Source organism: Bos mutus, chromosome 18, assembly GCF_027580195.1.
Source record: "Bos mutus isolate GX-2022 chromosome 18, NWIPB_WYAK_1.1, whole genome shotgun sequence".
In the NCBI taxonomy this organism is placed as follows: domain Eukaryota; kingdom Metazoa; phylum Chordata; class Mammalia; order Artiodactyla; family Bovidae; genus Bos; species Bos mutus.
In genome coordinates, this window is record NC_091634.1 from 5886409 (window position 1) to 5940650 (window position 54242).

General features: G+C 52.2%; 6 protein-coding genes and 1 long non-coding RNA gene across 11 annotated transcripts; 6 read left to right on the plus strand and 1 right to left on the minus strand.

Annotated features, from left to right (window-relative positions):
- Window positions 1-328: 328 nt before the first annotated feature.
- LOC102280784 (kallikrein-12) lies at window positions 329-10097 on the plus strand. 2 transcript variants are annotated; one of them, XM_005898423.2, is made up of 6 exons: window positions 339-502; window positions 6010-6065; window positions 6650-6809; window positions 7642-7901; window positions 8793-8926; window positions 9822-10097. In XM_005898423.2, the coding sequence occupies exons 1-6, from the start codon at window positions 453-455 to the stop codon at window positions 9975-9977; spliced, it is 816 nt and encodes a 271-aa protein (XP_005898485.2). In that variant the 5' UTR covers window positions 339-452; the 3' UTR covers window positions 9978-10097. The 2 variants fall into 2 exon arrangements, with proteins under 2 accessions (XP_070243373.1, XP_005898485.2); XM_070387272.1 differs by lacking the exon at window positions 9822-10097 and having other exon boundaries at window positions 329-502; window positions 8793-9209.
- Window positions 10098-11813: 1716 nt separating this feature from the next.
- Window positions 11814-15564, plus strand: LOC102281064 (kallikrein-11). The gene is made up of 7 exons (XM_005898424.2): window positions 11814-11823; window positions 11977-12027; window positions 12971-13045; window positions 13410-13566; window positions 13932-14197; window positions 14746-14882; window positions 15412-15564. Exons 1-7 carry the CDS (start codon window positions 11814-11816, stop codon window positions 15562-15564), a joined length of 849 nt encoding a protein of 282 aa, XP_005898486.2.
- A 1761-nt stretch (window positions 15565-17325) lies between these two features.
- Window positions 17326-24263, plus strand: KLK10 (kallikrein related peptidase 10). 4 transcript variants are annotated; one of them, XM_070387274.1, is made up of 6 exons: window positions 17326-17457; window positions 17909-18019; window positions 19251-19434; window positions 20345-20619; window positions 20808-20941; window positions 21821-24259. In XM_070387274.1, the coding sequence occupies exons 2-6, from the start codon at window positions 17923-17925 to the stop codon at window positions 21971-21973; spliced, it is 843 nt and encodes a 280-aa protein (XP_070243375.1). In that variant the 5' UTR covers window positions 17326-17457; window positions 17909-17922; the 3' UTR covers window positions 21974-24259. The 4 variants fall into 4 exon arrangements, with proteins under 4 accessions (XP_070243375.1, XP_014334515.2, XP_070243377.1 ...); XM_014479029.2 differs by having other exon boundaries at window positions 17373-17457; window positions 17914-18019; window positions 21821-24263; XM_070387276.1 differs by having other exon boundaries at window positions 17396-17506; window positions 21821-24263.
- On the minus strand, window positions 18420-19366 carry LOC138991747 (uncharacterized). The gene is made up of 3 exons (XR_011467607.1): window positions 19234-19366; window positions 18790-18840; window positions 18420-18569 (listed from the first exon to the last, which is right to left on the minus strand). It is a non-coding gene; the product is annotated as an uncharacterized lncRNA (long non-coding RNA).
- Window positions 24264-24610: 347 nt separating the features above from the next.
- KLK9 (kallikrein related peptidase 9) lies at window positions 24611-32798 on the plus strand. Its single transcript, XM_005898426.2, has 5 exons — window positions 24611-26191; window positions 26326-26482; window positions 28985-29250; window positions 31293-31429; window positions 32062-32798. The coding sequence occupies exons 1-5, from the start codon at window positions 26149-26151 to the stop codon at window positions 32212-32214; spliced, it is 756 nt and encodes a 251-aa protein (XP_005898488.2). The 5' UTR covers window positions 24611-26148; the 3' UTR covers window positions 32215-32798.
- Window positions 32799-34377: 1579 nt separating this feature from the next.
- On the plus strand, window positions 34378-40083 carry KLK8 (kallikrein related peptidase 8). The gene is made up of 6 exons (XM_005898427.2): window positions 34378-34462; window positions 34880-34957; window positions 35412-35571; window positions 35759-36018; window positions 37895-38028; window positions 39928-40083. Exons 2-6 carry the CDS (start codon window positions 34888-34890, stop codon window positions 40081-40083), a joined length of 780 nt encoding a protein of 259 aa, XP_005898489.1. The 5' UTR covers window positions 34378-34462; window positions 34880-34887.
- Window positions 40084-46373: 6290 nt separating this feature from the next.
- On the plus strand, window positions 46374-51635 carry KLK7 (kallikrein related peptidase 7). Its single transcript, XM_005898428.3, has 6 exons — window positions 46374-46479; window positions 46801-46922; window positions 47400-47559; window positions 47960-48201; window positions 48416-48552; window positions 50968-51635. Exons 2-6 carry the CDS (start codon window positions 46862-46864, stop codon window positions 51121-51123), a joined length of 756 nt encoding a protein of 251 aa, XP_005898490.1. The 5' UTR covers window positions 46374-46479; window positions 46801-46861; the 3' UTR covers window positions 51124-51635.
- Window positions 51636-54242: the final 2607 nt, after the last annotated feature.

Genomic DNA, 54242 nt, shown 5'->3' on the forward strand with positions numbered 1-54242 from the left:
AGAGAGAAGAATCTGGGCAGGGCACTGGGTGGATGGTGGAGCCACCCACAAAGATGGAAAGTGTAGGGTCTGAGAACAGGTCGGTGAGGAGAGATGGCGAGGTAGGTTTAGCTTGTCCAGTGGGCTGTCGGATGCTCAGGAATAAAGCTGGGGAGAGACCTGAGAACCAACTGCCCCAGGTGATGGGTGAAACTGTCAGCTGTACACACTCAGGTGCAGAGGGCACGGCTTAGGACAGAGCCCTGGGAACACCCTTGTTTGTACCGACACTGATGTAGGAAAAAGGTCCTATTCATGAGGGAGGCTGGGAAGGAGAGTCAGGAGTAGGAGGGAAACCAGAAATGCATGGTGTCCCGGAAGGAAGCCGGGAGAGGAGGCGCTGGCCGTGTTTTGAATCCTGCCCAAAGCTTGAGTAAGACGGGGACAGACAGGTGACCGTTGGATTGCTCAACATGGAAATCTCTGGAGACCCAAGAAAGACTGTGGCTGTGGGGTGCAAACAGTGAGTAGATCTCCATGGAAAAGTTTTGCAAGGAAGGATGGTAGAAAAACAGGGCAATACCTGGGAGGGGGTGTGGCACTATGGGTTCTGATTAAACTCTGTGACCCCAGCATCACCCAGCAGAGGATCAGGTAGGTACACAGGGCAACCGCAGAATGTCTGTTGAGTGAACCAATGAGACAGAAATAGAATGAGAGAGAGGTGTAAGGATAAACTGAAGACTGCAGAAAGATTCTGTCATCTGTCAGCTTTGAAAGTCCCTTCTTTATAAAAAGGAATAAATGGATAGGGGCAATCTTACTTGTGTCTGCATTTAGCATACATGATATCCCATCCATCATTACTGAAAATTTTTTTCTTGATTTTTGGCTGTGCTCGGTCTTTGTTGTTGCTGTGTGTGGGCTTTCTCTAGTTGCAGCGAGCCGGGTTATACTCTCTAGTTGCAGAGCTCAGGCTTCTCATTGTGGAGGCTTCTCTTGCTGCTGCAGAGCTTGGGCTATTGGGCTCGCAGGCTTCAGTAGTCAGGCACACGGACTTAGTTGCCCCGAGATATGTGGAATCTTCCCGGGCAAGGGATCGAACCCATGTCCCCGGGATTGGCAGACGGATTCTTAACTACTAGACCACTAGGAAAGTGCCCCCAAACATCTTTTATGTTTGTTTACATTTTTTTCTTGAAGTGTTGCCGGGATCCAGCCCCAGCAGGATCCGGGATACCCTCAGGATGACAGCATAGGCGATAAGGAAAGTAAAAAGGGAAGAGAAAGAGGCTTGATCTTCCTTGGTTTACACAGAAAGCCAATAAAGCTCCTGTGTTCCAAGGAGTCATCCTGAAAGAAGAACAGAGAGAGAAAAGGAGAGAAAAGAAAAAAAGAATGACACGGGGAGACCAAGCTTCAGTGAGCGAGGCCCATAACTTTATTTTCAAAAGGGACTTTTATACCTTGACTTGTACATAGAGGGAAATGAAAGATGCAAAGTCATACAGCGTCAGCCCAAACATTACATCTGTTTTGTCTTTATCGAAACCAGGACTTTTTCTGCATACCTTTCCCATAAACAATATTGTGTACAATATCTTCTGGCCTTGGAGGCCTGTGGACATTTTATGACCCTTTTTTGATAAAGCCTGATCAGCCAGAAAACTTGTTTTCCCTTAAAGTGTTTCTTCTTTATTTCTCCCAGCCTCAGAAAGTACTAAACAGAGTTACATTCTCACAGAGCAAAGGTGCAGTGGGTCACAGCAAAGAAAGAACCAATTAGCTCAAAGGTCTGATGTGGTTAATTCCAAGGCTGCTACTTGTTTTTTTAAACATTCCAACTGTGTCAACTACTGCACTCCCAGGTGCACAATGGATATGGGATATGGGCACTTGGCAGCAAGCATTGGCACAGCAATGAAGCCCTTTACCAGTACTATCTAGTCTAATAATTTTTCATCCCTTAAAGGACTCTATGCTCATTAGGACTTGTGGAATGTTTTGGCTTCCCATGCCTTTCAAGGTTGGGGAGTTGTGAACAATCATGTGTGTTAATTGCAAGAGTATGGATAAACCTGTCAGGCAAGCTAGAATGCCAACAGAGGGGTTAAAATAGAAATATTCCTTTCATGCCCAGGAGACTTATTAACTAAAGCCCTAAGTTGACTTTTTCCAGAGAAAGGTGGTCAGGGATAGCCCCCTGTTAATGTCAGAAGAGTTGGTGAAAGGCACAAAATAGTAAGACAGATTCTGGTTTTGGGGTGGATGCTCGAGCAGATCCAGGGGGTCCCTTGAGGCCTGATCCGCCTTTGCCTGTCAGGTTCTCTCCGCATGACCTTTGTCATGGGTGGGATCTCCCATGGTGGCTCCCGGCAAAGTGTAGTTTACACTGTTATGTTAGTTTGAAGTATACAGCAAAGTGATTCATATATGTATATGTGTGTATATATATATTCATATATACTTTTTCAGATTCTTATCCATTGTAGGTTATTACAAGATATTGAATATAGTTCCCTGTGCTATATAGTAGTCCTTGTTTGTTTTTTTTTTTCCTATTTTATATATAATGGTGTGTTTATGTTAATCCCAAACTCCTAATTTATTTTCTCCCCTCCCATTCATCTTTTGTTGCCTTGTTTGATGACCCCAAGGGGAAGTGGTGGGTAAACATTTAGCTTCCTCCCAGACCCATTTTTCTGATGGACAAATAGAAGACAAGACAAGAGTGTCCCATGGTCCCCAGTGAGTCACGAGAGGAGCTGAGGTTTCAACCCAGTCTGTACATTTCCAAAAGCTCACCCTCTTTCTTTGAAACCCACAGCAACATCCACATGTATATTCCTTCAGTTAGTCATTCTTTCGTTCATTCGCATACTTGGGAAATGATTAACAATACAAGTTCTGGAGCCAGTCTGCCTGGGCTCTGACTCCAGCTTTGCCTCTTCTCAGCTGCGTGACTGTGAGCAAGCGGCTTCATTCAGTCGTCTCCCAGTTTCCTCACCTATGGTGGTCTCCGTGCTCAGGGACGTCACCCCTGAGTTCTCCCTAAAAATGGGCTTCATAGTGAGCTTATGATGATGCCCAAGAGGAAAGTGTGAGGCACGGGGACTTGAGAGCTCTGGGGGGCTCCCTGGGAGAGGGGACAAAGGCTCTTGGCACTTTTCTTGAAAGCAGGAGGTCTGTCCTCTTTGAGCCTCCAGCTACAGAAAGGAACTGGCTTTATGTGGAAGCCACAAGCTGCAAGTCTGTGTGTCAAAGAGAACCACCAAGCACTCCCCATCCCCACTCCCCGCAGCCCCAGGCGACCACTGAACCACTTTCCGTCTCCATCAGTTTGCCTTTTCTGGGCATTTCATATAAACGAGATCGTATGGTTTGTGGTCCTTTGTGACCGACTTCTTTCACTCTCCACAGTGTTATCAAGGTTCGCCTACGTATAATGCTGGTTTAGTCGCTATGTTGTGTCTGACTCTTTGCAACCCCATGGACTGTACCCCGCCAGCCTCCTCTGTCCATGGGATTTTCCAGGCAAGAATACTGGAGTGGGTTGCCATTTCCTTCTCCAGGGTATCTTCCCCACTGAGGGATCTAACCTGGGTCTCCTGCATTGCAGGCGGATTCTTTACCAACTGAGCCACCACGGAAGCCCTTCTCCATGTATGGCACACATCGGTACTTGTTCCTTTCATATTAATAGTTGAATATATAGTGGGCTTCCCAAGTGGTGCTAACCAGCTTGCCAATGCAGGAGACGTAAGAGACGCAGGTTCGATCCCTTGGTGGGGAAGATCCCCTGGAGGGAGACAGGGAAACCCACTCCAGTATTCTTTTTTTTTTTTTTTTAAACCTTACAATATTGTATTGGTTTTGCCAAATATCGAAATGAATCCGCCACAGGTATACATGTGTTCCCCATCCTGAACTCTCCTCCCTCCTCCCTCCCCATACCATCCCTCTGGGTCGTCCCAGTGCACCAGCCCCAAGCATCCAGTATCGTGCATCGAACCTGGACTGGCGACTCGTTCCATATATGATATTATACGTATTTCAATGCCATTATCCCAAATCATCCCACCCTCTCCCTCTCCCACAGAGTCCAAAAGACTATTCTATACATCAGTGTCTCTTTTGCTGTCTCGTATACAGGGTTATTGTTACCATCTTTCTAAATTCCATATATATGCATTAGTATACTGTATTGGTGTTTTTCTTTCTGGCTTACTTCACTCTGTATAATAGGCTCCAGTTTCATCCACCTCATTAGAACTGATTCAAATGTATTCTTTTTAATGGCTGAGTAATACTCCATTGTGTATATGTACCACAGCTTTCTTATCCATTCATCTGTTGATGGACATCTAGGTTGCTTCCATGTCCTGGCTATTATAAACAGTGCTGCGATGAACACTGGGGTACACGTGTCTCTTTCCCTTCTGGTTTCCTCAGTGTGTATGCCCAGCAGTGGGATTGCTTCCAGTATTCTTGCCCAGAGAATTCCATGGACAGAGGAGCCTGGTGGGCTACAGTCCATGGGGTCGCTAAGAGTCAGACATAATTGAAGTGACTTAACACCCATGAACCCCATAGTAGGGACAGACATTTTATTTGTCCATTCATCAGTGGATAGGCATCAGCTTAACAGGTAGAGGGTGTTCTTTGAGGGTGATGAAAACATTCTGGAATTAGATGGTGGTGATTGTTGCAAAACATTCTGAGTACAGGAAAATTCACTGCATGGTAGACTTTAAACTGGTTCAAAGGCTGGATTTTTTAAAAATATTTATTTATTTGGCTATGTTGGGTCTTAGTTCCAGCACACAGGATCTTTCATAGTGGGCTTAGTTTCTCTGAAGATTGTGGAATCTTAGTTCTCTGACCAGGGATCGAACCCATGTCTCCTGCATTGGGGACTGGACCACCAGAGAAGTCCCCAAAAGCTAGATTTTATGTCGTGTGAATTTTAATAAAAAAAAAAAAAGATGATGGCAGAAAGAGAATGAGAGAGAAGGACTCTGCCCTAAATCTCTTTCACCCTCCCTGTTTCCTATTCCATTTCTTTCTCAGTGGAAGTCCCCATGCAAAACAATTTTCATGGAATTAGATAAATTGACCTGATATCATAAGACCTGTGCTCTGAAAGGCAGGAAAAGAATTGTTTGCGCATTTTAAGACTTCCATTAGAACCAGGCTTCCTTGGATCCTGGTTTGGAAATTCCTCTGTCTCACCTATTTTGAAACCTCTTCCCTTTCCACCTCTTCTTTCTCGGGCTCTCTCTGCCTTCGGTTTCCCTGACTCTAATTTCCACCCTTCCCTGCACCTCTCAGAGGAAGAGTCCCAGGGATCCACTGCCCCAGCCCTCCCTGAGGCTTGTCATTGGAGTCAGGATTAGAACTCGGCTCCCAGATGGCCGTGAGTCACTGGCTGCTGACTGGTCTGGAGAGGAGGGGAGAAGGAGAGGGGCTGGGTCTTCCCTCCAGAGTCATCCGGGCCCCCTCCCCCCTCCATTTAACTGTAAATTTCAGTCAAGTGTCATTAGCCTAGAAGAGTTTCCCCGGGATTAGAGGGCACCCCACCCCATGACTTCCTTGTCCCCTTGCCTCAACCCGGAAAAACAGCATGGGCTGGGACAAAGAGAGTTAAAAGCTGTGTCAGCTGCTGGTCTGGGACAGACAGACAGAAGGAGGGGGACAGGTGGACAGCATGACAGGTGGACCGCGGGAGCGTGGACTGGCAGGGTAGCTGGCAGATGAAAGGACAAGCTGGTGGGTGGGCAGAGATAGCAGAGAAAGAGAGACCGACAGGCTGATTGCGACAGACACCTGGAGGAATCGGCAAGCAGAGAGACCGGGTGAGGAGGAGGCAGGCAGACACCGGTGCTGGAGGCGGGGGTGACCCTTGGGGGGATGGGCACAGAGAAGGATGGGTGTGTGGACCGTCCCCTCCTCGTGGAGTTGCTGGTGAAAGGGATGGGAACTGGAGGGTCCACTTGCCATCTCTGAGATGCTGCATCTTGTCCCCCCCAGAACCTGGAAGTGGTCCACCATGAGGGCCAGCATCTTTTTGCTCCTGTGTTTCGTTGGTGAGTTCCCCAGAGGGAAGGTGGGTGCCTCCCTCATGCGAATGCCGAGCACTGAGGAGGGGAGGGCGGCTGGCAGATCGACGCCTCCATTCATTTCCATCTCCCGGGGTCATGTGCCTCTCTTCCTGCATCCACCAGCCCATCTCCCCTCTGTCTCTCCCTGTCACCATGTCTCTGTCCTTTCTCTCTCTGAATCTCTATTTCTGTCTTGAAGCATCTCTCTCCTCTCTCTTCCTCTCTGTGTCTCTGAGTGTTTCAGTGTGTCTCTCTCGGTGTATCATGGGTCTGTGTCTCCTTGTCTTTGACCTACCCCCCAGCCCCCGCCATCTCTGTTTCTTGTTTCTTTCTCTTGCCTTTCTCTTGCCCATTCTGTATCCCTCTTTTTTTTTTTTCAAATTTATGTATTTATTTGGCCACATCAGATCTTGGTTGCAGCACGTGGGATCTTCCGGGATCGTTCATTGAGGCGCGCAGACTTCCTAGTTGTTGCTTGTGTGCACCAGAGCTGCGTGCCCCTCTTTCTATCTGATCCACAGTCTCTAAGCCTCTGACTCCCGTCTCTCTGCCCTGTGTCCCTGCCTCAGGGTTCAGCCACGAGGCCAAAGAGAAGATCACTAATGGCACAGAGTGCATCCCTCACTCTCAGCCTTGGCAGGTGGGGCTGTTTGAGGGCACCCGTCTGCGCTGTGGGGGGGTCCTCATTGACCGCAGGTGGGTTCTCACGGCTGCTCACTGCAGCGGCAGGTAAGCCCCCACCTGGGAGCCTCCCTACTCAGGGTGGTCAAGGGAGCATGATGGGGAGGGGTGGGGCTCACAGGAGTAAGGAGATGGTCCTGCAACAAGAGAGCCTGAGGTTAGACTGGAAGTAGGACTTCCTCACAATGGGCCTGGGGTGGACCTGGGTGGGGAGCTGTGGGGTGGAGGGCAGGGGCCTTGCAACCTGCCCAACCAGGCCCTACGTTCTCTCATGGCTCATTTCCTTCCCACATGGTGTGTGTCACCAGTCCAGCATCCCCTGGCCCAGTCTGAGCCGTGGGCGCTTGTCTGACCCAAACTCTCTGTGCACTGTCAAAGGCTATATCTGGTACCTCTCTGGGCCTCAGTGGTCCCATCTGTAAAATGAGGGCATTGGGCTTCATAAGTCTGATGCTCTAAGATATGGATGGAGAGGCAGAGAGATGTGGGGACAGGGAGGGACACCAGCAAGACAAACAGAATTTATTCATCATTTCCCCCTTCATTTAGTTGACAATAGTGATGACCCAGGCTTTCTGCTGGGTGGTAGGAATGGGGCAGTGAACAGGACTAACAGATGTCCCTGCCTCCATGGGCATCACCAGCTAAGAGAATCAGAATCAGAAAGTGACACAGTGGCTTGGAGAGGACAAATAGGACGAACGCTAGAAAAGGAGAGATGGCAATGGAAATAGAGACCAAGAGATGGGAAGAGACAGAGAGAGTGAGAGCAAGGGAATGAAGGAGCAAGAGAAAGCCATCAAGGTGCCGAGTAGTAGAGAGGAGCAGGGGGTCTGGGAGCCCCGGGATAGCCCACCCACCACCCGCCATGCCCCCCTAGCAGGTACTGGGTGCGCCTGGGAGAACACAGCCTGAGCAAACTGGACTGGACGGAACAGATCCGACGCAGTGGCCTCTCGGTGACCCACCCCAGCTACCGAGGCAACCTGGGGAACCATGACAATGACCTCCGGCTTCTTCGACTGGGCACCCCTGTCCGGCTGACCACCAGCGTCCAGCCCCTGCCCCTGCCCACGACTTGTGCAACAGCTGGCACCGAGTGCCACATCTCAGGCTGGGGCACCACCAACCACCCATGGAGTAAGGGGGTCCCGGGGTCAGGGGTCAGAGGGACAGAGCTGGGGGTATAGGGTGAGAGGTCAAGGGTCTTGCCTTCTCAGAGGAAGGATGGGTAAATGGTCCCCCATCAGGATCATGCCCTGGGATCTGAGAATATGGTACATCAAGGGCCTTGGGAGTCAAAGTGTTTCAGTGGTTGAATATGGAGTCGGAAGTCATGGGTCAGTGATGAGGTTAGAGGCAGAGAGATGTCAAGGGTCATCAGACTAGAGAAAAAGGCATAGATAATAGAATCTTGAGGTCATGGGTCATGGACTCCGGTGTTGGTCACTGTGGAGTTGAGGTCATAGGACCCAGATATCGACCGCAATCTGAGGATGGAAACTGGGGTTCCATCAAGCGTCACCGGTCTGGGACTGGAAGCCATAGGGTTTGGTCTGTGGAGCCAAAGGTTAGAGGTCATGGAGTCTGGGGTCAAGTAAACTAGGATCAGAGGCCACTTTGGAGTAGGAACCAGTGGTTTAGAGGATGCAGAGCTGAGGTCAGAGGTTAAGGTGAAGACAAGGAAGACAGAGAGAGAAGACGTGAGGCCAAGGTGGGCTCAAAGGGTTATTTTAAAAGATTGAAGGTCAAAAGTCACAGTAGCTGGGATTGAAGAAGGTCAGGTCCAGAGTCACTGTATCTGAGTCACAGGCTAAAGGTCGGGGGGACTGGGCCAATGAATTGAAAACAAGAGCCACTATGTAATCAAATCATCTGAAATTTAAAGGCCCAAGGATTGTCTTGGAGGTCACAGGGAGGGGGTGGAGGATAAACTTGTATCGGGCTTCCATGAGGCCTCTTTGGGGGTGGGGGGGTGGCGGGATGAGGGAAGCACTGGGGGATCCTCCAGCATCCATCTTCCATCTCCAGGCCCATTCCCAGACCAACTCCAGTGCCTCAGCCTCTCCATCGTCTCCAATGCCACCTGCCGGGCAGTGTTCCCAGGGAGAATCACTGACAACATGGTGTGTGCGGGCGGCAAAGCTGGAGAGGATGCCTGCCAGGTGAGTGACTTGCAGGCAACACCCAGGACAGGAGGGAGGGGAGGGAGAACGGGGTGGGGTGGCGGCGGGGGGAGAGGGCAAGTCAGGGGAGCCGGGGAGACAGATGAGGTCAGAAAGAAGGAGAGGCACAGAAGGCGCCAGGGAGAGAGCCCAGGGAGTGGAGGGCAGAGAGGGAGCGCAGGTACAGAGCAGGAGAGATTTGGGGTGGGGCACAAAGGGAGGGAGAGCAAAAGGTAGCGGACATTCGGAGCTCAGGCAGGTGACCGCGTGTCTCTCCAGTCCTGAGTCTTCCCCATACCATCCATCCTCCTGTTGGTGCTGGCCCAGGTGAGAACCATTCCTGGATGGAGCAGGAGAGAGGGGCCGGAGGGCTCTCTCATCTCAATCCGGCTAGCTTGTCTTGTTGGTCCTCCAGCTAGAAGACTGCCCCTCCCTATTGGCCAGGGCCTCAGCCAGAGTCCTGGAGAGGACTCTTGAGATGTCCAGTCTTCTTTCTCTACCATTGGTCACTGGTACCGCTGTCCTCTTCCCTCATTGGTCAGGGCCCTAGCCATGTTCCTTGAGCCGGCATGGAGTCCCGCCCTCCCCCACTGGGATTGGTCATTGGTGCCTGCACTCTCTTCCCTCATTGGTCAGGGCTCAGCCATTGTCTTTGAGAGAACCCTCTACCCTGGCATAGAGGCCTGCCCTCCTTCCCTGGGATTGGCTCCTAGGGACAACGTGTTCTTCACTAGTCACTGTTGTCCTCTGGAAACGTGGCTGTGCTTGTTTTCTCTGATGACAAGGCATGGAGCCACCGTTCTCAAGGCCCAAGACATGGGTGAGGGGGCAGGAGGCAAACTGGAACAGGGTTTCCCCATGTTCATACCATGCTCCTACACCTCTTGTCTTCCAGGGTGATTCCGGGGGTCCCCTGGTGTGTGGCGGGGTCCTTCAGGGTCTGGTGTCCTGGGGATCCGTGGGGCCTTGCGGACAAGAAGGCATCCCAGGGGTCTACACCAATGTTTGCAAATACGTGGACTGGATCCAGACGGTCATGAGGAGCAACTGACCTGCTGTCTGCATCGTCGTACCTCAGCTTGGGGGCCACTCTGAGCGCCAACACCATCTCCATCGTCACCTCTAGCTCCCACTCTTCTTGAGCAGGGGATCTTCTTGGCAGAATTCCCAACTCCAGCCAGCCCTCCTAAGACCCACGGCTGAAGTGGAAGGAAGTGTGTGACTGTCTGGAATAAATAAACCTGGAGGAGGGGCTGTGTCTATTTGAATCCCTCTGCTGGTTGAGATTAGAGGGAGGGCTCATCAGTTACCCTCCCCATAGGTGCTGAAATAAATATGAGAGAGGTTAAGGGTTTTCCCTCAGGAGCCTCAGGTGAATGCACTAGAGAAAATTACATTAGAAATTAAGGCCATTTTTCTCAATCTGCCACAACAGGAACTTACAAGTTTAGAGCTTATAAACTTTTCAAAGGGCCATCAAGGACCTGACATGGGGCGGTGTGTTTGTGTGTGTGTGTTGGTGGGGCGGTGAGGGGACAAGGTTGTCAGCTCCAAAATACCAAATGAAAGCTGCAAGATCAAAATTCACTAGCATTTAATTAAATGTCTATAAAACATAACATTCTTCCCACAAGCCAACTGCAACTTGGCTCAGCCGGAGTTGAGCATGTGTTATATTTAATGTGGGGTGCAGGTCTTATTTTGATGTCTATGATGATAGACAGGGGGTTTAGCCCTAGAAAGCAAGAGGACCCAGCCTTGGTCTTAAAATAGTTCTGCCCACCTCTTAGGGTCAGTCTTCATAACCTCTCCAGAAGTTAGAAAGAGAATTTCTTCTCCCCAATGAATAGAGGGGACACTTGAAATGGGAGAGGGAGAGGGGCGATCAGGACAGCCATGGCAACATTTTGCTGGATGCCTGCTGTACCCGGCTCTCCTTGAGTCTTCATCCCAACCCCCTGAGGCAGAGCTGTCACCCCCACCTCACAGATGAAGAAACTGAGCCTCAGCCGGGTGGAGTCCTTCATCCCACGTCACTGTGGTAGGAAGGGGCAGTGCCCAGATTTGGGGCCAAGGCTGGCTGCTGTCAGAACCCAAGCCTATCCCCTAGTCTTGCTTCACATCTCATTAGGGGAGAGAGGAGGGCAAGACAGAGAGAGATCTAAGTGATAATAAACAAGCCTGCAGAAGTAGGGATCGGCACTTGAGTTTTGCAGAGGAGGAAGCTGAGCTGGCTCAGATTCCGGAAGTCATCGGACCTAGGTCACAGAGTGAGTAAGGGCCACAGCTGGCTCCGGAGGACCCTGGGAGAAGGGTGGGCAGGGAAGTGAAGCCCCGGAGGAGCCCTCGGAGTGGCGGGGGTGCCGGCCCAGGGCGGACTTCCCTCTCCTGGGCCTGGAATCCCACAGGCCCCAACCTGCCTCCCCCACCCTCCTGCCTGCCCCTCCACCTGGCAGCAGCCCCACCTGTGTGATGCCTGAGTCCCCCCATTCCACTCCTTGGAACAGTGAAGGAAGGGGCCGGGGGGAGGAGCAAGGACAGGAGACAGACAGACTGGGAGAGGAGGAGGACTGAGAGGGATTTAGACATGGATGTGGGGAGAGACGGAAGGACAGGGATGGAGGGAGGCAGAGACGAGACAGAGGCACAAAGAAAGATGGAAAGAATTACAGGAGACGTGCAGAGACTGGGAGGGAAAAACAGCATTGGATAAAGAGAGAGAAAGGATCAGAAAGAAAAATGGCACACACACATACACACAGAGAATTATAGAAAAGTGGGAGAGATGAAGGCAGATTCACAGTGACTGGAAAGGAAGCAGATAGACAGATGGGTGCATGCGTGTGAGGGGACACAGATGCACAGAGCAGACAGACCTGGGGACGCGATGGTGGCAGGTGGGCAACACATCCAAGGGCCCGGGCCAGGCTGGGGAGTGCCCCCCGCACCCTGCCCGCCGGGTGCTAAGGCAGGGCTGGGAGGCCAGTCATCCTGGGCCCGCCCTGGGCCACCCCCTGCCTGCTCACCTTCCTGGTGCCTCCCACTCCAAGACCTGCTGCATCAGCCACACTGCTGCCCCCTGAGCCCCAGCCTCAGCGCCCGTGAGTCTGGCGGTGGGGTGGGAGGGCGGAGGGAAGGCGCCCTGCTGAGGGTGCCAGGCCTCTGCCTGGCATCATTCCTCCTGCTCCGTCCTTCTCAGGGTGGAGGGATTGTGTCTGTCTGCCTTGATCTGTGTCTCCAGTAGGCTGCCCCAACCCCAATCTCAGTGTCCTCTGACCCCAGCTTCCATCACCTAGTCCGAGCCTCCACCCCCACCCTCACTGGCCAGTTGACCAGCCCAACTCTGCCCTGTCTAGCTGTTCTCCCAAGGGGCAGGGGTTCAGCAGGGGTGGGGGTCAGAATGCTGTCCCAGGCTGCGCTCCCTCTTACACCCCAGATAGCTCTGGGGTGGGTTCTGAATGGAGCCTGGTTCCCTTTATGCCCCCATATCCAGCTGGCTGGGCCCTAAGTCTCAGGTGGGCAAGAAGGGCCTCTGAGGTCCCATGGCTGACTACACAGGGTCAGCCCATCCCTTGCCCTGGGCAAAGCCCTCCCCTAGCTTCTGGAGGTTCCAACTGGGATTGCATGCATATGTCCTCAGTCTCTCCAGTCGTGTCTGACTCTTTGCGACCCCATGGACTGTAGCCCGTCAGGCTCCTCTGTCCATGGGATTTTTCAGGCAAGAATACTACAGTGCGTTGCCATTTTCTTCTCTAGGGGATCTTCCCCACCCAGGGATGGAACCCAGTCTCCTGCATTGGCAGGCAGATTCTTTACTGCTGAGCCACTGGGGAAGCCCCCAACTGGGATTGGGCCCCTGCAAAGCCACCCTCCACAGTAGAGATTTATTTTAAAAATGTGGAGGTTGGGGTACTGTGAGAACCAGGGAATTCCGCAAACCTGGCTGTTTCTCGCTGGGGGAGCAGGCGAGGGGGTGAGAGGGTCGCGGACCAGCCCTCCATCTCCCCAGGAAGTGATTTGACTCCTTGTCCCTCTAATCCCCAGAAGAACCTGGGGCCTGCCCCTCCCCGCTCCAGGCCATGATGACTCTGCAATTAATCATGTTTGCTCTGGTGACAGGTATGGTGGGGGGGGGGGTGGGGACGGGCAGGGGCCTCCCAAGTCTCTAGGATTCCCAGCCCTCTGTGTGTAGACACTGACGGAGCTGATATTAAAAATACAGAATAACAGGGCATCTGAAAGAGTAGATGAGCCATAACAAGTCCTGGATGCCCCCTGCCACCTAAAGGTGTATTCCCTTTAGAGCTAGAATAAGGAGACGGCAAAGAGCGTCCCAGAGGAGGGGCTACTGGTATGGAAGGATTTCATCTAATACCCAGCCTGTCCATACAGTGCATCCTCCAGGATTATGATCCTCTTCCCCCCATTTCTGGGAGTCCTCTCACGCCTGGGCCCCCTCTTTGGCTTCTCCACCCTCTTCTAGGGCACGTTGGGGGAGAGACCAGAATCATCAAAGGCTACGAGTGCCCCCCTCATTCTCAGCCCTGGCAGGCGGCTCTGTTCCAGAAGACGAGGCTGCTCTGCGGGGCCACGCTCATCGCCCCCAGATGGCTTCTGACAGCAGCCCACTGCCGCAAGCCGTGGGTGCGGGGGCCGGGGCGGGGCCGGGAGGGGAGACGGCTGGAGATGGAGAGACGGGTGGAGAGGGCCTCGGGTGGGGACGGTGCATTTAGGGATCGGTGGGGACGGTGCGTTTAGGGATCGACGGTGGGATGGGCTGAGACTGAAGGTAGGAGGATGAAGGATTTCGGAAGCCGGGATGGCGCTGGGCTCGGGGTCGGATGTTGTGTTGAGGATAAGGTCGTGGTGGGCGATGGGGACGAGGTTGGAGATGGAGCCGCGCTTCCTCATTCTTTTCGTCTCTCCCCCTCCCCACCACACCTCTCTCCATCTCCTGTGTCTCCCTCCCCTTCCATCTCTGACCGCGGCGTGTCTCCCACTTCAGCCGATATGTGGTTCACCTGGGAGCGCACAGCCTCGGGCGGCAGGATGGCTGTGAGCAGAAGCGAACTGCCACCAAGTCCTTCCCCCACCCAGACTTCAACAACAGCCTCCCCAACAAAGACCACCGCAACGACATCATGCTGGTGAAGATGGTGACCCCGGCCCACCTCACCTGGGCTGTGCGACCCCTCACCGTGTCACCGCGCTGTGTGCCTGCTGGTGCCAACTGCCTCATTTCCGGCTGGGGCACCATGTCCAGCCCCCAGTGTAGGGGCTCCAGAGGGGAATGTGATGGGGAGTGGGGGGGCACGGTGGTTACGATTGCGGAAGGACAGTGGGAGCCAGAGGAACCTTCAAAGGCGAGAACTTGCAGTAATACAGGAGGCAGTGACCGGGGGGTGTCAATAGTGGTATAAGCCGAAAGGAAGAGTGGAAAAGTAGGGCTGGGGAGGGCAGAGACAAATGTTTGGGGCCTGGATTCAGCAGATCGGATGTACAGTTTCAGATTTATGACCTGCAGAGCTGTAGGTCCTTAGGCAAGTGGCTTCTCTATAAGATGAGAATAATCACACCCACCTTCTAGGTCTAGATAAGAGATAATGTTTATAGAGCAACTGGCATAAAGAATTTTACTTAATGGCATTACTGTTACTGTCGCTACAAGCAGAGAGGTGAGTTGGCTGCAAGCAAGAAGGATGGGAGCTGGGTGCAGAGAAAGGGCCTTGGTTCTCTCCTGGGGTTAGAGGCAGCCCCGCAGAGAGGAGAAGGGGACCAGGGGTTCTCATTCTCTCTGCCCCTTCATGTCGTCTCTACAGTGCACCTGCCCCATACCTTGCGATGCGCCAACGTCACCATCATCAAGCACAGGGAGTGTGAGGACGCCTACCCTGGCAACATCACGGACACCATGGTGTGTGCCAGCGTCCGCAAAGAGGGCAAGGACTCCTGCCAGGTCAGAGGGCAGGGCCTGGGTCTCTAACCACATTTCCATTTCCAACTCCCACCTCAGTTGCATCTTCATCAGCAACCAGAACCTCATTCCCCAACTTTCCCCGGCAACCCCCCAATCCCGCTCCACTCCTGGTTCCCATTTCTCACCTAAACACAATCTCCAGCTCTACTCCCATCCCCACCCCTATTTCCAACCCCAACCATCCACAGATCATTCTTTCTCTAGTTGTGGACTGCAGGCTTAATTGCGTGTGGGATTTTAGTTTCCTGACCAGAGATTGAACCCACGTCCCCTACATTGGAAGGCCGATTCTTATCCACTGGACCACCAGGGAAGCCCCTCCACTCCAGTCAGTTTTCTATCCTATCTTTGTTCTCACCCATAACTCTAACCTCATCCTCAATCCCACAGCCAATCTCATCTGCAATCTCCACCTCTCTTCCAACACCATCCCCACCTCCTCTAGAAGACCATGAACCTTTTCCCCTCTCGCCTCCTCTCTAACTGTTTCTCTTTTCTCCATCTCCAGGGTGACTCTGGGGGCCCTCTGGTCTGTAACGGGTCTCTTCAAGGCATCATCTCCTGGGGCCAGGATCCATGTGCTGTCTCCAAAAAGCCTGGTGTTTACACAAAGGTCTGCAAATATGTGGACTGGATCCAGAAGACCATGGAGAACAATTAGCCAGGACCTGCTGATCACAGCCCAATCCCCTAATCCCTACTTGGGGCTGTGGTTTCCTGTTCATTCTGTTAATAAGGAAGCCTGAGCCAGACCCCCTTCATGTACTTTGGTGGGGGGGGGGGCCTTCTTGACCACAAAAGATGCTGTTAACTTAGTAATCAATGTGAGGTTTGGATTAGGAGACCTGGGTTCTGCTTCATTCTAACTTGTGACTCTGGGAGTGAAAATAGCTAGCTGTCTGGTTCACTATTGTACCTCCAGCTGCAAACCCAATTCCTGGCACACACTAAGGTTTCAATAAATATTTACTAAATGAATGAATCTTTTGAATGCTCACTGTGTGACCCTGGTCTCAGGGCTTTTAAATATGTTGACCGACATAATCTTCACAAAACCATACGAGGTTGGTGCTGTTACTATTACACCCATTTTGCAGATGAGGAAAACTAAGGCACAGAGATAGGAAGTTGCCTATTCACGGTCACACAGCCAGCAAGGAAGAGGAGCAAGGGATCATTTCTTAACAATACTGCCTTGATTAAGACTCCTTTCCTTATCTGTAAAATCGTGCGTGCAGAAGTATGCACACTACATCTGTCAGCCTGCACACAGCTGAGACCCAATAAAAGGAAGGGATCAATGTTTTCTTTCTAACCTTCATAATAGGTAGTTCATCAAGACCTGTGCAGGTCAATACAATAGCCACTAGCCACATATGGCTATTTAAAATTAAATTTAAATGGCCTAAAATCAGAAATGTAATCCTTGAGTCATACTCGTCGCATGTCAAAACCTCTGCAGCCACATGTGGCTGGTGGCTACCACCTTGGATAGCAAATACGGAGCTTCTCCATCACAGCCAAAAGTTCAATTGGATGGCACAAGAGCTGGACAAAACCTCTGGAATTAACCCACTTCTTGCTGGAGAAGATGCATCACAAAGAGTCCAGAACTACATCTCTCCTCACATTCTGCTCAGCTGGCAGGGGAGGTAGCTGGCAGGAGGAGTTAAGAGCCCAGAGCTGGAACTGGGGCCTCTGGGTGCAGCAACCTAGACCTTGCTGTGTGACCTCCTGTGAGTCACTGCCCTCTCTGAGCCTCCCATTCCTCACCCAAAATGAGGGAGTTGGCTGAAGTGCCGTGAGATGCCCCTTGCAGCTTTCGGCCTCCTGTGACTCACTGGCCGGTGTGTCGCCTGGAGACACAGGTGGCAGGAAGGACAGGAAGTGACCGCACAGGATGCGGAACCTCCCCCTACACACAGGGGCCGGGACACACGAGGACACTGCTCTGGCTGTGGACGGATGCACACCCAAGCACAGAGCATCCCTCTGTGTCTGCACCTGCCTCTCTGTGTTTTCTTTTCCTTGTGTTTGTGTCTCTTGCTCCCACTCTTTTTCCTTCAATCTGTCTTATCTCTCTTTCCAGGTCAGCGGTCTGGCTTTTCCCATTACGTCACTATAAGTATGCATTTCCCTGTTTATTTATTTCCCCCTCTCTCTGCTTACAATCATCTGTCTCCAACACTATGCCGGTGACCCCCGGGAAACTCCTGGGGATGTGGCCCCCGTCTCTCCTCACCTAAGAAGGCTTCTGGGAACACCAGACCTGGGGAAACCCCACGAAATCCAAGTTTAGAAAGGGTGTTTCAGGCACTGGGAGAAGCCTGTATTCCCGGGCCCCTCCCAGAGCAGGAATCTGGAGCCCAGCCTCACCCACGGCATAATTAGAGAGAGGGAAAGGGAGTGGGTACCTCCCTGGGGGGAGGGTGGGGAAACAGGCTCTTCGGGGTTAAAAGGGGAGGCCTGCCCAGGGGTCCCTTGGCAGAGAAGTCCAGCGGCCCACACGGCAGGGCTGAGGCACGTCTTCCCCTCTCCCCTCGACGGCTCCCAGGTGAGCGGCACGCTCCTCACCTTGGTGGGGGTGGGTCGCCAGAGCCCAGGTGGGCACCTTCGGATGGCGGGTAGGAGACTTGTTGGAGACTCATCTTCTTTATCCTCTTTATCCTCTGAGCCTCGAAGCTCCAGCCCATTTATATGAAGGAGAGCAGGAACCCGAAGCGCCGAGAGGCTGGCACCCGGGCCAGCCCGGGCCGGGAGGGCGCTGCCCTCAGGCGTGGGAAGGGGAGTGCGGGAGGATGCCAGAGGGGCGTCATTAGGTAATTGCGCCCATCACTGGCGGTTCAGGCCAGAATCGCCAGGCTACCCACCCCTGCGCTGGCCGGCCTCAGGTTAAACGGGTCCCCAGCGGTTGGGGTGGCCCAGGATGCGCGGACGGGCAGGCAAGGTGGGGGTCTCGGACCCGGCAAGTGTTTTGAACTGCCCCCGTCGCTGCTTCTCCCCAGCATAGGTCCTTGCCATGACACCCCGACATCTCCACCTCTCCGCCGCCTCCGGCGCTCAGGGCGGCCTGGGGAAGCTGCTGCTGCTGCCGTTACTAGTGGCGCAATTCTGGGGTGAGGCGGGGAACGGGGCTTGGAGGGGGCCGCCGGGGAATGGGGCGGGCGGCGGGCGGGGGAAGGGGAGGCGATGGGAGAGTGGGCTGTTACCACCAAGCCTGCCGCGCACTTCTCCTCCCCTTGGGACCCCTAGCACTCACCCACCGGTTCGGAAAGGCCCGGCCCCAAGTCAGGCCCGCCTCTCTTCTAACTCCGCCCTAGCTATCCCAACCCTCTTCACTCCGCTAGGATCAGTACCACCCCCCCCCCACCCCACCCCACCCCACCCCACTCCCACCCCACCCCCCGCCACACACACTCTTTGTCCTCGCCTTTCCCTTCCCCGCCCCTTCTTACTCCGCCCTATTTTAATCCCAAGTCTTTTCTTTGTTTTAAATATGTATTTATTTATTTGGCTGCGCCGGGTCTTAGTTGCAGCACACAGCTGCAACTTTCAGTTGGGGTATCTTTTTAGTTTCGACGTGCGGGATCTTTAGTCGCTGCCGGCGAACTCTTAGTTGAAGCCTGTGGAATCTAGTTCCCTCCAGAGACTGAACTCCTACGCCCTCTGCATTGGGAGTGTGGAGTCTCAGCCACCAGACCAACAGGGGGCGGTCCCTATCCCAGGTCTTGCCTTGAAGTATTTTGCCCTCACCCCTTCTGCTAGCGGGTAGCGTTACTCCCAACCCTAACTTTCACCCACCCTGCGCAGCGTTCTATCCCCGCCCCTTGCCACGCCCCTATTAGCCACGCCCCCACACCCCCGCCTCCTCCCCCGTATTCCTGACCTTCCAGTACTCGGTTCAGTCCTCACTCCTCCAGGATCAGCCTCAGGTCTCCTTGCAAGTGAAAGTGAAAGTGTCAGTCGCTCAGTCATGCACTATAACCCGCCAGGCTCCTCTGTCCACGGGATTTCTCAGGCATGAATCCTGGACTGGGTTGCCATTGCTTCCTCCAGGGTATTTTCCCGACCCAGAGATCGAACGCGAGTCTCCTGCCTTGCAGGCAGATTCTTTTCTGTCTGAGCCACCAGGGGAAACCCCTTAGGTCTCCTTTCCCCTCTCAAGCCGTTCTCCGCCCACTTCCATTCGGTTGCTTCGGGACCCCCAATTCCCACTTACACCGTCGGGTTCAGGCTGTGCCCACCACCCACCAAAAAGCCCCGTCCTATGGCCTCACTCGGATCCCAAACCCAGTGCTTGCCATACTGTCCTGCCTGCTCTGACCCCCACCTGCTTTCTTTCTCCAGTCTCGGAGGCTCTGCTGCTCCCCGCAAACGACACAAGCTCCAACTTCGTGGCCTCCGGCGCCCCGTGTGCTCACGGCTCGCAGCCCTGGCAGGTGTCCCTCTTCAATGGCCTTTCGTTCCACTGCGCCGGCGTCCTGGTGGACAGGAGTTGGGTGCTCACCGCTGCACACTGCGGGAACAATAAGTAGGGGGAGCTCCTCTGGGGCGCTACGGGGGGCCTGGGGAGACGGGCCTCGGGGACCGGGCAGGAGGACGGGAGCACGTGAGGGTATGGACCTGCCAGCTCCGCCTGGGGGCAGTCCTCGAGGGCTTCCTGTACGAGGAGAGGTGGGGTTGTGCTGTGGCCACGAGGGGGCAGTGTGGTCTTTCTCAGCGTTTCTAGGCCCATCCAGTCACTGCCTAGCCAAATCTCTTAGGGTTCCATTTGTCTTGTTTTTGTTGTTCATTCGCTAAGTCATGTCAGACTCTTTGTGACCCCATGGACTGCAGCACACCAGGCTTCCCTGTTCTTCACTATCTCCTGGAGTTTGCTCAAACTCATGTCCATTGAGTTGATGGTGCCATCCAACCATCTCATCCTCTGTTGTCCCTTTCTCCTCCTGTCCTCAATCTTTCCCAACATCAGGGTTTTCCATTTAGGTGTAGACTGTTGTGTGCAGCAGGCAGAAGTTGGGGTCTAGTGTGATTAGGACTTTAAAACTAAAAGAAGTTATTCACCTTGTGAGTCCTCACTGAAGGAGGAAGAAAAGAGTAGGTTTACCCCTGGAGGCCCTCTGTGCTCAAATCCTGCAGAACTTAGGGACCCAAACCTGTGCTCATACCTCCCCATCCCCCCCACCTCAGGTCTCCAGCTCCCTTCTCCCCTACACACTGCTTCCTCAGACCTAGGAGTCCTAGCCCCCTCCACCATCAGACCCAAGAATCTAGGCCTCCAAGCCCCTTCTCCCTCAGACCTTGGAGTCTGCCAGCCCCCTCCCCTGCCAGGACCCGAGTCCACCCCGACCCCAGTGCCTGTACCCTCCTTCCCAGGGACTCGGGGTTCAGTCCCAGTCCCGATGAAGGTTTTGCCTCCTCTATGGCTCTTCCCTCCCCAGGCCCCTGTGGGCTCGAGTCGGGGATGACCACCTGCTGCTGCTGCAGGGCGAACAGCTGCGCCGGACCTCTCGTCCTATCGTCCACCCCAAGTACCAGCAAGGCTCGGGCCCCATCCTGCCGAGGCGCACGGACGAGCATGACCTCATGCTGCTGAAGCTCGGCAGGCCCGTGGTGCCGGGACCTCGAGTGCGGCCCCTGCGCCTGCCCTTCCGCTGCACGCAGCCCGGGGACCAGTGCCAGATCGCCGGCTGGGCCACCACATCCTCCCGGAGAGGCAAGAGCCTGGGGTCCCAGGGTGGGGCCTGGATCTCGGGGAAGGAGTATGAGGGGCTGGGACTCCTGGACGGAGGAGAGGTTGGGAGCCTGGGGCCTGGGAGGGGCACGGTCTGGGTATCGGGACTCCTGGGGCCTGGGGGGTTGAGGGGCCGGGACCCAGGGTTACCCGATGCTTTCTCCTACCAGTGAAGTACAACAAGGGCCTGAGTTGCTCCAGGGTCACTATCCTGAGCCCTAAGGAGTGTGAAGTCTTCTATCCCGGCGTGATCACCAGCAACATGATGTGTGCAGGACTGGATCAGGGCCAGGACCCCTGCCAGGTACAGACTGGCCAGGGAGGGTCTCTGACTGGTGAGAGCAGGACAGGGAGGCTATGGGAAAACAGATACCCCCTACTCCCAGCCCAATTTCCTCCCCACGTCCAGCACTATCCCCAGCACTGCTATCCCAGCACTACCCCCAACATCAACTCCATGTTCAACTCTACTTCCTTGTGTCCACCTTCTCACGCCCAACCCTGTCTCCACCTCCACTCCCAAGCCAGTCTCCCCATCCTGTATGTGTTGCTCAGTCGTGTCTGACTCTGCGACCCCATGGGCTGTAGCCCTCCAGGCTCCTCTGTCCATGCAATTTCCCAGGCAAGAATATTGGAGCCAGTTGCCATTTTCTTCTCCCAACCCCTTCCTACCCCATCCTAAACCACATCCCCATCCTCAAGCCATTCCTAAACGCCCGCGTGCCAAGTTGCTTCAGTCATGTCCGTCTCTTTGCAACCCTATGGACTGTAGCTCGCCTGGCTCCTCTGTCCATGGGATTCTCATACCAGAGTGGGTTGCCATGCCCTCCTCCAGGGGATCTTCCCAACCCAAGGATCGAACCCACATCTCTTACATCTCCTGCATTGGCAGGGGGGTTCTTTACCACTAGTGCCACCTGGGAAGCCCTCCTAAAGCCCGACCGCATCCTTATCTTTAGAGCCTGCTCCATCCCTCACCTACCGTGAATGACAGTCTCAGCGCCATCCTATCTCCAACTTCATCCCCACCCCATCCCACCTCAACCCAACCCCAACCTCAGCTTTATCCCAATCCAGCTCCAGGCCTACCCGACCCCCCCCTTCCTCATTAGTACCCGAAACCCCCAAGTGGCAGCCTTTCCGTTGGTGTATTTATTTGATCTCTCCTTCCTCCCACTCCCAGAGTGACTCTGGTGGCCCTCTGGTCTGTGATGAGACCCTGCAGGGCATCCTTTCGTGGGGCGTTTACCCCTGCGGCTCCGCCCAGCATCCAGCCGTCTACACTCAGATCTGCAAGTACCGCTCTTGGATAGAGAAGACCATCCGCTCCAACTGACGCAGGAGATGCCCTGTGACTCCTTCTCCACCTGCCCTCTTCCTCCGACTTCCCCTCCTTCCTCCAGCTGGGCTGGGCTCTCCCCCTGCCCCACTCAAATTTATGCCGCCCATGCACACCTGCTAACATCTCTCCTCTTTCCTCACACCCCTTGCCCACTGCTGCTCTTTGCCCATGCTGAAGCTGAAATGCAGAAAGCGGTGGCCAAGTTTTGTTCATGAGAAATGAAGCTGGTAGTCACTAGTCTCTGAGAGAAGTTATACATCACTCGACCTGGCCTTCTTCACCACTGCCTGCTGTGTGACCTTGGGCAAGCCAAGTACCTTTTCTGAGCCTCAGTTTAGCCTGACTTGGAAAGCCGGAACAATGAAGTGCTTACCTCATAAAACATGTCATGAGGAGACTATAACATGTGCATGTAGATTGTCATGGAAATTGCCACGTCAAGTATTAACATGATGGGTGGTGAACTCTGACTAAATGGCACCAGGTCCTGGTGGGCATGTGTGTGATTTTTGTGACCTGGGGAGAAAAGCGCAGGGGAAGCCTCTAATCCTAACCACCCTTTGCATTCCCAGCCCCATCCATCAGGACTGACGGGAGAATCGCATTTCTTTCTTCCTGTCAAGTTCTGTAGAGCACCTCTTAACCACTTCCTTCTTCCCTCCCACTGTTTCCCATGTTGGGGTCCACCCAACACCTGTTCCTCCTGTCCCAGGAACTGGGCTGTCTCTGAGTCATCTGGTACCTTCCATACCTTGCTAGGGCCACCGAAACTCAAGGGACCTCACCTTACAGGCATCTTAGCCTCTAAGACGAGAGGACCTCTCCCTACCTCAGTTGCTAAGTTTACGCCAAGAAACTCTCTGAAATTTAAGGGAAATGTTTCGGTTTCTTGGTTAGATCCATCCCCATCCAATTCCATCTCTACCACATCTCCATTCTCATTGGCCGATCTGACAACCAGACACTCCAACTCCATCCTCTCCCCTCACCTAAATTGGCTTTGAGCCTTTTGCCCTGAAAATTTGGGACGAAGGGGTTCTTGTCCTCTCCCTGAAACTGTTCTGGTGTAAATATTCCCATGCTAGGGGCTAAATGGGACTTCCCAGGTGGCGCTAGTGGTAAAGGATCAACCTGCCAAAGCAGGAAGATCCCCTGGAGGAGAAGAACCCACTCCAATATTTTTGCCTGGGAAATCCCACAGACAGAGGAGCCTGGTGCACTACAGTCCATGGGGCCACAGAGAGTCGGACATAACTGAGCACACAGAACAGAGGCTGTTATACACGGAATCCAAGCAAAGCTAACAGAAGTCTGGGTGTCTCCTCCACTGAGCCTGGACTTTAGAGTGGTAACACAAGTGGAACACATGCACAATAGAAATTTTCTAACCTGCACAGGTTTCTTTGTTTTCTCTTTCCAACATCAATTTATTGAGCACCAGTTGTATGGCAGGCTCACTACTGCGTGCTGGGAACACGGTGGTGACCGAAAGGTCCCTGTCCCCCAACAGAGCCCATGGAAGACTGGGGCACAGCGTTTGAGCAGAGTCTACACAGCTCTCTTCCACTGTTTCCTCACCCCTATTAGCACACCCAGGAAACGCCAATGAAGCATATCAGCTGAGCTTATTATGCAAGAATCAGAGCGAAGTAGGTGGGAACTCAAAAACTCGATTCATTTTTAAAGGCAATTCACCCATTCCTTTAGTCACATCATAAGTGTTTATTGAGCTGTGTGCCATGCCAGGTCCTGGAGATGAATCAGACTAGGCTCTACCCTCAAGGAGCTGCTAGTCTGGTCCAGGAGACAGGCAAGCCTTACATTCTTGTCATTCAGGTCCCTATTCAAAGTCACTTCCTCAAGGAAGCCTTCCAGGATCTCCCTGGCTGAAAGCTTCTCCCCGCTGTACTCCTCCGCACTGGTCACTAATCCATTGCTCTGTTTATTTCTTTTGCATACTTGTTACAGCAAAAATGATCTCAGTATCTGTTTACTCCATAATGGTCTGTCTCCTTCCCCTCACCCAGTCAATTCGGGCAGGGACTCTGATTTATTCACTGTGGTTTTCTAAGCACCTAGTCTGATGCCTGACACACAGAAGGCATTCAACGCATTGCCAAATTAACAAATAACACAAAATGATCAATGCTGTAACAGAAGAAGGCCCAGGGTTTCCCAAGAGGGCCTGAAGACTCCTTCTGAAGGAATCAGGGAAGGCTTCTCAGATAAGGGGACATATGCATGGGGTTTTAAAGGATAAGTAGGAGTTCACCAGGTAGAGAAGGAAATATATTTCTGTAACTCACTGTGTGACTTGAGCAAAATTCTTGAGTGCTATCTCTAGCTCAGCTATTTCCACTGTGAAAGAGAGATTGGTTAGACTCTTTTGAGAATGTAGTGAGAAAACATACGTGAAATGTTGACCCAACTGCCAGCAAAGAGAAATTGTCCAAAAAAAGCTAGCTATCAAAATATTCTATAAAGCAGTTACTATGGCACTTAGCACATAGTAGGTATTCAGTCTCTGGTCTCAAGGACGTCCCAGCCTGCAGAGGATATAAGGCAACTGCAGTCATGGATGATCTGTATTATGATGGAAGTGCAGGGCTCTGTAGAAGGGAGACAGGCATGTTTATTGAATCCCTACCACTGCTGTGCTCCATACGTGTTAATCCTCCCACAGCCCCAGTTATTATTGCTGCTTAGTAGATGGGGCAACTGAGAGAGGTTCAGTGACTTGCCCAAGATCACACACTTAATAATGACCAGCACTGAGGTTTGGACCCAAATAGTCCAGTTCCAGAGTCCATGCTCCAAACCACTACATCATGGTGAAGTATACACATTCAAGGGAGCCCAGACCAAGCTTGATAATCAGTCTTACAGCAACAGAAAGTAAAAGGGCCAGGGTGGAAGTGCCCAGTGTGGAAAAGATGTACTCTGCCTAGAGGAATCAGAGAAGACTTCCTGGAGGAGGGGGCATTTAGGTTGGGTTGTGAAGGATGAGTAGAAGTTCACTACTAACAAGGATATGGAGAAAGACATTCACTCACTCAATTAACATCTCCTGAGGCCTCCATGAGCCCACCCCTGAACAGGGTGATGCGAGGAACACAGAGATGAGTCAGATCTGGGCTTGGCCCTCAAGGGACAGCTCATCTGGTGAGAAGGAGGGATGGGGAGAGAGGCAGGGAAGATGGGGTGATACGAAGGACACTGGAAAGATGGAGATGGGTGGAAAAGAAACAAAACCATGTTCTCAGGACTTAGCCAAGATCTGGTGATATTAATGGGAAAAGTGCTGTACCAGCTAGTCTGGGCACCTGGATCCTTGGGGTGGTAGAGATGTGAAAACGGAAGTAGGTTATGACAAGAGTAGGTTAACCCAGATGGGATCATATTTCTCAACCTCCTGGGAGAGGCCTTTATCCTTGTGGGAAGGGGTCCAAGTCCCCATGGCAGGGAGGGTTCTGTGGGTGTGCAGCTCCCTTTGTAGTCTCTGCCACGCCAGACAGCATTTCTGTCTCTTTTTCTTTTTCTCACCTGCATCCTTCAGTGTCTTTGTCTCCCTGTTTTGTTTTTTCTTCTTTCTCCCTCTTCCCCTACCTCACCCCCATCCTGCTGGCTGGTTTGCCTTCTTCCCTCTGAGTCCTGATTCTTTCTCCCACTCCTAGTCTGATTCCCGGGAGGTCATGCTAGGTAACGCTCCAGCCTGCCCAGTGCGTTGGTCCTAGCCCACTGCAACTTCATTCAAAATGAACTTGCTTCCATGCTAGGACTCTGCCTTAGGGACCTTCCTCCTTTCTCTCTTCCTCCTCCAGGCCACAGAATATCCTGTAACCGGATGCTGCCACCCCGAAGTCAGGGTTAATCAGGGCTGCCCTTTCTGGAAAGCCCACCTGAGAAGGACAGCCTCACCCAGGGCTCCTCCCCCATTGCGCCAGACCCCTGATGCTGCCGGCCCCTGGTTCATCCTGACGAAGGGTCTACCGGTGCAGTCTGCCTCCTCACGGCCCCCAGTGAGGGCCCCTGGGCTTCCCCCTCCTCCCTGGGACATGTCCCAACCCAGATTAATCATGGGGCGGCCCCAAGGAGGAAGACAGCATGGCTTACCATAAAGAAGCAGGGCCACTGAGCACAGGCTTGAAGATCCAGGCACTCCAGAGGCCATGAGACTGGGATTCCTCTGTGCTCTGCTTTCGCTCCTGGAAGGTGAGGTTCCCGCCATCATGCTCCCCTCCATGGCCCCCCTGGGACCCTTCCATCAGGCCCTTTGTCCAGAGTCTGTCCCCGAGCCCTCCCACCTGGCTCTCCGATAACCCTTCTGCCTCCCATCCCCACCCCAGGGCAGGGCTGGGCAGACACCCGAGCCATCGGGGCCAAGGAATGTCGCCCCAACTCACAGCCCTGGCAGGCTGGGCTGTTCTACCTCACCCACCTCTTCTGCGGGGCGACCCTTATCAGTGACCGCTGGCTGCTCACAGCTGCCCACTGCCGCAAACGGTGAGTGACCCGGACGGGGCTGGAGGTCAGGAGAGAGAGGGCTGCGGACCTCTGTAGAGGAGGGAGGGAGCCATGGGCAGGAAGGGCCAAGCCTCCACTTCTGTTCCCCAAAGTTCAACTCCTAGAATGACAGAGAGCTGACTCTCTAAATTCTAGCATGCTAAAGAACCTGGTCCTCAGGGTGTAGATTTTGAAACTTTGAATCTTAGATGAGCTTCCCTGGTGGCTCACACGGTAAAGAATCTGCCTGCAAAGCAGGAGACCTGGTTCGATCCCTGGGTCGGGAAGATCCCCTGGAGAAGGGAAAGCAACCCACTCCAGTATTCTTGCCTGGAGAATTCCATAGACAGAGGACCTGGTGGTCTATAGTTCATGGGGTTGCAGAGTGGGAGATTACTGATCATCTTCACTCACTCAGACTCCTAGATGCCTAGACTCTGACCTGGAAAAATTCAGAGCTGTACATTCCTAAAATCTTGCATCCAGGAGATTTTACACTAATGTAAGTAAGTAATTACATTAGTGATGTTGCCGAATTGGAGAAACGTAGATTCAGGGACAGGTAGAATCTGAGTAGTCTAGAGCAGCACTATCCAATGGAAATAGAACCCTAACCATGTAGGAAAGTTTAAGTTTTCCAGCAGACACACCAAAAACGCAAAAAGAAAAAAAAAAAAAGAGTAAAATTAATTTTAATAATAGATTTAACTTGCCATACTCAAAATGTTATTTCAACATGTAATCAATTTTAAATTCTTATGAATGACATAGTTTAGTCTTTTTTTTTTTTAATACTAAGCCTTTGAAACCAGGCTTGCATTTTACAAGTACGTTGCATCTCCATTTGGACTAGTTGCATTTAAGCGCTCAATCACTGTGTCAGATAGCACAACCCTACGATCTTAGATTCAAAGATTCAAAGTATTCTAGCTAGGTTCATTGAGTAGGGAAGCTTATAGTCTGAATTACAGTGTCCTAGAATACTGTGGCTTGTAGAATTCTAGAATCTTGAACCAAGAGAATTCTAGAAACTTATGTTTATACATGTCTAGAATCTGGTGGATTTACTATTCCTGCATGCTATCATTCAAGATTTCTAAAATCCCCAAAGTGTTAACCAAGAGAATTCTAGAGTTTCAAATTATTTGAAACCTAAATTCTTACACTTCTAAAAATCACAGATTTCTAGATTTCTATAACGATGAAATTCTAGTTTTACTATCCCAGAATATCAGAACCCTAGGTTTTTATGACCTAGATTTAATTCAGATAATTTAAAAATCTTGGACTTTTTGATTCAGGGAAATAAAAAACATTAGAATCTCAAATTCTTAAGATACTAGAGCTTGAGCCTCATAGAATACTAAAATTGTGGGTTTCCAAGGTATTAGAACCTTAGAATTTTAGAATCTTAGATTCTGGGCATTCTAATAGAATTCTGGAATCTACCTGATGCAGAAATCCTTTTTATATTATCTGGGGAAAGGGGCCATGACTCCTGTTGGATATTTTCCCTCTAGAAAGGAAGCATAGGGGCTACCCAGGCTGCTCTGTGAGAATTTCCCATCATACACCACTCCATGCTGGAGCCTCTTTAGCTCAGGCCTGTACATCAGGCTAGGAGAACAAGGGCCACATTTCAGTACCAAAGACAGAGGGGAGAAGCAGAAACATGGAGGTGCAGGAGATTCAGGAGCAGGGACAAGTCGGGGCTGTGGGGTGGGGTTGGGACTGACTTCCCAGACACAGAAACCAAGGCAACAGTGTGACAGAGAGGGAAAAGACAGAACTAACACCTTATGTTCCTCAAACCCTGAGTTCTCAGTCATTAGCCTGGTCCCTAATGTCAGAGGTCAGGGGTTGGGGGATGGACATGTAGACACCCTGAGGGTCCCTGGCTGTCCAGGGCGTGAACCCAGAGCAGAGCAAGTGGGTTCTGCCACTGCAGGGAGAGGGTTTGAGACCAGATTTCAGGAAGAAGTGCATTGAGAGATGAGGGATGTAGCAGACAGGAAAAGTCTGAGGCCACAAATGAGCCTAGCTTGGGGATTTTCCATATCCCACCCTTTCCACATACACACACACGAAAACACAGAGCGCCACTCCCCACAGAAGCCACCAGACCTGTGCGTGCAGGTTGTGCGGCTGTTGTTGGGTGGTGGGCGGAGGCCTCGCCTGCCTCCATGGTTCCAGGGGACCCAGGTCACCACTGCGGCTCCAGGTGGGGCAGAGAGGAAGGTGGTTTACTTGACATGGGGTGAGGAAGAGGTGTGAGCTTTGGCGGAGAGCTACAAAAGTCGAGGCAAAGGGACGGAGTGGGAAGCAGGGCCCAGAGAGGGTGTGTGCCTTGCTTAAAGTCACGCAGCCCTGTGGGTCACAGATGACCAGAGAGGGTGTGTGGCTTGCGAGTCACACAGCATCCCGGTGGTCAGAATAAAGAGGATCAGGCCCGAGAAGACACCTCGCCTTCTCCCACCTTGACCTCTGACACCTGTCCAACAGGTATCTGTGGGTCCGCCTTGGGGAGCACCACCTCTGGAAATGGGAAGGTCCGGAGCAGCTGTTCCGGGCCACAGACTTCTTCCCTCACCCTGGGTTCAACCAGGACCTCACTGCCCAGGACCACAACAATGACATCATGTTGGTTCGTCTGCCCCGGAAGGCACATCTAGGCCCTGCTGTACAACCCCTCAACCTCAGCCAGACCTGCGTCTCCCCAGGCACCCAGTGCCTCATCTCAGGCTGGGGGGCCGTGTCTAGTCCTAAGGGTACAGCCTTGCCCACTGAAGACACCCTGATGTCTCATGCCAGGGGGCTGAAGCCCCTCTCTGCCTCTGTCTCTGCTTTTCCATCTGTATGTTCTGTCTATCATCTGTCTATGCATCCATATATTTCATCAGATCTAAATGCTATGAATGATAAGATGCACCATTATCTTACAACCCACTAAGAATGAGAAAAAGAAAAACAGGTTTCAGCCATCCTTTTCTTACAAAATACACGGAAGTACCGATAGCTGAAAGGACACGTTTGCAATGTTTCTCACTTATCTTCTTTTTTAAAAAATTTTATTCCTTCTTATTTATTTTTGGTTTTTGTTGCTGTGCTAGGGCTTTCTCTAGTTGTGGCAAGCTGGGGCTCCTCTCTGGCAATCCACTCCAGTACTCTTGCCTGGAAAATCCCATGGACGGAGGAGCCTGGTAGGCTGCAGTCCATGGGTTCGCTAGGAGTCGGACACGACTGAGCGACTTCACTTTCATGCATTGGAGAAGGAAATGGCAACCCACTCCAGTATTCTTGCCTGGAGAATCCCAGGGACAGAGGAGCCTGGTGGGCTGCTGTCTATGGGGTCGCACAGAGTCGGATACAACTGAAGTGACTCAGCAGCAGCAGCAGCAGCAGTAGGGGCTCCTCTCTAGTTGTGCTGTGCAGGCTTCTCTTGTTGCAAAGAGCGCAGGCTCTGGGGTACATGGGTTCAGTGACTGCAGCTCGAAGGCTCTAGAGAGCCAGCTCAGAAGTTGTAGTGCATGGGCTTAGTTGCCCCGCGACAAGTGGAATCTTCCCAGAGCAGGGATCAAACCCACGTTCCCTGCTCTGGCAGATGGATTCATAACCACTGGACCACCAGGGAAGTCCCCATCCATCCCTATATGACATCATTTCCTGGAAGGCACATCTTGACTTCAGAGATGTTTACATGTGAAAATACGTTCATCTCAGAACTGAAATAAGGTCTATCTCACTCAGAGTCAGAAATCAGCACATCCATTAGTCAAATTTGGCTTGCCACAGCAGTAGTGGCTTTCAAAAGGCCATGAAAATAAACAAAAACAAAAACGTCAGTTTGTGGCTGCCAACAGTTAAAACCTGAGCGATGTGATATAAAAGCCAAGTTTCTTGATTTGCTTGAAAAATTCAAAACTGACAATGCTGGGTCCGTATTTCTAAAATAACGACCACTGTTAGGCAGAATTCGGCAGAATTCAGTGGAGGCTGTGCCCTTCAGACAACATGTGGTTTCTTTGGTTCACTGCGTTTCTCCCCCAAGGCCTGCTGTTTCCCTAGACAGCCCCTCCCCCACTTCCCCATCTCTAGTCTCAGGCTCCATCGAGGGCCATCTCACTGCAAATGTCTCCTCCCCTCGATCTCACTGCTTTCTCCCTGGATGTCTCTTGGTCTCTTTCTTTATTAAAAAACATTTTTTGTTGTTGTTATATTTGTTTCTGTCACTGCATGTGGGCGTTCTCTGGTTTCAGAGAGTGGGGAGTTAGTTCCCCTGCAGCTGTGGTGTTCAGGCTTCTAATTGTGGTGGCTGATCCAGGCGAAGCACAGGCTCTAGAGCACGTGCCCTTCAGTAGTTGCAGCATGCGGGATCTAGTTCCTTGCAGGGATCGAACCTGGGCCCCCTGCATTGGGAATGTGAAGTCTTAGCCAACTGGACCACCAGGGGATTCCATCTCTAAGTCTGTTTCTCCGTATTTCTTCATTGCCTCCTCTGAGAATTCTCTTTCCCCTACAGTGGTCTCTATCTTCCCATCAAGGTCCCTCTTTTTCTCTGTGTGAGTTTTATACATAACTCTTCTCATCTCTTGGCTCTCTGAGTCTTTCTTTCTCTCTCTTCGGCCCTCTCCCCTTCGTCTCCATCTGTTTCTCCTCCACGCTGTGATTCTGTTGCTTTCTCACTTGTTCCTGTCTTGGAGAGTTTTGGGCTGTGGCTCGGTGGGTCCGCCTTCGGAAAGTGGGGCAGAGGGCGGTGCTGAGTTGCGATGGAGACAGCTGCTGACCTTTCACGGACCTTCTTTCCCCACAGTGGAGTACCCACTGACGCTGCAGTGTGCCAACATCAGCATCCTGGAGGCCAGACTCTGCCGCCGGGCGTATCCAGGCCACATCTCCGACAGCATGCTCTGTGCAGGCCTGTGGGAGGGGGGCCGGGGCTCCTGCCAGGTGAGACGTGCTCTGGGAAGGACGGGGGTGGGCATCCTGCAGCAGCTCTGGGGTCCTGGGGGAGAAGGCAGTTGGAGCCCCAGACTTCCTAGAACAGAGCATGGAAGGATCCGGGATACCTGGGTCTTGGGAAGGGCGGCGGGTGGTGACCAGTCCTGCCAGGATTCCTGGACCTAAAAGAGGAGGGGACTGGGGGTTGGACTCTATGTCCTGGGAGAAGAGGGGTTAGGATCCACGATGCTAGGTCCTTGGGGGAGGTGGGGGCCATGAGATTTTACTCCTGCGTCTATGGCCTTCCCAGGTGGTTCAGTGTAAAGAATCTGCCTGCCAATGCAGGAGACACAGGACACGTGGGTTCCATCCCTGAGTTGGGAAGATACCCTGCAGGAGGAAATGGCAACCCGCTCCAGTATTCTTGCTGGGAAAATTCAATGGACAGAGGAGCCTGGCGGGCTACAGTCCATGGGGTCACAAAGCGGTTGGATACGACTGAGGGAGGAGGAACTGGAGACCGGGATGCCTGGGTACTGGAGGAGAAGGGAACTGGAAGCTTCCTCGGAGGGAGCAAATGCCTTGTGTCAGGTCCTGAGTGGATCGGCCTAACAGTTTCTCTGCTCTTGTTCCGCGTGCAGGGTGACTCTGGGGGCCCCCTGGTTTGCAATGGGACCCTGGCCGGTGTGGTGTCCGGGGGCTCGGAACCCTGCTCCAGGCCCCGGCGCCCTGCCGTCTATACAAGTGTGTGCCACTACCTGGACTGGATTCAAGAAACCATGGAGGACAACTGAACCCTCGCGCCTTGGACGACCAGGATTGGAGGGTGGGGCAGGGCAGGTGGAACTGCAAGACTCCAGTCTCAATGGTCTAAGCCCCTGGCCTCTCCTGGCCTGGAGAGGCCTTCTGGATATTCAAGTTCCCGGTTTCTGGATATTCAGACCTGGGGTTCCGCGTGAACTGTATAGCTGTCCCCCCAGTTGAAAGGAGCGGGGAGACACCTCCGCCCTTCTTGGCCGCATCTCTGAGTCACCAGGAACTGGCACCGCCCCCATAGAATAGCTCCCCTGCGGTCTACCTTGGGAAAGACATCTACTAAATAGCTTCAGGTGCTTCCCTAGTGGCTCAGTGGTAGAGAATCTGCCTGCCAATGCAGGAGACGCAGGTTCGATCCCTGCTCTGGGAAGAAGAATCCCACGTGCCCGGGATTAACCAGAGTCCCGGAGCCACAACTACTGCGCCTGCGCTCTGGAGTCCAGGGACGGCAACTGCTGAGCCCACTGCGCCCGCCGCAGCTACAGAAGCTGGGGCACCGAGAGCCCGGGCTCCACAACAGGAGAAAAGCCCAGGCAGCAAGGGGAATCCAGCACAGCCCCAAATAAATAAGTTAATTAATAAATAATGTCTCCCTCCAGAGCTTTGTCCAATGAGATTTCCCCTTACAGCCCCACCTCCTTCGTCAGCGACCCCGCCTTACTGGAGGGTCCCTTCCGCTACATGGAACTCAGGCAGTGGGTTAGTCTCTTCCCACTCCCACCATCCTGCACCTTGGCCCCTTCCTGGGCGTGTCCAGGGTGTTCATACTGGTGGGGACTGACCGAGAGGAGAGAAGTTGGGAGAGGCGCTCAGTCCCCGCCGATCTAAGGGACAATTTTGCATTAAACGTGCGGAGTCCGGCCTTCCTTCTGCCAGTTTTGTAGGATAAAATATGGGCATCGCGTGGGCGATGGACGGCAGAGAGGGAACACGGCCGCTGCGTTGCGATTCCCCATAAGCCCGGAGTTCAGTTCAGTTCAGTTGCTCAGTCATGTCGAACTCTTTGCGACCCCATGAATCGCAGCACGCCAGGCCTCCCTGTCCATCATCAACTCCTGGAGTTCACTCAAACTCATGTCCGTTGAGTCGGTGACGCCATCCAGCCATCTCATCCTCTGTCGTCCCCTTCTCCTCCTGCCCCCAATCCTTCCCAGCATCAGGGTCTTTTCCAATGAGTCAACTCTTCGCATGAGGTGGCCAAAGTATTGGAGTTTCAGCTTCAACATCAGTCCTTCCAGTGAACACCCAAGACTGATCTCCTTTAGGATGGACTGGTTGGATCTCCTTGCAGTCCAAGGGGACTCTCAAGAGTCTTCTCCAACACCACAGTTCAAAAGCATCAATTCTTCGGTGCTCAGCTTTCTTCACAGTCTAACTCTCACATCCATACATGACTACTGGAAAAACCATAGCCTTGACTAGACGGACCTTTGTTGGCAAAATAATGCCTCTGCTTTTTAATATGCTATCTAGGTTGGTCATAACTTTCCTTCCAAGGAGTAAGCGTCTGTTAATTTCATGGCTGCCCAGAGTAGGTCCTGCCTAAGTCTGGCTCCATCAGCCCTATTGCAGCAAGGCTCCTGGGCTCTGCTTGGGCCGGTCCCGACGCCCCCAGGGGAAGGGGAAACCAGGTCACAGCGCCTCCCAAACCTGCCTTCCCGGAATCTGGACCTCATAGGGGGCAGCCAGCGGGCGGGGCGCCCCGCCCTCAGAAGTTGGGACCCAGAAGACGGGCTTGTCTCCCATTCGGATTATTGGCAGCACCCTCCTCCCACAAAAACCCAGGCTCCGAATTTTTCCTTCCAAAAAAATAACCTTAAGAATTCAGCCTTCAGCCCCTCCTCCCTCAGACCCAGGAGCCCAGGAGCCCAGGCCCCCAGCCCCTCCTCCCTCAGCTCCAGGAGACTGGGCACGCATTCCTTTCTGTTTCAGACCCAGGAGTCACAGTACTAAGCTCCTTCCCTCCCAGACCTCAAGAGTTGGAGATTCCAGCCCCTCCTCCCTCAAGATTTCCCATTTAGCCCCCCCAGCCTCTCCTCAGCCATACCCAGGGTTCCAGTTCCTCGGTGCTCGGCCGGCTCCCGGGTGGGAGGAGTTGGATCTGGAGGCGGGCCATTCCAGTTAAAAGGCTCCAGGATCTTGTACCAGGCACGCAGAGCTGAAGTACTGGGAGCTCTTCCTCTGGGTCCGAATCAGTAGGTGACCCCGCCCCCTCAATTCTATAAGGTGAGATGCCAAAGTTCTCAGGCACAGGGTATCAGACCCCCGCCCCCTCCCCTAGAACCTCAGATCCCTTCCTCCTTGCAGATCCAGCAATCAGCACCCCAGTCCCATGCTTTCCAAGACTTAGGAGTCTCAGCTTCCAGTTGGCTCTTCCTTCAGACCCAGGAGTCGGAGACCCTGACTCCCTCCTTCCTTGGAATGTGGGAATCCAACCCCTTGGGCTCCCAGCAACTCAGATTCAGCAATCTGGAACCCCATCTCATTTTCCTTCAGACCCGAGACTGGGTCCTCAGCTCCTGCTTCCTGCAAGACCCAGAAGAATGGTTCAGGATCTTGCTTCTCCCCACCCCAATCCCGAGATCACTAGGGTTTTGGTCTCCTCCTTCCGCCTCCGTTCAGCCCTGTCCTCTCGTCTCCCAGGTCCCACCATGGGACGTCCCTCACCTGCTGCAGTTTGGATCTGGATGCTCCTGCTCTTGCTGTTGGAATCCCAGGCAGGTGAGGGGGCCCAGAAGGCATCGGTGGAGCACGTGAGCCTGGGGGAACACTGTGATGGTGGCTACGTGGGTGCCTGTGGCGGCCTGTGGGGAGATGGGAAGTGCAAGATGACATGTGGGAGTTCCTGTGGGGTTTCCAGAGGGTGGAGGCCTGGTACACGTGGCAGCAGGTAGGAATGTGTTAGTTTCTGTTGGGTATTGCAGGAGCACACCAAAGCCAGCGGGGCTGCCTGCTGAAGGGCGCAGATATTCACGCGAGTCTGCGGGGCGGGTGCACGCAGGCTCAGGTGTGCGACTCCGTGTTTGGTGACTCATGGCCTTCCATGAGTGTATGTGTGCATCTGTGCAGCAGCATGTGCAAGCCAGGCGGCAGACGCCGGAGGAGGGTGTATGCGTGTGTATCCTTTTGAACCCACTGTGTTTTCCTGCCCCAAACGTCTCCCTCCTGCCTCCAGGACATGTGAGGGCACAAGAGAACAAGGTGCTGGAAGGGAAGGAGTGCAAGCCCCACTCTCAGCCGTGGCAGACTGCCTTGTTCCAGGGTGTCCGGCTCATCTGCGGGGGTGTTCTCATAGAGGACAACTGGGTTCTTACAGCAGCACACTGTCAAAAAAAGTGAGTGGATTCCTGCAGCAGAGGGGGTGGAGAAAGAGCGGCCTGGGGCTTTGCTTCAGGAGGGGTGAGCTGGGGAGCGGGTCTCTGAGAATGGAAGTCTGAGAGAAGAGGGGACCTGGGTCTCAGAGAGGAGGGGGCCGGGAGCCCGGATCCCTGCCTGGGTGCCCAACCACCCCCATCGTCACAGGAAATACATGGTCCGCATGGGAGAGCACAGCCTGAAGAAAAAGGATGAGTCAGAACAAGAGAGGGCCGTGGCTCGGTCCATCCCGCACCCCTGCTACAACAACAGCAAGAACAACCACAGCTACGACGTGATGCTCATTCAACTACGTGGTCGGGTATCCCTGGGGCCCAAAGTGAAGCCCATCAAGCTGGCGGATCACTGCCCTCAAGTCGGCCAGAAGTGCACCATCTCAGGCTGGGGCACTGTCACCAGCCCCCGAGGTAGTGGGAGGGAGAGGAGGAGCTGGTTGGCCCAGTGGACCCCAAGCCATTGGCGACGCTTTGCCTCTAGAGCAGATAAGGAAGGGAACGTGATTGTGAGGTTGACAGTCACGGGCGGTCCACGTTAGAAACCTTCAAGACCAGAATATTGATAGGCATGATGGGGAAAAAGGAAACAGATTGTTTAATAGGGCTCAGAAATGTGGATGGATGAATGAAGAGTGGATGAGTGAATGCATTCCTCCACCTTTAAGGTGGAGAGTTGTGAGATTTTCTGTTGTACAGAAAGTCAAAGTGTTCGTTGATAGTCGAGCCTGACTCTTTGTGACCCCATGGACTGTAGCCCGCCAGGCTCCTGTGTCCGTGGAATTCTCCAGGCAAGAATACTGGAGTGGGTTAGCCATTCCCTTCTCCAGGGGATCTTTCTGACCCAGAGATTGAACCTGGGACTCCTGCATTGGCAGGGAGATTCTCTACTGTCTGAACCACCAGGGAAGCCCTATTTTGTTGTTTAGAGTTTTACGTAACCTTCACAACAGACTTGGGATACAGGGACTCAGTGGCCCAGGAAAACAGGCTCCCTCTTCTCCATCTTGAACCCAAGATTCTGGGCCCAGATCCTGCCACACCCAGGAGTCCGGGCCTTTTCTCCCCCAGGACACTCAGTCTAGATCCCCAGCTCCCTCCTCTTTCTTGACTCAAGTCTGGACTCCACTGAGGTCCTCCCTCTGGGGCTTCAGAGTTCAGGGAGCCCTTTGCCCTGCTTCACAATGAAGAGATTGGGGCTCAGCTCAGAGGTGATATGATTTGCTAGGAAAGCAAAAATCAGGATTCAGGTCCCTGCCTGTGTGACTCCTAAGAAAACAATGGGCTGCTGTGGAAACCTACCTGCTCATGAATCAGGCAGGTCAGTTCAAACCATGATTCTGCCCCTTTTCTCTGGACAAGTCCCTCCCCATCTCTTGACCTCAGTTTGCTCAGCTACAAAATGGGGATAATTATCCAATAGGTTTCTAAGCTCCACGAGGGCTCAGATTATATCTGTTTTCTGCATTGTATGTTCCTAGTGTTCAGGGTGGTGACCAGGATTTGTTGAAGGAATGCATGGATGAAGGAATGAATGACTCCCTCCTTCCAAGAGCTCATGTGAGGATTAAATGAGATTCTGGGCATATAGCTTCTGGTACCTAGGGGTACCAGGTAAACTTTTACCTCTGAAGTCTGTTTCTCAAAAGTTAATAAGAAAAACTAGTTCCACTGCCCATCATCTATTCAGCGCTTACTTTGTGAGCATCTGATATTCCTCAGGTATTGTACCATACAAAGCCTGTGGAGCTGCACGCTAGGTGGGGGGATAGACAATAAACAAATACATATAAAATGAAATATTAGGTGTAGCCAAGTGCTATAATGGAATATTACGGGGCGGGGGGTGCGGTGAGAGGAAAGGGAGTGATGGAGATGTGGTGTTGTAGTTAGAATAATCAGGGAAGGCTTCTAGGAAGAGGTGATATTTGGAAGAAGTAGGACAGAGCTGAGATGGAGGACCTGGTGGTCTGGGAATGGGAAGATTGGAAAGATTCAGAGGTGTCACAGAGGGGCGCTTCCAGGTCCCCCAGTCACCGGATCCTTCATTTGAAAATGACCTCAGGGCAAGAAACAAACAGTAGGGTCCAAAGGTCCTTTTCTGGGTGGAGAAAAAGAAACAGCAGGGGCCGTGGCTTTGTTTCCTGTGATGAGAGGAGAACACGCCCTCCCGTGAGACGTCTCAGAAAGCCCTGTGCTGCTGTGGGTGCACGGATGGGAGGTTAGATCCCGACAGAGATGGAGGGAAAGGATTGCTATCTCTGATGACTTACAACCTCTGCTCCCTCAGAGAAGTTTCCTGACACTCTCAACTGCGCAGAAGTAAAAATCATTCCTCAGGATCAGTGTGAGAAAGCCTACCCAGGGCAAGTCACGGACAGCATGGTCTGTGCCGGCGACAGCAGTGGGGCTGACACGTGCCAGGTGAGTGCCTTCGGAAACTCCCTCTTTTATTTACTGATTTTTGGCTGTGCTGGGTCTCCGTGGCTTTGCTTGGGCTTTCTCCAGTTGCAGCGAACTGGGTGGGGTGTGTGGGGGGGGGGGCGGGGGGGGTTCCTCTTCACTGAGGTGCGCGAGCCTCTCATTGCTGTCTTGTTGCCGAGTGCAGGCTCTAGGCGCGTGAGCTCAGTAGTGTGGTGTCCGGGCTTAGTTCCTCTGCAGCATGTGGGATCTTCCCGGGCCAGGGATCAAACCCGAGTCCCCTGCATTTGCAGGCAGATTCTTATCCACTGGGGCACCGGGGAAGTCCTGAAACGTCCTTCTTCCCTTGCTCGCCTTGCAGAGATGTGAGGCTTGGCAGTGGGGTGATCCCAAAGAGTCAGCACCCCTGTCTCTACAGAGTGGGAAGCGAGTTCAGAGGAGGCACACTCTCCCTGCAGGCCGCACAGTGCAGGAATCAGAATAATTGAATCGTCCTTGCTGTTTCTTTGGGAAGGCTTGCCAGCGGGGGAAGGTGCAGGGAGGGGCAGGGGATTAAAGGGAGTGAGAAGCTAAGTCCTTGAGGGATAAGCTCCCTGCCCTCTTTCCTACTGTTAGCACCTGGAATTCGTGCTGACTTTCCTACTTTTCTCCGGGTCCTGATTGGGTTCCCTAGCATGGCTGCCTTCTCCTATGACTGGTTCCTTGGGGAGCAATGCTGTTTTCCCAACTGGCCAGAGGATGGCACCGTTGATTTCAGGGCTCCCTCAATGGGCTCCCCATCCTCAAGATGACACATCTTGGGCTTTGCCATTGATACAGCACTCTCTAGCCTACTGGCTTCAAGTTCAGTCCTCAGGGCTCCACTTGGATTTGTCCCCACCCCCTTTGCTAAGGATTGGTCCCTGAAGACAATGCTTCAATGCTCCCTTTCCTATTGGCCAGGAATAGAGTCTTTCCCTTTCTCATTGGCCAAGAACAGAATCATTTCCATGAGTAGATCCTGCTATGGAAGCTAGTCTTTTCTGGATGATTCCTTAGAGACAATAATGTCTTCCCACATACTCCCCACCTTTTCCCCTTGGGTGTGTGTATATCCACAAGAACCTGGCTCCTTTCTCCTGTGTTTTGTAACCAGATGATCTCTTCCAGATTGGCCAGGAATTGTTGTTGTTACTGTTCAGTCGCTCAGCCATGTCCCACTCTTTGCGACCCCATGGACTGCAGCATGCCAGGCTCCCCTGTCCTTCACTATCTCCCACAGTTTGCTCAAACTCGTGTGTATTGAGTCGGTGATGCCATCCAACCATCTCATCCTCTATCGTCCCCTTCTCTTGACGTCAGTCTTTCCCAGCATCAGGGTCTTTTCCAATGAGTCAGCTCTTCGCATCAGGTGGCCAAAATATGGAGGAGCTCAGTCTCCCCGATGCAATTGCTACTCTCTGCTCTCTGGATTGGACCCCCCAGAGAGCATTCTCTTCCTGCGTTGATCAGGATTTCCTCCATTGCCCTTAGACATCCTGTCTGTAATCCCACACATGGAAGCCCCACCCCTCTCTCTCACATTGGTCCCAGGATACAATGATCTTATGCCTGGGGAACCAATCACGTGACAGAGATGGTACAAATGCTGGCATGTGTGTTTCCGTTGGTTGCTCAGTCAGTCCAACTCTTTGTGATCCCATGGGCTGTCCGCCAGGCTCTTCTGTCCAGGGGATTCACCACGCAAGCATGCTGGAGTGGGTAGCCATCCCCTTCTCCAGGGGATCTTCCAGACCCAGGAATTGAACCCAGGTCTCCTGCATTGTGGGCAGATTCTTTACCATCTGAGTCACCAGGGAAGCCCACGAAATGCTGGTAACAGCTGAGCAACTTAGGTGAAAATCTTCTATTCCCCCCTTCTAGGGAGATTCTGGGGGCCCGCTGGTGTGCAATGGCGTTCTCCATGGCATCACATCGTGGGGCTCAGACCCCTGTGGGCGGCCTGAGAAACCTGGTGTCTACAGCAAAGTCTGCCGCTCCCTGGACTGGATTAAGAAGACCATAGGCCGCAGGGGCTGATCCCAAGACAAGCTCTAAACCTCCCTCAATAAACTCACAGCATCAGCCTGGCTCCCTGCCTGTCTGTGCTTTGGCCCTCCTGGGAGGGGTGGAGGGGCAGAGGGTCTGCACCCCAGAGATGGAGAGATCAGAATCCCCATGGTCATTCTGCCCATCACCACTGTTCAAAATTGTTCCCCCCAGCCCGCGTTTTTTTTTTTTTCTGGGAGGACTTGGAGAAATGGGAGGTTAGTTTCAGAGGATTTTCAGATGTCCAATGGACTGGCCTGTAAAAGACCATTAAAAGAGTTTCTGTTCGGTTTTTCTGAGCAGCTAAACTTACTAAGCTCTGGGGGGAGATGCTGTTGTTGTTCAGTCGTTCAGTCTTACCTGACTCTTTGCGACCCCGTGGAGTGCAGTAAGCCATGTTCCCCTGTCCTTTGCTATCTCCTGGAATTTGCTCAAATTCATGTCCATTGAGTTGGTGATGTCATCCAACCATCTCATCCTCTGTCATCCCCTTCTCCTGTCCCCAATCTTTCCCAGCATCGGGGTCTTTTCCAGTGAGTCAGCTCTTCCCATCAGGAGGCCAAAGTACTGGAGCTTCAGTCCTTCCAATGAATATTCAGGACTGATTTCCTTTAGGATTGACTGGTTTGATCTCCTTGCAGTCCAAGGGACTGTCAAGAATCTTCTCCAACACCACAGCTTGAAAGCATCAATTCTTTGGTGCTCAGCCTTCTTTAGGGTCCAACTCTCACATCTGTACATGACTACTGGAAAAACCACAGCTCTGACTATGGGGAGATTTCTCCTTATAAACTGTGAGATATGCAGAGTAGGGTCCAGGAAATACATGAATAGCTAACAAATGCACCCATGAGCATCCATGAGACTGAGGCAGCACAAAAGCTGGAAGGACCTATTTGTGTCAAGCTTTTGCATACAAGTGGCTGAGCCACAGTTCAAACTGGCTGTGTGCATAAAGGGGGATTGGCTGGTTTAGGTGCTTAGGATGGCCTTGGAGATGATTCATAATATTAGAGGATGTGACATGGATATCAGAGTCTCAAGTACCTGAGTTGACGTGTGTGTCTATGTGCTCGGTCACATCTGCCTCTTTGTGACCCCATGGACTGTAACACCACCAGCCTCCTCTGTCCATGGACTGTCTGTCGTGGGCTATCATTTCCTACTCCAGGATATCTTTCCAACCTAGGGTTTGAACCCACGTCTTTTGCATCTCCTGCATTGGCAGGTGGATTCTTTACCACCAGTGCCACCTGGGAAGCCCACCTGAATTGGTGAGTTAAGTCAATCATCTCTCTGTCATTTCTCTGTCTCTCTCCCTGCTGTCTCTGTCTCTGTTTCTCTCTCTCATATGTGTGGACTGTTTCTCATCTCGGCTCATCTCTTTTCTTCTCCTGTGGATCTCATTTCAGCCTCTATAGACAAATGTCTTCACATTCAGGGAACATAGTAGCCTCAGACAGCCCCAGTTCAGCAAAACCAGCAGAAACAAAGATCTCTGTTCTTCCAACATCTTAATATGAATCCCAGGGAAGAACTCTGGTCCAGCTTGAACTGAGCCTACCCAATGGATCGATCATTATTTCTAGGGAGGAAACCATGATCTTGACTTAACTGGACCATGTGTCTATATCAATGGGTGGGAGGGTTTTGGAAAACTATGGTTGACAGTTTCACCAGAACTATATGTATGTGGGGGCAGCTTTCCAAAAGAAGTGGGGGCTGATGTTGAAAAAAGCGGGGAAGGGAATCCCAGAATTCAGAAACAATGGGCTTTCAGAATCTAAGAAGCTGAATCAGAAAGTTCCAGGATGACGATGTCCGGGATGCCTGAGGGCAAGGCACAGCTTCAGGACAGCGAGGTTCCAGTGCTCACGTGTGATGGTGAGCCGGATGATGAGTCTTCAGGCAGAAGACCAGGACATGAGTCTCAGGGCAAAGGAAGTATGGAACTGGGTGTCTGGGTGGGACTGAAGAGCAGGATTAAGCACAAAGGGCACGCACAAGAGGGCTGGGATTTGGGGCTCTGGCCAACGTGGGGACGAGCATCGTGAAGAAGTCCACGGGGTTCCCAGTTCATTTTGAGCCAAGAGAGGTTCTGAGCATAGATGACGGTGTCCCAGAGAAATTTCCTTCTCAGACTGGGTCTGTGTGATGGTGATGGGTCATGTGTGCTAAGTCACTCAGTCGTGTCCGACTCTTTTTGACCCCCTGGACTGTAGCCCGCCAGGCTCCTCTGTCCACGGGATTCTCCAGGCAAGAATACTGGAGTGGGTTGCCATGCCCTCCTCCAGAGGACCTTCCTGACCCAGGGATCAAGCCTGTCTCTTCTGTCTCCTGCGTCAGCAGGCGGGTTCTTTACCACTAGTGCCACCTGGGATACCTTGGGCAATCAATCCTCAGCATTCCAATTCTGACCCTTCTGACTCCTTAGCTATTGCTTTTCCACAAGGATTCTAACTTTCTTTTTTTTTTTTTTTTCCTTTGGTAGCACCTCATGGTATGTGGAACTTCCCCAACTGGGGATCGAACCCACACCCCCTGCAGTGGAAGGGCAGAGTCTTAACCAGTGCACCACCAGGGAAGCCTCAGTCCTAATTTCATTTTTTTTTAATATATTATTTATTTGTTTGGCTGTGCTGGGTCTTCGTTCTGCATAGACTTTTCTCCAGTTGCGGCGAGCGGGGCTCCTCTCCAGGTGCGGTGCGCAGGCCTCTCGCTGCAGTGGCTTCTCTTGTTGGGAGCACAGGCTCTAGGCTCGAGGGCTTCAGTCGGCGTGGCTCTTGGGCTGTAGAGGACAGGCTTGGTAGTCGTGCACATGGGCTTAGTTGCCACACGGTATGTGAGCTCTTTAGGGATCGAACCCGTGTCTCCCACATTGGCAGGCAGATTCTTCACCACTGAGCTGCCAGGGAAGCCCTCTAACTTCTTCTAAACCTCCCTTTTCTCATCTATAACGTGGGGAAGACAGTCCTCGCTTGGACCCAGGAGAGGAACAGAGATGAGGGTCCCAAGGCACCTGACACATCACACAGTAGGTACACAAGAAATAGACGTTGCTTCTTTCCCGGGAGGACGGGGTAAGGCAGCACACAGGAACTCAGGGGTCAGTCCCTGGCCCGGAAAGTCTCCACGAGCCGTGGGCAGCTTCCACAACCTCTGAGCCCACTCTCTAGCATCTATGAGCCACAGCTACTAAAGCCCAGGCGCCTAGAACCTGTGCTCTGCAACAACAAACCTTTAGTATCAGTATCTTCTACCCTCAGATACCACGCTCCAAGCTTGGTCAGAATTCAAAGTGAAATCTATGTGTTGCCTTTTAAAATGTCTATAATTTGACCATATCCTTCATTAGTGCTAGAGGTGAATGAGAAGGTGGACTACCATCTTTTAATATGCTTCCTTGTTCTGTTTCCCATACAACATTTTAGAATATGAGTTAGGTGAGATTCAGGCTTATAATAAAGTAATTGGATTATTAAGAAACAAAAAAGACTGGTGTTAAGAATTGGGTCAAAGTAAGGATTGTGCACGAAGTCCCTGGATTTCTCTTCAGCCTCCTCAGCATGCTGTGAAAAAGAGTGAGGTCTTTTCCACTCTCTTGAGCACCTGATCGTATCCAACCGTGTCTTCTCAGTGAATGGCAGCTCCATCCATCAAGCGAGAGACTTTGAAGTTTTAACATCTGTCTCCCTCTCCCCAGCTTCCATTTAATCCATTGCCAAGACCTGTTGATTCCTCTACATGCACCTTGAATCCCTCCACTTATTACCATCCCCACCTCCCAAATGGCTTATATCCAAGTCGTCATCATCGCTCATCGGAACAATAATGGTAGTTTTCTCATGTCTCCACACCCCCTTAAAATCCATCCTCCATATAGCAGCCAGAGTGATTTGGAAAGTACAAATCCTGTTACATCACTCCATCCCTCTGTTTGACCATCTGCAGTGTTTTGGCTTGGTCCACCAGCCACTTCTCTCCCCAGTCCCAGGAAGGCTGCCATGCTTGCAAAACTTACATCCAGAGGGGGTGCTATCTAGAAAAAAGAAAAGAGAATTCTGCCAGTGTCTCTTTTTGAAAATAAGAAAGCCCCAGGGGTCTCCTCTTCACTCCTCATTGGCCAGACCTGCATCACATGTTCATTTCTAAACCAATCCGGGCAGGTAGGATATGGTCTTCCTGCTTGGTGCAGTAAACTTCATAGTCATGATGAGGATAAAAGATTATCCAAACAAAATTGGAGTTCTGATAGAAAGGCAGAAGGAGTGAATGCTTAAGTAGGCAACAGTAATGTCTATTGTGGGACAAACCTAGAGTCTGGTTAAGGGTCAGAATTGAGGTAAGATTTAGGCCCAGGGTTGAGGACCAGATCACATTTTGGGGGTCTGATTTAGAAGCTGGGGTCAATTCCACTTTTTAGGAACTGGCCTTCAGGTATAATGGTTCCCATCTTACTCAAGGTAAGTGCCAAAGTCCTACACTGATTTTCAAGATCCTATGTCATCCGAGTCCTGTTACCTCATCACCTTGTCACCTGCCCTTGTGCTCCTGCTCATTCAGCTCCAGTCAAAGGGCTCCCTTGGACTTCTCTTGTGGCGCAGTGGATAAGAGTCCACCTGTCAATGCAGAGGACATGGGTTCGATCCCTGGTCAGGGAAGGTTCCACGTGCCTAGGAGCCCACAGCTTCTGAGCTCGCTCTGTAGAGCCCACGAGCCACCACTAGTGAAGCCCGCATGCCTAAAGCCTGTGCTGTGCAACAAGAGAACCCACTGCAATGAGAAGCTGGAGCCCTGCAACAGAGAGCAGCCCCCATCCACCGCAGCTAGAGAAGGCCCTCGCACAGCCACGGAGACCCAGCACAGACAAAAAGAAATAAATGGAAATTTCCAAAAGGGCTCCCCTGCTAGAACAGTCTATCCATTCCTCTTGCCTAACTTACCAGCCCATTTGCTCCGCCTAGAACTCACTCCCTCCAGGGAGCTACATGGACCCATCCAACAACTCCTTTAACATTTTGTTCAAATGTTATCTTCATGTGGAATCTTCCTAATAATACAACCCCAGGGGTCCCTGAGAGTGGGGGAAACCAGTATCTCCCTGTCCCTCTTCCCTGCTTTTATTTTTCTCTTCAGTACTTAACCAACATCTAACAAACAAAGCATGCATTTTATATGCTTATTTTTGTATTCCCAGTCTCCACCCACTAGAACAAGAGCCTGTATGAAAGAATGCTGACCACAATGTCCCCAGGAGCCAGAATAATTTCTGGCACAAAACAGATGCTCAGTAAATATTTCTTGAATGAACATAATTAGCAAAGATGAATGTACAAGGAAGCGCAACCCAGCATTATTACAATTAAAACTATCCAAACATACTCTTATTTGAAACAGATTGCATAAATCATGATACAACTATAACATGGAATATTATTTTGCAACCCTTAAGAAGGTGGGGGAACCCATCTAAATATACTAAGAGGAAAAAATCTTCAAGGTAATTTATAAAGAAAGAGGTGATATTAAGTAGATAATGTTTAGTACAGATGCTTTTGTTATAAATACAGAGTATGTATAGAAATCTGGGTATAATATGAAAACACAGATGATACTGATAACAGTAAGCATTTATCAAGTTAGGAAAGAGCTTCTTTTTAATTCATATCCTATATGAGGGTTAAATTAAAAAGAACCTGCCTGTAATTCAGGAGACCTGGGTTCGATGCCTGGGTCGGGAAGATCCCTGGAGAAAGGAATGGCAACCCACCGCAGTATCCTTGCCTGGAAAATCCCATGGACAGAGGAGCCTGTGGGGGGTGGGGGGGGGGGGCGGCTACTGGCAAGCAGTCAGACACGACTGAGCAACTAACACTATATGAGGGTTGGGAATGGGTTCAGGTTCAAAGACGACTGGGTTCCAGCCTGAACGAATTCTCCCAAACTGGTGAGAATTAGGGTATAGGGTCTAGGGCATCCCTGAGAGGGATGGGGGCAAGAAAATGGCCCCAGAGGAAGGCCCAGCCAGAGCCTATTTCCTGAGCCCCGCTGCCCCCTGAACTCCGCCCCCGGCCCTTGGCTGGAGCGTCTGGGTCCTCCCTTGGCAGCTGCACCCGGGATGCCGGCCCGAAGGCGCGGGGGTGAGAGGGTGGAGAGAGCGGAGAGCAAGCGCCTGGGCTGCCACAGGGGTTCGAGATAACCGCGAACGCGGTAGGGGGCGTCCCAGAGCCGGCCCCACCTGCACCCCAGGGCGCCGAGGGCGGGGGCGGGGGCGGACTCGGTATAAGACAGCCGCCGTGCGCCGGGCTGGAGACTCCTGGCTCCCAAGCGAGTCTGGCGCCCGGGTCGGACCTGACCTCCCCAAGCTGAGAAGGGGCTTCATCTACGGTAGGGGGAGACGGGGGAGAGGGGGCGGATGAGGCTGGCTGGACCCCTGACTCCTGTTCCTGAGGGGAGGGGGCAGAGGGAAGCCTGGACGCCTGGTTCTGACGGTCGAGGGGCTGGAGGTCTAGAATTTGAGGTCTCAGGGGAAAAGAAACTAGGAATACAGATTGATGGATGGGGAGGGATGGGAGCCCAGATTCCTGGGGCCCCAGAGGAAGGGCGTCTGGGGCAGAAGGAGGAGGGGCTGGGGGTCCAGACTCCTGGGTCTGAGGGAGGAGGGGCTGGGGGCCAGGACTCCTGCTTCCCCAACTCTGTCCTTCATAGCCGCACCAGAAAAGAGACACCTCCCTGCCTGGCAGCCCCTGAGAGGCTCAGAGGGGTCACCATGACGACACCCTTGGTGATCCTGCTGCTGACCTTCGCCCTGGGATCTGTTGCACAGGAAGGTGGGGACCAGCCCGGGAGTGGGGGTGGGGGCTGCCCTCACCCCCGACCTCCCATCTTCAGCCCTGTTGACCCTCCTCAGGGGCTCCTCTCTCCGGGGTGTGCCTGCTCAGGGCCTCCCCTGGCTCCAGCAGCTTCCTCCTTTGGAAGACAAGACTCCTCTGCCTTCTGCCTCCTTCCTTCCTGCTTCCTTCTGCCTCCCGGGGTCTCTATGCCCCCCAGACCCTGTCTCTGCACGCAGCGTCTCTCCCATCAGCTTTGGCGGTGACCCCCCAGACAAGATGCTCCTCCTGGGTTTCTGAGCGGGCTGCCTCTGTCTCTCTCTGTCTCCATCTCCTGCTCTTTCTGCACTTTTCTCCTTTTCTGCCTGTCTCCTTGTCTGTCTGTCTGTCTGTCTCCATGTCTCCAAATCCCTCAGCAGCTGACTCAGTCTTCCTCTGAGGCTTGCTACCCACTTGTTCCTCCATGTCTCTGTCCAGACCAGGGCAACAAGAGTGGGGAGAAGATTATTGATGGAGTCCCGTGTCCCAGAGGCTCCCAGCCCTGGCAGGTGGCCCTGCTCAAGGGCAGTCAGCTCCACTGCGGAGGCGTGCTGCTCAACGAGCAGTGGGTGCTCACTGCTGCCCACTGCAAGATGAAGTACGTGCAAGCACTTCCAGCCCTTCCTCTGGGTCCCTGTCCCCCTCTCTCTCTGGGTTCTCACTGCTGCCCACTGCAAGATGAAGTACGTGCAAGCACTTCCAGCCCTTCCTCTGGGTCCCTGTCCCCCTCTCTCTCTGGGTTCTCACTGCTGCCCACTGCAAGATGAAGTACGTGCAAGCACTTCCAGCCCTTCCTCTGGGTCCCTGTCCCCCTCTCTCTCTGGGTTCTCATCCCCCTCTCTCTCTGGGTCCCTGTCCCCCTCTCTCTGGTCCCCGTCCCCCTCTCTCTCTGGGTCCCTGTCCCCCTCTCTCTGGTCCCTGTCCCCCTCTCTCTGGGTCCCTGCCCCCCCGCCCCGTTTCACTCACAGCATCTTTCTGAACACTGCTGCCTCCCGCAGTGAGTACAACGTGCACATGGGCAGTGATCGGCTGGTGGGCGGCCAGAAGATCAAGGCCACGCGGTCCTTCCGCCACCCGGGATACTCCACACAGACCCACGCCAATGACCTCATGCTGGTGAAACTGAATGGCCGGGCCAAGCTGTCGTCCAGTGTGAAGAAAGTCAACCTGCCTTCCCACTGCGATCCCCCCGGGACCATGTGCACCGTTTCCGGCTGGGGCACCACCACCAGTCCTGATGGTGAGGCTGCCTGGGAGACCCAGGGGCCCTGGACCCTGACCCTTCCTCCCCCAGACCCAGGAGATCAGGAGTCAGCCCCTTTTTCATAATCCGAATGTGGAGTCCCTCCCCCCACCCCTCCTCCCCTCGTCCTTCAGGGTCTAGAATCCTGAACCCCCATCCTCTCCCCATCCGGACCCCAGCCCTCTGACTGACACCCCTCCCCATCCTGCAGTGACCTTTCCAGAAGAGCTCATGTGCACAGACGTCAAGCTCATCTCCCCACAAGACTGCAGGAAGGTTTACAAGGACTTGCTGGGAGACTCCATGCTCTGTGCTGGCATCCCCAACTCCAGAACCAACGCCTGCAACGTGAGACCCCCCTCCTCTCCCGCCCCGGGTCCCCGGCTGCTTCATCTGAGCACAGAGCCCCCGTTGTCCCCCTTCACCCAGAATCTCTGCACCTGACCTTGGTGCGGAGCCTTCCCCATCACCCCCGCAGCCCCCGCCCCAGGCTCGGCTTTCCTAGCTCTTGCTACCCCATTCTCTGCTCACGTCAGTAGTGGGAGCCCAGTGCGGGCAGATGTGACCCTGAGGATGAGGCAGAAAAATGAACAGGAGGGTCTGAGGATGGGGAACCTGGGGGCCAAAGGGTAGGCATGTGTGGGCTTGGCTTCAAACACAAACTGTATTTAGTTTTTAACTGACATCTTTGTTGAGTATTGCAACCCATGAACACAGTGCTGGTGGTTTAGTCATTCAGTCGTGTCTGACTCTTTGCAGCTCCATGGACTATAACCCACCAGGCTCCTCTGTCCATGGGATTCTCCAGGCAAGAACACTGGAGTGGGTTGCCATTTTCTTGTCATAGGGATCTTCCTGACCCAGGGATCAAACCTAGGTGTCCTGCATTGCATGCGGATTCTTTACCAACTGAGTCACCAGTGAAGCCCCCAAACACAAACTTTACAGGGGAAGAGGTGCCCAAAAAACTCAATAATCAAGATAAATCACATTCTAATGTAATATTTTTTTTGTCAATTCATGCAAAAGTCCACGATGAACAAAATATCATAATTTTCAATACAGAGGCCTCAGTCTTACTGAATTTCTCATCTACTTCAGGCTTCAATGAGTCTCAGCACAGCCTGGTACCTGACCTGACCCTTTATCTAAAATTGGGATACAGTGTTCATCATGAACTTTTTCATATTAAATTCAAATTTTAAGGTATTGCATTAAATGGTATTTATTGCATTACTGAGATTGTGTGCTTGAAGTTAAGGTCTTACTCCCCTCCCTTGGGACCCAGTCTTAAGCCAAGAATTTTCTCTGCCCTCTTCTTTGTAACCCCCTCTCTGTGATAGCTCAATTGATAAAGAATCCACCTACAATGCAGGAGACCCCAGTTCGATCCCTGGGTTGGGAAGATCCGCTGGAGAAGCTATAGGCTACCCACTCCAGTGTTCTTGGGCTTCCCTGGTGTCCCAGCTGGTAAAGAATCCGCCTGCAGAGCGGGAGACCTAGGTTCGATCCCTGGGTTGGGAAGATCCCTGGAGAAGGAAAGGCTTCCCGCTCCAGTATTCTGACCTGGAGAATTCCATGGACTATATCCATGGGGTCGCAAAGAGTCAGACACTACTGAGCGACTTTCACTTTCACTCTGTCTCTGAACACCATCTTTCCACATCTCTCTTTTCACTGAATTTCATTTCATTCTTTCCATCTGTGTTGCCCCCACCACCCCCACTGGCAGCCTCTTCTTCATCCTTTGCTATACCTCTCTTCCTTTTTTTTCTCTTCATTGTCCCACAGCATGTGGGATCTTAGTTCCCTGAGCTCCCATGTCCCCCTACATTGGAAGGTGGATTCTTAGCCACTCGACCACCACAGAAGTCCCCTCCGTTCCTTTTCTCTGTGACTCTTTGCCTTTCCTTGTCTCTCCCCATACCTCCCCACCCCCACTCCTTTGCCTCTCATCTGCACCCTCAGCTGTCAGGAATGGGGGGACCATATGTGTGAGGGATGGGGTCATGGGACAGGAATGTGTGTCCCAAAGAGTAAGGCATCCTCTTCCTCCCCTAGTGACAGCCAGCTTCTTGAATGTGCGAGTCGTACCGTGACACAGGGTCCCACACTCGGGAGAGTCCCACGCTTGGTTTAATACATTCCTGTTGCTGTTTTGAAATTCTTAATACTTTTTGAGCTATGGAGCCCACATTTTCTTTCTTTCTTTCTTTCTTTCTTTTTTTTTTTGGCAATGCCAAGTCACTTGGGAGATCTTAGTTCTCTCACTAGAGCTCAAACCCAGGCCACGGCAGTGAAAGTGCCAAGTCCTAACCAATGGACCGCCAGGGAATTCTTTGTATTTCCGTTTTGCACTGGGCCTTCTGAATTATGTTATCAGTTTGGCCCCTGGGTTCCAGGGCCACCCCGTCCTCCTTTCGCACATCTATCCATCCCCTGGAGACAGTACACCTCCCTCCCTTGGCTTGGTGCCAGAATCCCGAAAGACCTGGAAGAAACGGGGCTTTGACCGCCAGAAGCCCCGCCCCTTCCCTGTGATTGGTCCCATGGGCTGGGGCTCAAGCCAATGTCTTTAGAGAATGTGGTTTATCTTCTCCGCGATGGCCTTAATTTCTGCTCTTCCATTGGTCCCCAGAAACAATGACTCTCTCCCCATTGGCCGTGGTGGAAATCCAGGGTCCGCCTGACAAAGACTGACAACTGAGGCGGAGGCAGGAGCTTCCCTGTGAAGCTGAAGCTAATTTGCTTTATCCCTTCCAGGGTGACTCAGGGGGACCACTGATGTGCAAAGGTACCGTGCAAGGCGTGGTGTCCTGGGGAAGTTTCCCTTGCGGCCAACCCAACGACCCAGGTGTCTATACCCAAGTCTGCAAGTATGTCAACTGGATTAAAGAGACCATGAGAAGATATCGCTAATCTCTCCACTCCCATCTCTCCATCCCTACGCCCTGGCGCAGGAAATTTACAGAAATAAGGACCTCAGTGACCTACAGTCTTACTTGACTTTATCTTTCCTCGGAGGCATGTCAAAACCTCAACAATATGTGTGTAAGCCAATCAAATCAGTAAGGACCTAAAAACCAAACAAATACAAAAACTTTGATGTTGGTAAGGATGTAGTGAGACCAGCCCTCTCTGCCACTGAAACTGTAAATTCATACAGTTTTTATGGAAGGTGATTTGGCAGTGTGAGTGGGGACATTTGTTTTATCCTCCACCTTTGACCTAGTGATTCTAGTTGTCTACTAAAAAAAAAAAAAAAAAGTCCAAAATGTGGAGCAAAGTTGGAATTTATCACAATGTTATTTTTTCATAACAAAATAGTGGAAACACAGAAGGTGTCTAGAAACAGTGGATTGTTAAAACGGTAGGCTGGTTTGAGGCAAGGATATTCTGAAGCTGTTAAGAATAATTATGCACAATTCTTAGTATCATGTGAGGATGTTTATGCTATGTGATGTTAAATAAAGGAAGGAATATACAGAAATATATGTGTATGTGGTTCTCACTATGTAAAATGAAAATACTCACAAAATTAAACCTGAAGGACGTGTACCAACCTGCACACGGTGGTAGTCACGGGGCGCCTGCTTCCTTCCATTTACTTTTCTATGGGTGTGCACTTTAATAGCCTGAAAAACAAAGGTGGAGAAGCTCTGGAGCTCCAAAGTGGAGGAGAAGACACCCTGAAGAGAGGGAGACGGGAAAGAAAAATGTATCTGATGTTTGGTCCCTTGTCCTGCCTCCCTGCCCAGTGGCATATTTTTCTCCATTTTCCAGGTCTCAGTTTTCCTCATCTGTAAAATGGAAGAGAGAAAGAACAATAAGGCAGAGAGAGTAAATGGGTGGTGTTAGAGAATATGCCACTTCATCAGGGTGTAGAGGGATGTGAAAGTGTTTCTAGGCATTCCACAGGTGATGTATTAGGAGAACGAGGTGGAAGCAGAAGGTTGGCAGGAAGACAGGGCCCCTGGGTCACCCAAGGGGCTGTGTGACTGAAAGTGAACACCCAGCCTCCAGGGTGTCAGGGGAGATGGGGGGCTGGGAACCCGGGTAGGTGGGCTCCTATCCTCAAGAAGGGGCCTCACAAAGGAAGGAGGGAGAAGCCCCAGTGACTCAGCCTGGCCACACCCCTGCTGCTGCCATCAGAGGCTCCCCGGGGAGTCACACATCAGAAGCTGCTGACAAAGGGATCCTCTCCTGCCGGTCTTTCCAGTTGCTCCTCCAGAACTCCCTCCCAGTCAACATTCTCCTCTTGTGGAAGCTCCACCAACTTTCCTTCTCTCCTTGCCTCCCACTCTCCCACCCCTCCGCGTATTGCAGGAATTCCACTGTCCCTGCAGAATGTCTTAACTTCCTCTGGCCTTCCAGCGCAAAGCCCCCTCCTCCCTCAGACCAGAGTCCAGACACCCAATCTCTTCCGGCCTCTGAATCTGTGTGAGGTTTCAGTTCAGTTTGGTTCAGTTGCTCAGTCATGTCCGACTCTGTGCAATCCCGTGGACTACAGCACACCAGGCATCCCTGTCCATCACCAACTCCCAGAGTTTACTCAAACTCATGTCCATTGAGTCGGTGATGCCACCCAACCATCTCATCCTCTGTCATCTCCTTCTCCTCCTGCCTTCAAATTTCCCAGCATCAGGGTCTTTTCAAATGAGTCAGCTCTTCAAATCGGGTGGCCAACATATTGGAGCTTCAGCTTCAGTATCAGTCCTTCCAATGAATATTTAGCACTGATTTCTTTTAGGATGGACTGGTTGGATCTCCTTGTAGTCTAAGGGACTCTCAAGACTCTTCAACAGTTGAACCACAGTTCAAAAGCATCAATTCTGCAGCACTCAGCTTTATTTATGGCCCAACTCTCACATCCATACATGACTATTGGAAAAGCCATAGCTTTAACTAGACAGACCTTTGCTGGCAATGTAATATCTCTGTCTAGGTTGGTCATAGCTTTCCTTCCAAGGAGAAAGTGTCTTTTAATTTCATGGCTACAGTCACCATCTGTGGTGATTTTGGAGCCCCCAAAATAAAGTTAGCCGCTGTTTCCATTGTTTCCCATCTATTTGCCATGAAGTGATGAGACCAGATGCCATGATCTTAGTTTTCCGAATGTTGAGCTTTAAGCCAACTTTTTCACTCTCCTGTTTCATCAAGAGGCTCTTTAGTTCTTCAATTTCTGCCATAAGGGTGGTATCATCTGCATTATCTGAGGTTATTGATATTTCTTCCGGCAATCTTGATTCCAGCTTATGCTTCATCCAGCCCAGCGTTTCTCATGATGTACTCTGCATATAAATTAAACAAGCAGGGTGACAATATACAGCCTTGAGGTACTCCTTTTCCTATTTGGAACCAGTCTATTGTTCCATGTCCAGTTCTAACTGTTGCTTCTTGACCTGCATACAGATTTCTCAAGAGGCAGGTCAGGTGGTCTGGCATTCCCATCTCTTTCAGAATTTTCCACAGTTTATTGTGATCCACACAGTCAGGCTTTGGCATAGTCAATAAAGCAGAAATAGATGCTCTTCTGGAACTCTCTTGCTTTTTCGATGATCCAGCAGATGTTTGCAATTTGAGCTCTGGTTCCTCTGCCTTTTCTAAAACCAGCTTGAACATCTGGAATTTCACAGTTCACGTATTGCTGAAGCCTGGCTTGGACAATTTTGAGCATTACTTTACTAGCGTGTGAGATGAGTGCAATTGTGCAGTAGTTTGAGCATTCATTGGCATTGCCTTTCTTTGGGACTGAAATGAAAACTGACCTTTTCCAGTCCTGTGGCCACTGCTGAGTTTTCCAAATTTGCTCACATTCCAAATTTACTGGCGTATTTGTCAAGTTTAAGGAATGTCAAAAGGCTTTGGGGGACTTTCCTTGGCAGTCCAGTGGTTAAGAATCTGCACTTCGACTGCAGGAGGCAAAGGTTCAATCCCTGATCAGGGAACTAAGATCTCCTATGCCATACAATGTGGCCAAAATCAAACAGAGTATTTGGCCACTACCTTTGTGACGCTCCATCAACATCCCCTCTCTC

Coding starts and splice junctions, on each gene's coding strand:
- LOC102280784 (XM_070387272.1), top strand. CDS start 453: ATGGAAATCTCTGGAGACCCAAGAAAGACTGTGGCTGTGGGGTGCAAA. Junction 503..6,009: donor GTGGCTGTGGGGTGCAAACA/GTGAGTAGATCT, acceptor TGTCCCCCCCAG/AACCTGGAAGTGGTCCACCA. Junction 7,902..8,792: donor CACCACCAACCACCCATGGA/GTAAGGGGGTCC, acceptor TTCCATCTCCAG/GCCCATTCCCAGACCAACTC.
- LOC102281064 (XM_005898424.2), top strand. Junction 13,567..13,931: donor GCAGCCCACTGCCGCAAGCC/GTGGGTGCGGGG, acceptor CTCCCACTTCAG/CCGATATGTGGTTCACCTGG. Junction 14,883..15,411: donor AGGGCAAGGACTCCTGCCAG/GTCAGAGGGCAG, acceptor CTCCATCTCCAG/GGTGACTCTGGGGGCCCTCT.
- KLK10 (XM_070387274.1), top strand. CDS start 17,923: ATGACACCCCGACATCTCCACCTCTCCGCCGCCTCCGGCGCTCAGGGC. Junction 18,020..19,250: donor ACTAGTGGCGCAATTCTGGG/GTGAGGCGGGGA, acceptor TTCTTTCTCCAG/TCTCGGAGGCTCTGCTGCTC. Junction 20,620..20,807: donor CACCACATCCTCCCGGAGAG/GCAAGAGCCTGG, acceptor TTCTCCTACCAG/TGAAGTACAACAAGGGCCTG.
- KLK9 (XM_005898426.2), top strand. CDS start 26,149: ATGAGACTGGGATTCCTCTGTGCTCTGCTTTCGCTCCTGGAAG. Junction 26,192..26,325: donor TCTGCTTTCGCTCCTGGAAG/GTGAGGTTCCCG, acceptor TCCCCACCCCAG/GGCAGGGCTGGGCAGACACC. Junction 31,430..32,061: donor GGGGCCGGGGCTCCTGCCAG/GTGAGACGTGCT, acceptor TTCCGCGTGCAG/GGTGACTCTGGGGGCCCCCT.
- KLK8 (XM_005898427.2), top strand. CDS start 34,888: ATGGGACGTCCCTCACCTGCTGCAGTTTGGATCTGGATGCTCCTGCTC. Junction 34,958..35,411: donor GCTGTTGGAATCCCAGGCAG/GTGAGGGGGCCC, acceptor TCCTGCCTCCAG/GACATGTGAGGGCACAAGAG. Junction 36,019..37,894: donor CACTGTCACCAGCCCCCGAG/GTAGTGGGAGGG, acceptor CTGCTCCCTCAG/AGAAGTTTCCTGACACTCTC.
- KLK7 (XM_005898428.3), top strand. CDS start 46,862: ATGACGACACCCTTGGTGATCCTGCTGCTGACCTTCGCCCTGGGATCT. Junction 46,923..47,399: donor GGGATCTGTTGCACAGGAAG/GTGGGGACCAGC, acceptor GTCTCTGTCCAG/ACCAGGGCAACAAGAGTGGG. Junction 48,553..50,967: donor CCAGAACCAACGCCTGCAAC/GTGAGACCCCCC, acceptor TATCCCTTCCAG/GGTGACTCAGGGGGACCACT.